The following is a 60,948-nucleotide window of genomic DNA, read 5'->3' as shown; positions in this document are numbered from 1 at the left end:
TCAGTTGTGTTGTGACAAGGTAGGGGTAGTATACAGAAGATAGCCCTATTTGGTGAAAGACCAAGTCCATACTATGGCAAGACCAACTCAAATAAGCAAAGAGAAACGACAGCACATTATTACTTTAAGGCATGAAGGTCAGTCAATGCAGTTTTTTCAAGTGCCGTCGTAAAAACAATCAAGGGCTATGATGAGGACCGCCACAGGAAAGGAAGACCCAGAGTTACCTCTGCTGCAGAGGATACTTTCTTTAGAGTTACCAGCCTAAGAAATTGCAGTCTAAATAAATGCTTCACAGAGTTCAAGTAACAGAAACATCTAAACATCAACTGTTCAGAGGAGACTGTGTAAATCAGGCCTTCATGGTCGAATTGCTGCAAATAATCTACTACTAAAGAACTCCAATAAGAAGAAGAGACTTGCTTGGGCCAAGAAACACGAGCAATGGACATTAGACCAGTGGAAATCTGTCCATATTTGAGATTTTTGGTTACAACCACCGTGTCTTCGTGAGACGCAGAGTAAGTGAACGGATGATCTCCGCATGTGTGGTTCCCACCGTGAAACATGGAGGAGGTGTGGGGGTGCTTTGCTGGTGACACTCAACGATTGATTTAGAATTCAAGGCACACTTAACCAGCATGGCAACCACAGCATTCTGCAGCGATACAACATCCCATCTGGTTTGCACTTAGTGGGACTATCATTTGTTTTTCAAATGGACAATGACCCAACACACCTCCAGGCTGTGTAAGGGCTATTTGGCCAAGAAGGAGAGTGATGGATTGCTGCATCAGATGACCTGTCCTCCACAATCACCAGACCTCAACAACAATTGAGATCATTTGGAATGAGTTGGACCACAGAGTGAAGGAACAGCAGCCAACAAGTGCCCAGCATATGTGGGAACTCCTTCAAGACGGTTGGAAAAGCATTCCAGGTGTAGAGGCATTCTACAATGTAGAATTTAAAAACAAAATAAAGAAAAACCCTTGAATGAGTAGGTGTGTCCAAACTTTTGACTGGTACTGTACATATACTATATATATCTTTCAAATATGGTCAATTTGCCTTAACTCACTGCACATAACTTTTAAACAGAACATGGCACAAACACAAGGCTACGTCAAATCTTTCTCTATAAACACAGTAAAACATGAGCAAAATGTCCCACTTCATAATTCTCTGGTCCTCTTAGATTTTAAGTGTAGACTAGGAGTGAGCAACATCCGTTGATTGGGATGAAAATTTTTGCACTTATAATTAACCATAACATGTTCTATGGAATCAAAAATATTGAATCAAAAATAAGTAATTCTAGTAAGTCATACAGTCATATGCAAAAGCTGACAGTTCCAGTTCCTCAGGGACTGTAATACACTCTGTAGTACAGAGTCTTATTTCGCCATAGTGAGTAGGAGTTATTAAACTTCAGAAGGTAAGTGCCTTCGCCTGGATACTCGTGACTGCCACCTTGCACTGCCATGTGACTGTCCAGACGATACACAGGTAAGATTTCCCCTATGTTGGAGTTGACCAATGATTTAGAACCCTTCTCAACATCCCCTGGGTTGATAAGTCCTGCATGAGACAACACATATGGCCTTCAAGACAATTACAACCTCAACTAATTTAAAGATAAGTTATTATTAAAGATATTCAAATCTTTCCAAATAAAATTGAGATTATTTCATATTAAATTAGTTAGGAACTAAAATTTCAAACCAAAAGAGGAGGTGCCTACTGACCTTTTAGCTGATTTTCCTCCTCTTCGTCGTCGCTGGATTCACTAATGTGGACCGTGATGGCCTGGCTGGTGACAGGGTTCCAGTCAAAGGAGATTCCAAAGGCTATGTCATAGCTATCTGTGGCAAACTCCCAGCACACTTTCTTTCCCTCAGGAACGGTGGGCACATGCACTGTCAAAATGTTTCCTTGTTTCACGGTCACCACACGGTCCTTCTCCAGTCGCAGCTTGGACTTGAGCTCCTTCATCGCCATGGAGGTCCACATGGCGGGAGGCTTCAGCGGTGGCATTTGGGCTAGAGCACAACCATAGACTATATGTGAGGACCGCATGGGAACCAAACATGAGCAGTGTTCAAAAATGTGTGATATAATTACTCAATTTGAGATCCTTTGTCAAAAATAGATATTTTTCAGCATGCTCATTATTTTATTAATATGTTGCAATACAGACATCAGACTCCAGAACATGGATGAAAGCTATGAGTTATCTTTAGTGGCAGCGGGTGTTAAACCCTAGACTAAATTGTCTCACCTTTTCCCTCTCCAGGGTTCTGGCTATTCCCACTGCTGTTGCTCTCCTCAACATCTCCCCCAATGGCCTGCTGCCCGGCAGGAGACTGTTGATTAACCTGAAAACACACAAGTGCTTGCAGTATTTTCATTTCATTGCCATGTACTTTTTTATGTGGCATGATGTTTACCTCAGCTGGCTGGTTGGTTCCATCCATATCAGGGTGACTTATGGGGTGGTTGGAGTTAGAGAGGCCTCTGCTCTGGAGCCTGTACACAGACAGTATGACCATTCTAACTTCTAAACACAATTCAGCATACAATACAATTGTGCTATGTAAGGCATACATAAAACAGACAATGTATTACAACTATACAAAATTGTTATGCCGCATTTAAATTGTATTTAGTTATAGCATATTGCAGGAATTAAATACAGTAGTTATACAACAAAAGATAAAAGTAGGTCTAGCAAGAACAAGTGAGTAACCTGTCTAGCGGATTGGTCTCCGACGTTATCGGTTTCCTCTTTCCCTTGGATAACACTGTCAATCTGGATTGACGCTCCGAAGTAGACTCTAATTTATCTATCTCTAAAATGAATGCATAAACACCGTTCAATCTCGCTCTAAATAGCGTACTGTATTAAGTCCCTCCCCTTCATACACACACACACACACACACACACACACACACACACACACACACCAGCACGAATTCCGCGTTCAAAACAACTTGGAACTCGGAAATCTCCGACTACAGAGTATTCAAGACGACTGGAAATCTGGAGAAAAAAAACGAGCTGGGGAAGATAGTTTTGAACGGTCATCTAACTCGAAATTCCATCTCGGACCTCTTTCTTGAGCTTCGACCTGAATATCAATGTCGTCATTATTTTACCTCGTATTTTTCACAGTTTCAAGTTGTCTTTAACACACCATAACGCGCAGTTTACCATCATGTTAGAAGACACAAAGTTGTTCTAGGGGGGCTGTGTGTATTGTTGTTGAATTGATAGATATTGCTGCATTGTTGGAGCTAGAAACATAAGCATTTCGCTGCACCGTGCTTCTACGTCTGCATTGCTTACTGTTTGGTGATTAGGCTGGGTTTCTGTACAGCACTTCGTGACACCTGCTGATATAAATAGGGCTTGATAAATACATTTGATTGATTTTGCGTACGCAACCAATAAACTCATTTGATTTAGTCAGCGAACTTCAAAGTCCGATTGGTGCGCGCGCGGTTACAAATTAACATTCCTAGATAGCTTCCTGGTCACATAATTGCAACAGATTTGAAACCAATTTCATTGCAACAGCTAGATGCGCGCGGTTACAAATTAACATTCCTTAGATAGCTTCCTGGTCACATAATTGCAACAGATTTTAAACTAATTTCATTGCAACAGCTAGATGATAAAATGTAACAGCTCAATATATATTGAGTTGTTACAGACGCTACTAGCAAGCTGATGTCCCCGCTGAGCAATCACTGCACCCACTGGCCATTCTGAGCTGGACGTACGCTTGCTAACGTTAGCTATAGTTAGCTAGCCAGTTGAACTAGTCGTAAGATCCTCTGCCATTCTTGGAATCGATGCATCTCGACATAATCTTGTAACTCGTCAACAAATTATAAATAAAATAAACTACCAGAGATAATGATAATAGGCACTCGCACATCTGAGCTATATTTCTTTGCAGGTGCATGGTAATAGGTGAATAAGATTAGAAATAAGAAGAAACCCGCACACTGCTCTTTAAACGCCTTATGTATCGACCCCAAGGCTTTTGTGAGTTAAAAAAAAAAATTAGCACCCTTACGTAGACACCCACATCCGTTCAATGCATCGAATGGTGTTGGAGTCGAGGGAAAATAAGTAAGCGTTACCAAATATAACAATGTTCATTTCATAACTATTCTAATAAAGTGTGTATATAAAACGTATTAAACACGTCTGTAAAACCACAATGAGGACATCGACCCATCAAGCAAGTTTTCATAAATCATTGGGAACGTCAGAGTAATCTGAAATGAGGGCATTCATTTAGGTTCACATTTACAACATAACAATACATAGGCATTTCATCATTAAGACCTCACCCAGTCATCTAACAGACTCCCATTCAGAGCGATACACATAAGCAACCAGGGTCAACGCCCTGCTCAAGGGCACGTAGATCAAAACCGGGGACTGTAACCTGCGATCCATCAGCCACCGGGCCCAAGCTCCCACTCACAGTTCACCAAGAGCAAAAAAAATATAGGAAAAATAATAAGGAAAACAGAAGACAACAAAGATATCACTCTTGGCTTGCCTTATAATGGAGATGCCAAATTCCAACTATTAGCAGGTGATTAGGTGAGAAACAACGTAAATCAGTAGACGTATGTCACAAATTTCAAACAACAAAAATCAACAAAAAATCATAACAGCAAGGCCAACTGAATATGTTTGAGTGTATGTATGGCACTATTTACCTGTGTGCATGTGCATTTGATTGTGTTTGTATATGTACATGTACAAACACCTGCAAGGCATCAGCCTCAGGCAAACCGGTATTAGATGTAAAAACACTGCCCCTCAGTGTGATTCAAACATACTTTTTGTTATGTTTTATTTTTTATACTTTTATCTTTGACTGTCATTCTATCCCCCACCCTGCAACTCCACTCCCACATCCCAACCCCTTATCTTGTCAAGGGAGAAATGCTCATTAACAGAAACGTAAACAAATTTGTTCACAAAATTTGAGAAATAAGATTTTTGTGCATATTGAACATTTCTGGGATCTTCACATGTGTTTATATTTTTGTTCAGTATAAATCCAATCTTTTTTCAAATTGGACATATACATATTTCCCCTTACAAAAGTATCTGTACGTTGTGTCGCAATAAACGTTTGGTCCATTCTACTCAGGAGCACTTCTATTTTCCAAATCCACAGAGTTTACACCCTAAGGAATGTTGCTGCTCAATTTGCACCCCTTAAAGAGTTTTTAATATTGGACATAGACATATTGCACCATACAAAATTATGTGTATGTCCAATATTAAAAACTCTAAGGGGTGCAAATTGAGCAGCAACATTCCTTAGGGTGTAAACTCTGTGGATTTGGAAACTAGAAGTGCTCCTGAGGAGAATGGACCCCTTTTTACTGTGACACAACATACACCTATTGTACCATACAAAATTATGTGTATGTTGTGTCACAGTAAAAAGGGGTCCATTCTCCTCAGGAGCACTTCTAGTTTCCAAATCCAGAGGTTACACTCAGGGGGGAAGTGGCTGCCCTTTTGACGGCCCTTCTATAGAGCAGCCCATCAACTTAAATCCAATCATTTTTGTAATTTTGGACATCCATATTACGCCATACAAAATGATCTACTCACTAGAGTCCATAGCATTCAAAACAGATGAGTTTGAACAAAAAAGTTTGCGTGGGGCCCCTCGACACTATATGGTACAAATATAGCACTGTAAGGGAAAAAACTATTGATTGTGTCCATAAAACTACGGTCCAGTAATGTCACTTTAACTTTCCGCTGACTGACTAATTCAGGAATATACCATAACTATTTTAGCTTACTCTTTGTGCTTCCATTGTGAAATAAAACACCATTCCAAACCAGACTTACACTTTCGGTTTGCATTATAATGGAGATGCCAAATTCCTACTATTAGCAGGTGATTAGGTGAGAAACAATGTAAATCAGTAGACGTATGTCACACATTTCAAATGTGTCTATTTAATAAGCTGTGATAGTATTGGGCATGACAATGTACTATTGTAAGGTTACGTTGTATCAATATCTGCACAAGTACGGTATGTGAGTAGTACAACAAATTTACCAACTGGCTCAGCACTTGTCTCCTATTTTTTATGCTCCACTGATGAACATTATTATAAAGGAGATAACGTTTGGCCATAAAATCTTTGGTTTCCTTCTCAAAAGGCAATATATTTCAGTGGACATTAGTTTATTTCCCTTTTAAGAATATTTCATGCTTTAAATACAAATTGTGAAGATCAACTGTACACCTATGTACAATAAACAATATTCTCTATTATCACATGCATTACAATTCCCATTACAGTTAAACATTTTTGAAATGAACTACTGTCCAAAACAACTCAGGGGCGTAGAGCAAATGTAAAGGCTGCATTATCACATGAGCTATCTCCAAAATAAGCACATAGGCCAAAAAAGACTAGTCCAATATTTCAGACATGGGCACGATATTTAAGACCAGACAGCACAAGCCAACTTAGGCAAATGTATAGTGAAATAAAGTTTCACACTGACATTTGAAAAATGTAAAATTGAGAAGCAGTCAACTTCGCACATTAAAGAACTTGCTACACAGGCAATTATACCATACGACTGCAGCCTGCAATTCTCTTCTAAATGTGTTTAGAAGACAACAGCCATAAAATCAGGAATAAGTCTAACACCCCCATTGTACTGGTAACAAGTGACCTTCACATCACTTGTAATTAAAAGTGCAGATGATCTATACATTTTACCGCAACACATTCCACAATGCTGAGAGTCTTTTAGGATGCTCTCTGCAAGAAATGTTACATAGAATGCTATAAAGCTCACACATACATATCCACATATGCTAACCCTTATAAAATGTTAGGGGACATACACTTCAATAGCTTACAACATCTCTGGTCGAGATATAGTGTTATTTGACACCAAGTAGGATAAGATCATGTTGAATATGACAAACTACAGACTGGCTGTTATCACAATTGTTAAAAAAAATATTCAATGAAATGCTGAGCTTCCAGACACCACTCCTCATCTCTGTCCCTTTTAAGGACATGGTATATTACCTTTCCTCACTGTTACCGTTATGGAAAGATTCTCAATATTCAAAACGATCCAGTCCTATCCTCAAAGCTAAAGGTAATCAATTATGATCCACAGTAGGGAGGGACATATGACAGTGACCTCTATGACTCTACATTAACTGTTCCTATGAGTCCCTCTATCTAACATATGGTATTACAACAGTATATTACCATGAAGGCACTGCAGGGGAAAATGTGCTAGGAAGTTAACACAAGCTGATTCACACTAGTTCAAACTGCAACAAGTCTACGAGATGAATTGTGTTTTATTTACACCAGAGCTGACCTTTCAGCACCACTACATTTTGGCTATATACTCCATCCTGTATATAGCCATGTTATTTTCTACTCCCTATACAGTGCCTTTGGAAAGTATTCAGACCCCTGGACCTTTTCCACATTTTGTTACATTACAGCCTTATTCTAAAATGCATTAAATATTTTTTTTCCTTCAGCAATCTACACACAATACCCCATAATGACAAAGTGAAAACAGGTTGCTAGAGATTTGAGCAAATTTAGAAAAATGTGAAACAAACTTATTTACATAAGTATTCTGACCCTTTGCTATGAGACTCAAAGTTGAGCTCAGTTGCATCCTGTTTCCTTAATGGTAGAGTGGCCAGATGGAAGTCACTCTTCAGTAAAAGGCACATGACAACCCGCTTGGAGTTTGCCAAAAGGCACCTAAAGGACTCTCAGACCGTAAGAAACAAGATTCTCTGGTCTGATGAAACCAAGATCGAATGCCAAGCGGCACATCTGGAAGAAACCTGGCACCATCCCTATGGTGAAGCATGGGGGTGGCAGCATCATGCTGTGGGGATGTTTTTCAGTGGCAGGGACTGGGAGACTAGGCAGGATCGAAGGAAAGATGAATGGAGCAAAGTACAGAGAGATCCTTACAAAAACCTGCTCCACAGCACTCAGGACCTCAGACACAGCCAAGACAACGTAGGAGCGGCTTCTGGACAAATCTTTAAATGTCCTTGAGTGGCCCAGCCAGAGCCCAGACTTGAACCTGATCGAACTTCTCTGGAGACCTGAAAATAGCTGTGCAGCGATGCGCCCCATCCAACCTGACAGAGCTTGAGAGGATCTGCAGAGAAGAACGGGAGGAACTCCCCAAATACAGGTGTGGCAAGCTTGAGGCGTCATACTAAAGACTCAATACTGTAATCACTGCCAAAGGTGCTTCAACAAAGTACTGAGTAAAGGGTCTGAATACTTATGTAAATGTAATATTTCCGTTTTTTATATTTAATAAATTAGCAGAAATGTCTAAAAACCTGTTTCTGCTTTGTCATTATGGGTTATTGTGTGTAGATTGAGAAGGGGGAAAAAAACAATTTAATCCATTTTAGAATAAGGCTGTAACATAAAAAATGTAGGAAAAGTTGAGGATTCTGAATACTTTCTGAAGGCACTGCATGTTATTTTTACTCGTTATTTACTGTGTATTTATTCCTCACATCACTATTTCTATTTTATTTTTTATCTGATCTTTAACTCGGCATTGTTGGAAAAGTACCCGTAAGTAAGCATTTCACTGTTAGTTTACTACGCCGGTTGTCTACGAAGCATGTGACAAATAAAATGTGATTACATTTTTTGCATCAAAAAGTAAATCTACAGAGCCAGTTCCTTCCAGCTTGTAAGACTCAAAAGGCCTTGCAACAGCTGAGACGGAGTGTGTTCTCTGAAACAAAATACACCGCCCTCTGATTCCGCACAATCATCTCTTCAGTCATTGGACAGCAGTCGACAATCACTCCTCCCCTTGCCGCCATTTCTGGGATTCCTCCTGGCGTGCGTCTGGGTGGATCTGGTTCCTCATGCCCCCCAGTACGTTGGAGGTGGCCTCAGTGGCCATGATGAGAGGCTTGACCACAGCTGGGGGGAGCTGTCTAAGGACCCCACCCACTGCCCCAGTCATCCCACGCTGCTCATGCTCCCGTGTGGCCGTGTCATAGATGGTCAGAGCAGTGTCCGTGATTCCCTGTTGGGACACACACATTGAACATGATTTATAACAGTCCTGATAAGTAACTTCATTCTGTACTCAATCTTGTAGTGTGTTACGCTTTAAGCAGCACTACAAGCAGATGAGATGTAAATTGCTAGCGTCTTGCAATTTACCTCTTTCACAACACTGTATGCGTTGGCTACTCCTTCTCTTAGGTCAACTGGCTGATGAGCAAATCGGTAATGAGAGAACCGTTTTATTCTCTTCATTTCCCTCTCATCGGATCCTGGAGATACCATGTCATAGGCAGTCTCTGCTGCTGCCTGAAGAGCACAAATCGTTTTGCATTCCATTATGGAGCCTGACAAACTGCTAACACAGAAGTTGAGATGCAGGACAGTTACAACCTACATTAGAATATTTCTATCTGGACCAGGGTGTGTTTATACCTGGATAGTCCGCACCATGCGGTTGGTAAGCTCCAGAGCAGCCATAGCTGTGGACGTGCCAAAGGAAGCAGTACCCCGCTGCAATCCCCGTACAACCCGACCATCCTTCCGGTACTGCTCTATCGGGAGCCACACCAGATCCCTAAATCCCTGGACTGAACAGGCGGAACATTTTATTTGGTCAATACAAAAAAAATACAATTAAAAAAATATAAAATCAAGATTTGACTTTAATTTAGTTTATTAATACATAAAAAGTACTCTAACATACATACTGAACAAAAATATAAACGCACATGTAAAAGATTTTACACTTCAAGTATTAAAGTTCATATAAGGAAAATCAGTCAATTGAAATAAATTCTTTAGGAACTAATCTATGGATTTCACATGATTGGGAATGCAGATAGGCATCCCTTGGTCACAGATACCTATAAAAAGTAGGGGAGTGGAACCAGTTAGTATCTTGCATCATGCAGCGTGACATCTCCTTCGCATAGAGTTGATCAGGCTGTTGATTGTGGTCTCTGGAATTGTGTATAGATCCTTGAGACATGGGACAGTGCATTATCCTGCTGAAACATGAGGTGATGGTGGTGGATGAATGGCATGACAATGGGCCTCAGGATCTAGTCACAGGATCTCTGTGCATTCAAATTGCCATTGACAAAATGCAACTGTGTTTGTTGTCCATAGTAAATACCTGCCCATACTATAACACCACCACCCCAATGAGGTACTCTGTTCACACATTGTCTGCGGTTGTGAGGCCAGTTGGACGCACTGTCAAATTTTCTAAAACGACGTTAGAGGCGGTTTATGGTAGAGAAATGAACATTCAATTCTCTGGCAACAGCTCTGGTGGACATTCCTGTATTCAGCATGCCAATTGCATGCTCCCTCAACTTTGAGACATCTGTGGCATTGAGTTGTGCAACAAAACTGCACATGTAAGAGTGACCTTTTATTGTCCCCCGCACAAGGTGCACTTGTGTAATGATCATGCTGTTTAATCAGCTTCTCCTTCTATGCCACACCTATCAGGTGGATGGATTATCTTGGCAAAGGAGAAATGCTCACTGACAGGGATATAAAACAAATTTGTACACAACATTTGAAAGAAACAAGTTTTTTGTGCATACGGAAAGTTCCTGGGATCTTTTATTTCAGCTCATGAAACATGGGATAGACACTTTACATGTTGCGTTTATATTTTTGTTGTGTGTAAGCATAACAATAGTCTTTTTTATGTTGATCCAAAAGCTTACAGACTAATTTCCTGTTTGGCGCAATTGGCCAAAAGCATGACCTTAGTCACAGTATCTTGTGTGTTGCTGAGAGGCTGAGACAGAATCTTCTTACAAAGATCCAGTTAATCATTTAACGAAGCCCTTGCAAATTAAACCACATGCAACATGCTGTCTGATTAATAGGTGAAAGCATTAGAGCCTCAAAACCAGTTTATCAACATACACATGTCCTACTTACCCAACTGTACCAGCGAGTGGATAGGTCCCACTCCACCCAACAGTCCTGGCAGCTGGTTCTTCTTGATGTCGTTCAGCCACTCATTTATTGCATAGGAAAAGAGCTTATCCACTCCCAACAGTCTGGAAGAAAACCAATAATGTCCTCACAGTTACTGCATACTGTATTATTCATACTATACATAGATAGCTTGTGTGTCATCATTTAACATAAAGAATGACCCAATTAAGTGTTGGTAGGTCCAATGATAACAAATCATACTAATATGAGGGGACTGTACTGATTAAACCTACCCTTGTCTGTAGCATAACCGCCTTAGTTTCAACTCGGAGCAATTCAGCTGTGTCAACCCAATCACAATACCAGCAAACGTTCCCTGTAACAGAGGAACAGCGTAGGCAACATGAGCAAAATGTGCTACTGTGAGGGTAAGAAATGCTATACTTATAAGGAATGCGCTTATCCATCAGAGCTTGTGAACCAAAATATTGCACAATATGTAAACTGGACAACGCCAGTTGTCTGTAGCATAACCGCCTGTCAACACTGGAATCACTGAACACAAAACTGAATGTGTATGCAGTGTTTTTAAGAGATTGTTAAAACAACATACCTGCTCCATTGAAACATGTTTCCCATGGTAATCCAGACGAATGGGAACTTCAGAAGTAAACCGAAACTCTCTGAGGGAAATCAAACAAATTAAAACAAATATTTCATAATTTGCTAACAACATCAATAAACACAATGTGGACACCTGCTCGTCTCATTCCAAAATCATGGGCATTAATATGGAATTGGTCTCCCCTTTGCTGCTATAAAAGCCTCCACTCTTCTGGGAAGGCTTTCCACTAGATGTTGGAACATTGCTGCGGGGACTTGCTTCTATTCATTTCTTTTTGGACCTTGCCATGCTGAAACAGGAAAGGGCTTTCCCCAAACAGTTGCCACAAAGTTGGAAGCACGGAATCATCTAGAATGTCATTGTATGCTGTAGCATTAAGATTTCCCACGAGTCCAATGGCGGCGAGCTTTACACCACCCCAGCCGACGCTTGGCATTGCACATGGTGATCTTAGGCTTGTGTGTGGCTGCTGCTCATCCATGGAAACCCATTTCATGAAGCTCCCGACGAACAGTTCTTGTGCTGACGTTGCTTCCAGAGGCAGTTTGGAACTCAGTAGTGAGTGTTGCAACCGAATACAGACGATTTATACGCGCTACAGCACTCTGCGGTCCCGTTCAGGGAGCATGTGTGGCCTACCACTTCGCCGCTGAGCCGGTGTTGCTCCTTGATCTTTCCACTTCACAATAACAGAACTTACAGTTGACTGGGGCAACTCTAGCAGGGCAGAAATTTGATGAACTAACTTGTTGGAAAGGTGGCATCCTATGACAGTGCCACATTGAAAGTCACAGTTCTTCAGTAAGGCCAGACTACTGCCAATGTTTGTCTATGGCAATTACATGGCTGGGTGCTCGATTTTATACACCCATCAGCAACGGATGTGGCTGAAATAGCTGAATCCACTAATTTGAAGGGCTGTCCACATACTTTTGTATATACAGTCGTATGAAAAAGTTTGGGTACCCCTGACAATTTCCATGATTTCCATTTATAAATAATTGGGCGTTTGGATCAGCAATTTCATTTTGATCTATCAAATAACTGATGGACACAGTAATATTTCAGTAGTGAAATTAGGTTTATTGGATTAACAGAAAATGTGCAATATGCATCAAAACAAAATTAGACAGGTGCATAAATTTGGGAACCCCAATAGAAAAATCACATCAATATTTAGTAAAGCCTCCTTTTGCTAAAATAACAGCCTCTAGACGCTTCCCATAGCCTCGAGTGTCTGGATTCTGGGTGAAGGTATTTTGGAACATTCCACCTTACAAAAACATCTCCAATTCAGTTAGGTTTGATGGTTTGCCCGAGCATGAACAGCCCACTTCAAATCATCCCACAGATTCTCAATGATATTCAGGTCTGGGGACTGGGATGGCCATTCCAGAACATTGTACTTGATCCTCTGCATAAATGCCCGGGTAGATTTTTAGCAGTGTTTTGGGTCGTTGTCTTGTTGTAATATCCAGCCCCGGCGTAACTTCAACTTTGTGACTGATTCTCCAACATTATTCCCAAGAATCTGCTGATATTGAGTGGAATCCATGCGACCCTCAACTTTAACAAGATTCCCAGTACCGGCACTGGCCACACAGCCCCACAGCATGATGGAACCCCCACCAAATTTTACTGTAGGTAGCAAGTGTTTTTCTTGGAACGCTGTGTTCTTTTGCCGCCATGCATAACGTCCCTTGTTATGATCAACTAACTTAATCTTTGTTTCATCAGTCCACAGCAACTTTTTCCAAAATGAAGCTGGCTTGTCCAAATGTGTGTTTGCATACCTCAAGCGACTCCGTTTGTGGCGTGTGTGCAGAAAAGGCTTCTTCCGCATCACTCTCCCATACAGCTTCTCCTTGTGCAAAGTGCGCTGAATTGTTGAACGATGCACAGTGACACCATCTGCAGCAAGATGATGTTGTAGGTCTTTGGAGGTGGTCTGTGGGCTGTTTTTGACCGTTCTCACCATCCTTCGCCTTTGTCTCTGATATTTTACTTGGCCTGCCACTTCTGGCCTTAACAAGAACTGTGCCTGTGGTCTTCCATTTCCTCACTATGTTCCTCACAGTGGACACTGACAGCTTAAATCTCTGCGATAGCTTTTTGTAGCCTTCCTCTAACCCATAATGTTGAACAATCTTTGTTTTCAGGTCATTTGAGAGTTGTTTTGAGGCCCCCATGTTGCCACTCTTCAGATGAGAGTCAAAGAGAACAACAACTTGCAATTGGCCTTAAATACCTTTTCTCATGATTGGATGCACTTGTCTATGAAGTTCAAGGCTTAATGAGCTCACCAAACCAATTGTGTGTTCCAATTAATCAGTGCTAAGTAGTTACAGGTATTCAAATCAACAGAATGACAAGGGTGCCCACATTTCTTCATAGCCTATTTTTCACATCTGATTTAATTTCATACAACTTAATATTGCTACACTAAAAATCTTTGTCTGGACAATACCCCAGTACTCAGCTTTTATTAGAAAATAAATGGCATGCCACTGTGATAATTTTCTGTGACGACAGAGTAAATTATTATGCAGCCTCAGAGGGGTGCCCAAACTTTTTCATACGACTGTATAACAAGATTCCCAGTACCGACACTGGCCACACAGCCCCACAGCATGATGGAACCTCCACCTCTACACATAGTAAGGACATCTACCTGAAGAAGATGGGCTGGTCAGTGAAGGATGATGCAGTGGCAACCTCAGATTCCCCAGAGTCGCTGTTACTGGGCAGGGTGAGGCCGTTGAGACTGAGGCTGGAGCGGCTCTGTGCAGGCACAGAGATGATGGGGGCAGGGTCCTGGCTCCCACCTCCATTCTTAGTGAAGCTGCACGAGACCTCTGGGGCAGACGGCTTCTTCATTGAAACACACAGTGCTGCAGACCAACAAATGCATCATTGAGGGTCAACATTTTGCTCAGTGACAAATCATGAAATTAAAGCCATGATGAAAATGCTATTCAATAGGCTACATATTTCATACAATAGTAGCCTCTAGCCAAGGATATTTTACCTTCTTGATCAGGTGGAGAGAACATCTCAACTTCAGCAGCAAGGCTAGCAAAGAAGTCTTTCATGAAAAACAATGCATCCTACATGAAAATAAAAAGCCTGTGTCATTTCAAAGGGATCAATATTAAAACTGAAACGTGTTAAATGAGAGCATGTGAAAGCCTACCAATTTCCATGTTTTGAAATCTTTTGCAAACCTCAGAAGGATGTATGATTAACTAGATAAAACCAGCATGTTTTTCTCTGACTCACCTGATCGATGTTGAGGCGAAGGGGCATGAGTGAGACTCTCAGACAGCACTCCTGGGGTGCTTGACCCGTCTCTGGACACATGTGCAGAGCCCGAACTGTCAGCTGCAAGAAAACAAAAACACATTCAGCCTCATCCACTACCATGTCTTTGATGTGACCACAGTCACATGGACATTACTCGAGATGCCCAGTGTCCCTCACCATGTTGGAGTGGGCCGTGCGGGGCATCTCCTTGCTGGAGTAGAGGTACAGGAACTTGTTCATCTGGGAGGTGGCCAGTCTGTCTCTGATCTCCAGGTCCTGGACGATGAGCACCTGCCGGGACACAGGCTGGTCCGCTGCCGACCCAGAGGCCACCGGGACCTGGGGGTATACCTCATGTTGGAACCGCACCTGAGAAAAGAGCAAGAGGTCCTAAACTTTAGCTTCAGACTCATAGGCAACATGTTGTATAGTTACAGGAGAGGGGGGTTGTGTCGTATTCTCTTACCTTGCTGAGCTGGATCTCCATCAGGACGTCAGGGTTCCTGCCCCGCCCTCCCCCGGCCCGTCCTCCACCCCTGCCCTGTCTGACTGGGGTCTGGGAGGGGGAGCTGTGTGGGGTACACCTTCAACATAACCCAAACATTAACAGAGGAAACTTGATCATCTGTTGCACCTTTTGACCATTACATCCATTTCTTTCTCTAGCCATCCTGACATTTCACACAATCTCAGTTCACATCTCCCAGTATGGTTGTTGTAATAAAGAACAGTTGAACAGTCCAAAGCACACACACTCACCCCCAACTTCTAGCTGGAGAGGAGGTGAATGTGGAGCTCCCAAAGTCCTTCCCCCCGTACAGGTGCCAGATGACAGAGATCTCCCTGATGAGGTAGCGCAGCTCTGGGACAGGGAAGTTCAGGGCTCCCCTGCTGGAGTCGCTGCTGTCCAGGGGCAGGCCAAAGTGGTCGTCTTTGATCTCAATGGAGTCTGGGATTAACTTGTTCACCACGGGCTCCTCGTCCCGATCCTGAAACAAACACACCCATCACACCAATGCAATGGAGTGACACTAAAAATGTACAAGTTATTCAACATGTTGAGTAAGTAAGTGTATGAGATGCATGCTCTTACGTCTGCTCTGGAGCCCGGGGTCTCTAGAATACAGAAGTCGTCAGTCTCTGGGACCAGGATAGGGGCAGGGGTGATGAGGGGTGAGTGGAGCGTAGGGTAAGTGGGACTCAGCTCCTGTGGCAGATTTCCGCTCTCGTCCGGGAAAAGGAAGAGGTCAGAGCGAGGCTGGTCGAGGTCATGATTCTGCTCCTCATGAATTCCTGTGGGGGAGAGTAAGGACAACGTAAAATCACTCAGACAACTACTATGCATGTAGTAAATGTCAAGTCGTTTTAGTTGTATGTAGTCTCACCGTTGTGTTGCAAGGCCAGGCTGTGCTGGTTGTCTGTCTCTTCCATGGCCTCACTCATCAGGTCCTGCAGCATCTGCTGCTCAGCGTCGGGGAGAGGAGGGGCCTGGGATGGGGGCCGGCTTGAAGCCTCCGACTGACCAAACAAACAAGGACATGAACACCATTTTAAGTCAGCAGACAGTAGTCCATTGCCTCACGACAATATTTACACCAGTATAATTTCTACACAGTCCAGACTGGTCTACTCTCTCTAGGCAATGGTTTGACATGCTGTAATGGCTATGTTGAGTCATAAATAAGATAAATAGATACAACAAATTATCCACTGCCCGATCACTGCTCTTCACTCTCAAGACAACAGTTTGATATAGCGTAATGGCTATGATAAATCATACATGCATCTGAGGGGTATAAATGCTGACCTTGGCTCTATGCTTGGAACAGGTGCTTTTGGCCTCTGGCCCAGGAGGGGGCACTAGGTCTCCATAGCTGGCCACATACTGGATGAGGTTCATCAGAGCAGCACAGGAGTCTGAACACGTTCTGATGTGGATGACGTCACTGGAGCAGCGCAGCTCAAATCTGGGCTCAGTCTGTCAAAAGACACAGTGAGAAGACTGGATCAACGGTGCCATCTTGCTGTTGGAAAGACTTTTCTCATAGATCAACGGTGCCATCTTGCTGTTGGAAAGACTTTTCTCATAGATCAACAGAGGTTGTCAGCTCTTACCAATTCTCCGTCCACTCCAGGCTTGACAGCAGTGATCCTCAGCTCTAATGTTCCCATGTCTACCACCTGCACATAGTCTGGGAGATAAAGCACATGAGTTACTGGTCCAATCAAATCTGTTTAAATAGAGAATATGTTAAAGCATCTTTGAATAACATTTTACCAGAGTTTGTCTCACCTCGCATCAGATTTACAGAGACGGCATTGCTCTTGTCAGAGAGGAACAACGCTGCTTCATCCAAAATGATCCTAGAACCAACACAAAATACATACTGAAACACATCAACGTCCAACTTCTGATTTCCTGTCATTGACACGTCCAGTGCTGCAACTGTACCTGAGAGTGGAGGATGAGTGGTCTAAGGAGACACTGCTGGAGATGCTGAATGTCTCCACAACCAACAGAGACCTGAGTGGCAGGTACAGGGGTCTGCAGAGAGGATATACACCATGTTAAAATACAATCATACAGATCAGGTATTCCCAAAATGGGGTACGCGCAATGCCGTCAGGGGTACGCCAAATAAAAATGTGATTCCCATTTTTATTTATTTTTTATTATTATTATTTATTCACATTTTCAAACAGTATACATTTATATTTTCCAACGGGGCTATAAAGTTGGGTGAGTTTTTTTTCTCCTCACCTGACTAGCTTCGTTTCACTGCCAAAAATATGTCAAATACAGTTATCCTAGTCAAACAATTAACATCCAATCACATTAACCGTTACTCTCTCGCAGGAAACCTTCACTCTTGCGCAAACATTTAGAAACGAAACATGACAATTCGAAAAATAAGCCACTGGAGCTTTTTTGAGCGAGAATAAAGACTACTTTCAAGTAGTAAGATGTATAAAAGCAACAGATACCACTAATAAGAAGGGGCTAGAAGCATTTTATATGGTGAGCTACAGAGTGGCTAGGACAGGCAAGCCCCATACTATTGTGGAGGACTTCATTCTTCCTGCTGGGACAATGCTGGGGGAAAAGGCCCAAAAAACTATAGACAATGCCTTCATAAAACAACACTGTTTCACGACGCATCAGTGAAATGGCAGGAGATGTTTTGAAACAATTATTACTTTGCATCCAAGCTAGTGAATTCTATGCGTTACAGCTGGATGAGTCAGACGTGGCGTGCCTGGCACAGCTCCTGGTATATGCGTTACATTTATGGGGGTCAATTAAGGAAGACATCCTCTTCTGCAAACCACTGCAAACCAGTACAGATACAGACACATCTTGACCACCAAAGTCCATTTGATGTCACAAATCTGTCCAGTACTTTAAAAAATATGAGAGGATATTTTTAAAGTACTGGACAGATTTGTGACATCAAATGAACTTTGGTGGTCAATATGTGTTGGTATCTGTACTGATGGCGTAAAAGCCATGACAGGGAGACATAGTGGAGTGGTAACGTGCGTGCAAGAAGTTGCTCCCGACGCCACTTGGGTACACTGCAGCATCCACCGTGAGGCTCTTGCTGCCAAGGGAATGCCTGACAGCTTGAAATATGTTTTGGATACTACAGTGAAAATGGTTAAAGCAAGGCCCCTGAACTCTCGTGTATTTTCTGCATCATGCAATGATATGGGCAGCTACCATGTAACGCTTTTACAAAAGTGCACTGGTTATCAAGGGGCAAAGTATTGACCCATTTTTTAAAATTGAGAGACGAGCTTAATGTTTTCTTTACTGACCATCATTTTCACTTGTCTGACTGCTTGCAAGATGACGAGTTTCTCACACGACTGGTCTATCTGGATGATCTGAATCTAGGATTACACTTTCCATCAGTGTATGATTTTTTGTGTGCAAATGAACTCAAGTTTACGGACAATGTCAAATGTGATATAGCGAAGCACCTAAGTGAGCTGGGTGCATCATTACGCAGGTACTTTCCCGAAACGGATGACACAAACAACTGGATTTGTTATCCCTTTCATGCCCTACCTCCAGTCTACTTATATCTGAACAAGAGAGCCTCATCGAAAATGCAACAAGCGGTTCTGTAAAAATTGTATTTAATCAGAAGCCACTGCCAGATTTCTGGATTGGGCTGCGCTCAGAGTATCCTGCCTTGGCAAATCAAGCTGTTAAGACACTGATGCCCTTTGCAATTTTTACCTATGTGGGAGTGGAGTCTCTGCCCTCACTAGCATGAAAACTAAATACAGGTACAGACTGTGTGGAAAATGATTTAAGACACAGATCTCTCCAATACAACCCAACATTGCAGTCATGTGCATCCTTTTAAGCACACCCTTCTCATTAACCTGTGGTGAGTTATTCACAATTTTTGATGAACAAATAAGGTTTTATATGTAAGATGGTTAAATAAAGAGCAAAATTATTGATTATTATTATATTATTATTTGTGCCCTGGTCCTGTAAGAGCTCTTTATCACTTCCCACGAGCCGGGTCGTGACAAGAACTCATACTCATTCTTATGTTTAATAAATGTACCATATCGTGTGTGTGTGCAGGCATACAATGATGGCAAAAAATAACATTTGAGAGTGCGCTGACCCTGGTGCTAGAGCGGTACACAACTGGAGGTTCAATGTTCAAAGGGGTACGGGACTATAAAACGTTTGAGATCCAGATACACAGCCAGGTTAGGTTACAAACGTGACTTATGTACACTGTAGTGTAGTCTACTATTTCCCCAACTCCAGTCCTCCAGTACCCCAAACAGAACACATTTCTATTGTAGACCTGGACAAGCACACCTGATTCAACTTACCAACTAATCATCAAGCCCTAAATGAGTTGAATGAGGTATTTTAAGCTGGGGAAACAACAAAAACGTGTGCTTCTGGGGGTACTCGAGGACTGGAGTTGGTAAACACTGGTCTAGTCAACAGCACCTGTAGTCCAATGAGCAGCTCCACAGGTGCAGATGAAGGGTGGTGACTGAGGCAGGTGGGATGTAACCCAACACAGGCTCATCAGACACATTCAGGAAGTCCACAATCTGTTACACACAACAAAGAAACACTGATCAGACAAGAGTATGGTTAATTTTATCAAAGGGATGCTTAATTTTGTGGCCTCAGATCATACACAAACACCTTGGATGGACATGTGTTGTGTTTACCTGGTCATACCAGCCCAGTTTGGGGGGAACCACTCGGTGCTGGAGTGTGGTCCCTCTCACTCCCACTGCAACCAGGAACTCCTGCAGAGGAAACACATACTAACAGTGAGCATATATCTCCCCATCTGTCAAAAATGACATGGCTTTTCTTTCTCAAGCAACAGACTAGTGTTTGAAACACTGGCACAAGTTAATGCACACCAATAGTAGAAATGTAAATGGGGTGTACCTACCTTGACATTGCGCTCCATGTTCTGGGAGGAGATCTTGACGGCGACAGACAGCATGCTGTGGTCCTCCAGGCCGATGCCCTCCGAAGGGGACGCCCTATCAGTCTCAGAGGGGTAGATGGCCGGCTCCAGCCAATGAGGACGCGTCCTGCAGGGCAGCTTGATGTCGGACACTGTGGTGTCTCCTTCCACCAGACCTAGGTAGAGATATAAACCCATACAATGTAACAGACACAGTGGCATCCCCATGAACAATGGCATATTGACTCATTTGCAGAGGGGATCTATGAAGCTCCACCTCAAATGTGTGCCCAGGCTTAACATCTCCCGTCTTACCTTGGTGATAGAGACAGATGTTGCTGGTGTGGAAGCAGATGTAGTGCCTGTCTTTGTAGCCTTCGTACTGTGTCACACTGAACAGGACCCCATTCTTCACCTCCAACCAGAACTCTCCATGTCGGTTATTCAATATAGTCTTATCCTCCTGCTGGAAAATAAAAATACAAATTGGGGGACCAGTCAGTCAAACAGTCTCAGAGAATACCCAGCTATTTAAATGCAATGTAACTGAGAAATGACAGATCATTGTGAATCTAACTCGGGGTTACCTTAGCGCTGGTCTGCAGAGCCACCAGGCCGTGGTTGACGGTGAGGATTACAGAGAACAGGCTCTGGGAGGTCTTGCTCTGGGCTTTGGGCTTCTTCTTCCTGCGAGATCTGAAGCACTGCTCAGAGGCAGGGGAGTAGTGGTGCATGGTCTCCTCCTCCGATCCACTGTCCTCCTCTACAGGCACAGGACACCACAGCCATACGGGTGGGGAAAGTTGCAGTTCATTTGATATGAAGGAATAACATTTTAACCATTACATTTCAGTACATTTTTACCTGGTACATTAGTACATCTCAATAATAGATGAGATGCAGCTGCGTATGAAAAGCATGAATGAGGTTGAGATGCAGCAGATGTTGGTTGAACTATGTAGGGAGAGTCTCACCCTCAGGGCCAGTGGAGCGGAACGGGCTGAAGCTGTCCTTGGTGTAGTGTGCAGCATTGATCAGCTGGCTGGCTACAGACAGCCCTACTCCATACGGCATGTTCTCCACTGTCTCCACAGGCGAGGGAGCGTTGGGCTCCCATAACAGCAGGTCATTGTTTATCCTGCAAGAGAGGGGGAGTTGATTATAGACATAGTAAAATGATCATAATAATATTATAGTAATAATAATAATAAAAACATTTTATTAGTTTCCCCAGTTTTTTGTTCACAGTACCTGTTATGCAGTTTCTCATAAAAGGCTTTGTTGGGTAATGATAATTGCACATTTGGCAAGCACAACTCTAGGATAAAGCGGGAATTGCTCATGGTTTTCTCCTGGAACTCTGTCATTTCAGCCACATCCCCAGGAATGACCATCTAAAGGAGAGGGGAAGAAATGTCTATCATTCAAGTTGCCTTAATTACCAGTCCTAACTAAATGTTGATCAATCAGTCCTAATTATGTTCAAATGAGTGTTTCAATAATAAATGTGCTCCTACCTCCTCATTCTCATACATGACCCGGCGTGAGGAGAAGGGGGAGGGTTCAGGCTTCCCAAAATCACAGACATCCTTCAGTGAGTGGGCACCTCCCCCCTCCTCCTCCTCTTCCTCCTCAGGGGAGTGGCCTTCAGCCCCCTCGTCCTCCTCCGCAGTCACACGCTCCAGGATGGAGTGGACAGCGGTGGGGTTGACTTTCAGCACCACTCTGGAGGGGCAGGGGAGGGTTAGTAAGGAGAGTTTCTCAACATCTAAGGGACAAGGTGTAGGTATGACATGAAGCAGTACAGTACTACATGGACAGGTGTACAGTACCTGGGCCAGTCAAACTTCCCACTGTCAGAGGTGGTCATGTCTCCATCCATGGTGTGGGAGACCCTGAGGAACCTGGCTGCAGGCTGGTCCTCCTGTTCCTGAAACTTCCCTGTGCGAATGGATGAAAAATTAATACAGAAATTATATATATCAAAAGTGGTTCTGGTTTTGAGCCCGTCCGTTAGCAGCTGGGTGACATACATACCGACTAGCTCTCTGAAGGTGAGCTCCATCTTGGTCTGCTCTGGGGAGCTGCCGCCTGTGAACTCTGTCTTCACCTCCAGGTCCTCCAGTTCCAGGTACAGAACCTCCTTCTGCAGGGACTTCTTAAACCAGGGGCCTCTCTCCTGGTCCGAACGCAAGTCTGGGATGGGGAAGCGCACCACCAGGCTCAACACAGGAGCATTGACTCTTATCGACACGTGAGTGTTGGCTGGAGTACGGCTGTCATCAAGGAAGACCTCTGTAAAGGCCTTGTGCTATGGGGTGATTGGAAAAATGTTGAGGTGATTTACTTTTTCATAGTTATTGCAATAATAGGCAGCTTCCTTAAACACATGGTAAAATCGCTGCTATGACTGTGTAAAGATGGTATTAAGATGGTCCTCACCAAGCTGATGTGTTTATTATAGGATGTGTACATGTGAGAGGCCATCATCTCTGTGGTGACCAGTTTCTGTGGCTGTAGCAGAGAGTTGAGGCGGTCCACGATGCTGATGTCCAGTTCAGAGCGGACCGCCCCCAGCTCAACCTGGAAGTCAGCCTTCCTGGGCATGGTGCTCAGACGCACCTGTCCACCCTGGAAGAAAGCAGGTAAGGGGGTACTGTATCAGGCACTGTACAGGATTTGCTACATACTGTACATTGTGGGCCGAATACTAACTTGAGATGCACACAAATCTCAGTTTGACGTTAATGCATGACTGATGCAGAATTAAGTTCGAGTTACTTGAGAGTATGGCAAGTTGGGTTGTGGAACTGGGAATCTAATTACGGTGCATTCACTGCAGCTTTTAATCTCCTAAGATTGCTCTTACCTGCGGCCCTCTGCGTTCAGACAATTTGTAGAGCAGGTGGAGGCAGGTGGCAGATGGTGCCTCAGTGGTGACAGGGGTATCAAATGTCAGGAGCTGAGATGGGACAGACCGAGAGAACATCAACATCTCTACAAGCACATGTCATCTATGCCTAGATCCAAAAATAGAATTAAACATCTGTTATGTTGTTATGATATCTGTTATGCGCATGTGTTGTAATCTGATTACTGGGACACTGTGGATGTTGTTGGTGGGGAGGGCCTTTACCTCTGTGTACTGGACCCCTCTTAGGGACACACCCCTTTGGGCCTCAGAGGGGAAGAGACACTCCAGCAGCTCCATCTGGCCCAGGGACACGTCTGTGCTGAAGCTGTGCAGGCTGGAGCCCTGACAATGCTCATATGTCACCTTCATCCCCTGAGCCACAAACCTGGAGAGATAGAGGACACATATGACATGGGATTGAGTCAGTCAGGTTACTAAGGTGGCAGGGGAGTGCAAAATATTTCAATAAATTCACCTGAGGTGGTCATAGGGGCAGGCATCGTCAAATGCTGTGCGTAACTGGATGAACCCTGCTGGGGGGAGCTGGTCGGAGCAGACAACCCTGAAGAAGTCAGCAGCCATGGGGGCCAGGGGGCTGGGGGCAGCATCTGGTGGGGGCAAGGGGTCGATGTGGAGAACACACACAGCCAGGCTCCCCAGTGTCAGCCTGAAGACCAGCTCCGGCCTGGACTCATCACCATGGGCTTTGGTTGGGTGGGCTGAGACATAGTACAAAATGAGTGAATTACTGATTTGTAAACACTCTGCTCAGTTTATTCTAAATGGTAGTGACAGTGTATCCTGGTTCTTACAGGTCTGTCTCAGCAGCTTGTGTTGGAGTGGTGAGTCCCGCATCAGGAAAGGGCTTTCTTGGGTTTGCTTCTCCCTCTGTCTAGGCACATCAAGGTAATCGTCCCAGAGGTTCTTAGAGGACAAAGGAACAAAGAATTACACCATGTTACAATAACCATGTCATTAGATCAGGCTAAGATGCTTTTACTAAGTCTAGTGAGACGTACCGTGGCATGGCCAGAGGGAGACTCTCCTGGGGAGGGGGAGTAGTTACTGTTGAGTGACAGGTCCAGGTCCACAGTGGGCGGTTCCCCCAGTGGGGGGAGGGATGACAGGCTGTGAGACATATCCATGTCAGCCATGGAGAAGAAGACATCCTCTGCTCCAACAAGAAAGAAACTTGATCAAACAATTGGTCATGATATTTAGATATAAGCCTATAATAACTACCAAAAAGCTCAATACGAGTCATCAGGTTATTAAACAGTGGTTGGAGGTAACAATTCATCTGAACCTCGGCTGGACACAGTTCTGGTGGTCTGGCTCTCGAAAAGGTCAGGGTCTTCCCCGGCCATCATTGAGTCCTTCTTCAGGCAGCGGTTTAACTCCATGTGGAGCCGATACTCATCCTCCTGCTGCATGGGACGGTTCCTCTTGTCCTTCCCCCACTCCGGCCCACCTTCGGACACAAAAGCAGAGGCTTATAGTGTTTCACTCAACAACCTCTGAGGCAGCTCCTTTTAAGATATCATCATTAAATTGCAATCATTAAACCCACCTGAGCCTGAAAAAACTCCAAACATGTCCAGGAGTAGGTGAACTTGCCGTGGAGATAGCAGCACGATCATTGTACTGATCTGTCCATCAACATCCAACTGAAAAACAAAAAACCCTTTCAAAGACCAAGACATTCTGTGCATTTCAGTGTGTCCAAGTTTCACAGCTGCTGTGCCATTTCAATAGTGTGAGAATGCTGACCCAACCTTTGCTCCAGGCATGGTTTGGTTCTGTTTCAGGACAAGCGACAGATCGATTCTGCCACTAAGGTGACCAATCTGCATGGGTTCAAAGGGTGTTGCAGAGGAAACAGGCTCAGTGAACTGGGGGTGTGGCTCACAGATTATTCTGGGGTTCCAGCTGGGGGATAACTTGGCCTCTGTCTCCTAAGGGTGTGCAGAAAAGGGAAGAGCGAGTGAGTATCAGTTATCTGTGCTTAATACTACACATGTGATTATTTGGATGTAGACTCACTGCTGGGATGGGTGAGGATTTGAAGCCAGCTCTGGCCGCCTCTGAAAACTCGTCCCAGAAGACGGTGACTCCCTCCAGTTGCAGGTTTTTATGTGCAAACGTGGTGGGCTGGTGCACATTCACACTGGAGCTCTCCTCGCCCGTCTCATCACAATAAACAATCCTGAACAACACAAAACAGATTTAAGAGCTCACGTAAAGAGTGGAAAGCTCTGTAAACTGCTCAATAAAATCAGGAATACCTAAGTAATAGTTATTGGACACTACTCAAATGTGCAAGTAGTTGTTATAACCTAACTTACTTGTTGATTCGCATCTCAAGACCGATTCCTGTTTTGGAGTTTTCTGGAACATGTTCTATTCTGAGAACCGTGTCCAAAAAAGTCACCTTGACTCTTCTCAGAACTACAGAAATTAAAGTAGAAATCATAATCAACCCTATTGATCCTTGGGAAAAAGGCCCAATCAAGTGTTAACTTATTGTACAGTAACTTTGTACTGTACCTGTTTCTATGGTCTCTGCAAACTTCTCCAATCCCTCTAGTGGCTGAAAGCTTTCCCCCAAGTCATCCGTTAGTCTCTGGCTCAGACACTCCTTGGCAAGCTGCATGCTGCTCGTCATGAAGCTGGACCAGTACATGGGTTCCAAACCTGATGCTAGGGGCACACAGGAAGAAACAGTCATGGTCAACATGATTTATTCAATTTGTAGTCGATGTGGAATCATTAGCTAGTTAGCTGTGTGCACACTCGTAGCAGGTAGCCACAGTACAATGATGCTGAAGAAACAAACAAATGGAGGTGTCTTCTTACCCATGCGTGGTCTGGGTCTGAACACCATCTCCAGTCCCTTGACCTCGAGGGCACAGTTCTCCTGCAGCAGGGACACCCATGGTACGGTCAGGGAGATGGTCTGGATGAAGCCCTCTATTACCTCGAAGGGGGCATCCACTGACTCCAAAATCTCATTCAAAGACTGAAGGGGAAGAAATAGCACTCAGGCAAAGGTACACACAAAGCATTTATGTCAATACAAATCCAATTATGCCATTGCTATTATTTGTTTACACAACAACGGTTGAACTTACCCACTTGTCCAATGGCACTTGTGCCAGGGATCCAGTGCCTTGATAGAGGTCTAAGCTAAGCTGATCTAAACTCAGTTTCTCTTGTAGGAAATTGCCCAAATACCGATGCAAAAGGTATCTGCATGCCCGCTTCTTTATAGACTCAGAAAATGGCCAAGGCATGTTGGTCTGATAATTGTGGTGGCTGCCAAATGGCTCCAAATATGGAGAAAAAGGATGTTGGAGAACTATATATTTATCATAAGCATGGGTAGCATGGGTAGTATCGGTCTTGTCATCCTGGCAATTTAAAATCAGGAAAATGTCAGCTTAAACATCCTATACATACAGGGAGAATTCTATGGTTTCTATGGAGAGATGTGGCGATAATTCCAACTTCAATTCGCTGTACCTATCAATGAAAAGGAACATAAGATTGAAACTCAACTTCACATTTGAACACCACACTAGATAACAAGTTAAGAGTTCAGTACCAGTACCATAGCAATATTGTTGTCATTCCTAGGAAGAAAAGTAGACAGCATTACTGTTGGTAGCTACATGTGGGTGACACCACCCTGACTTCCAAGCGTCGGGTTAATATCTATAAAGAATGGGTGGCAATATCTAGCTAGCATCACATCATTGTTTGCGCAAACCGGGTGTCTAACGTTACTCGCTTGATAATCCTGTCCATACCGTCAACTGAAAGGATCCGGCGAAATATGATAGGTTTTAATGGTTTGACAATACTGCTAGGTTATTTTAGTTTGATTACAAATATGTAGCTAGTATGACAAGCTTACCAGGGTATGTCGATAGCTATAAAATTAAATCCCCACATAATCGACTTGTTTCTCGTCTGGGGTTGTTAGCTAGCTAATGTTAGCACGACCAAGCTAGCATGAACCTCTTGGACTAGAACTAGTTTGTCTGCCACGCTCTTTTGAATATAGCTCAACTGACATGGCACTGATATGTTACGTGTCCTATAATGAGTTCTATATAGCAATTTGATGGTATAATAGCTTACGCTTCTCACCGTCTGCATGAATTGTTTACAAACACTTTCATGACACTGCACCATTGAGGGAGTTCGATAACGTAAACCAGTCTATGGCCTGACATGTGACCGGGCAAAACCGGTGAGTGAGGGACGCCCTCTCAAATCCAACAGTAATCTGCGCGCTCATCCTTGTTGTCAACAAGGCAGCATGATGCATCGTTAAGAAACATTTATTTTCCATCAAATATGTTCTAATTTTCAAACGAGATAAATCATTTTGATCAAAATCAATCACTTTTGTAGTTAAAAACACATAATCAAACTATTACTACACGTGATTAACCTACGTCACTTTTGTTTTGAGCAGTCTTCGCCATCGGCCAGAATGGGGCACCTGGCTCACGACCGGTTTCCAAAACAGATGCAATCAAGGCTAACCCGCTTCACCCGGGGTATGTCCGGGCATTAATATAACTCCCTCTTGACGCTTTCCACGCTCCGCTGTACGTAAGAAGACAGGGGGACGTACACAACCGCAAACCACCCCTTCTGCGAAAATCTACTAAAAGTGTTTACTGCTCATATGCTCCCAGTAAAGCTTTTTCCTCCACAAGCCATTCCACTTGAACTGTTTCTTATGACTTCTGATCAGAATATTGCCATGTTCAAAATCAAGGTGTAGAAATAATTGCAAATAATTAATTATCAAAAATAATTAATAACAGTGGTGTTGAGGGGGGTGCTGAGGAGTATTTATGTCTGTTATAAAGTTATTTTGTGGAGAATAACTCATTCTGTCAGGGCAATGCCTCGATCACACCGACAGTATCATGGCGTGTTGGTACACCAGAAGTCCATTTATTTCCAATGAAACGCTGCGTTTGCCTTGCAGCATCGCGTTAGAGAGGCAGTTGCCGTACGTTCTGTGTGGTGCATACATTGGATTTATCGAGTGTATGCGTCAAACTGTATGTACAGTAGTTGAATGTTGAACTTTTGTTACACACACAGAGATGATGCTGCATACCACTTTGCACAATAACACTGTATGTGTGATCGAGGCGTAAACTACTTCTTTGAGGTTTATTGGCAGACTACATTGGCACAATCTAATGTAGAGGTAGTAAAAAAGGTTAAACCTTTATTACGAAATATTAACTATATTTGTAAGTATATTGTCCAGTAGAGGTCAGTGTTTGAAAGTAGTTTGGAATTGAAGAAAGCACCAGAACAACAGTGAAATCAGTGGAATCTCGCGTTTTGCAACACATGGGTGCAAACGCAGCGTTCTGTTGGAAATGAATGTACTTCAGGTTTACTACACTGTCGGTGTGATCGAGGCGTTAGCTGCTTAGTGATTTCAACTCATGCCTCAGCTCCGATATCAAACGTAAAATCACTAGTGAACAGTAGTAACTATGGTATGAGATGCTAGTCATACTCTGGTCTCAGTAGTTATCACATGACTCATGAATGAATTCCAAACCATCACAACACACCAGGCTTTAAATCAAATTAAATGTTATTTGTCACATGAGCCGACAACAGTGAAATGTTTACTTACAAGCCCTTAAACAACAATGCATTTTTAAGAAAAACAAGTGTGGGGGGGGGGGGGGGGGGGGGTAGTCCGGGTAGCCATTTGATTAGCTGTTCAGGAGTCTTATGGCTTGGGGGTAGAAGCTGTTAAGAAGCCTTTTGGACCTAGACGTGGCGCTCCGGTACCATTTGCTGTGTGGTTGCAGAGAGAACAGTCTATGACTTGGGTGGCTGGAGTCTTTGGCAATTTTTAGGGCCTTCCTCTGACACTGCCTGGTATAGAGGTCCTGGATGGCAGGAAGCTTGGCCCCAGTGATGTACTGGGCCGTACGCACTAGAGGTCGACCGATTATTATTTTAACGCCGATACCGATTATTGGAGGCCCAAAAAAGCCGATGCCGATTAATCAGCCGATTAAAAAATATAACTGCCTGTTCAGGGGCAGAACGACAGATTTGTACCATGTCAGCTCGGGGGTTTGAACTTGCAACCTTTCTAGTCCAACGCTCTGACCACTAGGCTACCCTGCCGCCCCATACAAATTGACAGGCAACAACTTGGCTTTGAGAAATTCTTTAAGAATTTTAAACCAGATTAAGCATGTTTGTAAGGTGCCTGATACTTCTGTATACACCCCGATATGCTTTAATCATTATTTTGTTCCATCTCGGTCTGATAAAGTGTTTCTTGAATGGAGGGAGAAGGGACTGGCCACAATGGAAGACTTCTATATAGATAAGCAATTAGTATCATTCATCCAATTAGAATAAGTTCTCCCATTCACATTTTTTTTCTGTTACTTAAAAGTCAGACACTATATCAAAGGGGAAATTCAAAATGCTGACACCCTCCCTGAACAACATTCGTTTTATGATTTGTTACAGCGCCCTCCCAATTCAAAACACCTCATCTCACAGGTTGTCTCCTTTTTTCTCCAACTACACAGAAGCCTCTACTAGCCATCTCAAGGAGACCTGGGGTAAAGAGTTAAATATTGAGATCTCAGATGATCTATGGGAAGAAGCCCTGTCAAGAATCCCCTCCTGTTCCATCAATGCCAGATATCAATTGATACAATACAAAGTCGTGCATAGACTTCATTACTCCAAAACCAAATGACATAGAATTTACCCCCAGGTCTCCCCACTGTGACAGGTGTAAAGCCTCAGAGGGTTCCTTAAATCATCTTTTTTGGCTCTGCCCCATACCATACTCAATAATTATTGGAGGAACATCTTTGATTGGTACTCAAAGGCATATGAGAGGGCCATTGACCCTGAAGCAGAGCTCGCTCTCTTTGGCTGCTCAGAGTCAGTTTTAAGCTCATCCTATGAGGAACAACAGGCTCTGATGTTTGGAATGGTGGCTGCTAAAAAATATGATCCTCACAGAATGGAAGTAACCCACACCGTTGCTTTAGTAGGTGGCTAGTAGAAATGATTAACACCATTAACTTGGAAAATATTTGTTTTTTTTTAGGACCAACTCCTCAAAGTTTGGGGTCCGTAAACGAGAACTTGTTCTCAACTTGCCTACCTGGTTAAATAAAGGTGAAATAAATAAAAATGTCCAATCAATTGAATTTACCACTGGTGGATACAATCAAGTTGTAGAAACATCTCAAGGATGATCAATGCAAACAGGTCTCATAGCAAAGGGTCTGAATACTTATTTACATAAGGTATTTCTGTTTTAAAAAATGTATAAATTTGTAAACATTTCTAAAAACCTGTTTTCGCTTTGTCATTATTGGGCATTGTGTGTAGATTGATGATCAACATTTTTTATTTAATCAATGTTAGAATACGGCTGTAACGTTACAAAATGTGGAAAAAGTCAAGTGGTCTGAATACTTTCCGAAAACACTTCAGAAAGTATTCATACATACATACAAGTATTCATTTTGTTGCGTTACAGCCTTATTCTAAAATTGATTAAATAAAAAAAATCCTCAATCTGTATTACAGCCTGAATTCAAAATTGCTTAAATAAATAAAAAAACACCTATCTACACCCAATACCCCATAATGACAAAGTACAGAAATACAGAAATATCTCTGGGATGCTGGCCTTCTGGGCAGAGTTCCTCTGTCCAGTCTCTGATATTTTGCCCATCTTAATCTTTTATTTTTATTGGCCAGTCTGAGACATGGCTTTTTCTTTGCAACTCTGCCTATAAAGCCAGCATCCCAGAGTCGCATCTTCAATGTTGACGTTGAGACTGGTGTTTTGCAGGTACTATTTAATGAAGCTGCCAGTTGAGGACTTGTAAGGCATCTGTTTCATAAACGAGACACTCTAATGTACTTGTCCTCCTGCTCAGTTGTGCACCAGGGCCTCCCGCTCCTCTTTCTATTCTGGTTAGAGCCAGTTTGCACTGTTCTGTGAAGGGAGTAGTACACAGCGTTGTACGAGATATTCAGTTTCTTTGCAATTTCTTGCATGGAATAGCCTTCATTTCTCAGAACAAGAATAGACTGACGAGTTTCAGAAGAAAGTTCTTTGCTTCTGGCCATTTTGAGCCTGTAATCGAACCCACAAATGCTGATGCTTCAGATACTCAACTAGTCTAAAGAAGGCCAGTTGTATTGCTTCTTTAATCAGTACAACAGTTTTCAGCTGTGTTAACATAATTGCAAAAGGGTTTTCTAATGATCAATTAACCTTTTAAAATTATAAACTTGGATTAGCTAAAACAATGTGCCATTGGAACACATGAGTGATGGTTGCTGACAATGGGCCTCTGTATGCCTATGTAGATATTCCATTTAAAAAAATCTAAAATCATCCAGCTACAACAGTCATTTACAACATTAACCATGTCTACACTGTATTTCTGATGAATTTTATGTGATTTTAAAGGACAGAAAATGTGACCCCAAACTTTTCAACGTATATATACAGTACCATTTAAACGTGTGGACACGCCTACTCATTCTAGGGTTTTCTTTATTTTTACTATTTTCTACTGTTAGAATGTTTTGCAATTGCCTGCCATAGCCACAAACAAAATGTAAACATTGGCTGGTTGGGGTCGCGAGAATTTTCAGATATCCAAATGCGGTCGTGGACGAAAAAAGGTTTGGCAACCCTTAGTCTACAGTAACAAAACCATCAATCCAACGTTCACTTGTTAACTACCTTTCTATCTTCGTTTGAATATACACCGATATAACAAGTGAAATATATATATTAGGCGAACAAAACAACTTTTTAAAACACACCGCTTGGGTTCTTCAGGCACAGTTAGAATAAGCCAGATATTTCACCGGATGTATTAATGATAAGCATTCCAGCCAGCATCTGGTTGGCGTTTCCACTCACTACCAAATATGGTCACGAGAGGAAGCCTAGTTGCCGGAGGTGGGAGAAGATTGAGCGATATGGATTTTGGCCGAAATTCTGCACATTTTCTCATCGATTAAACATTTGATCACCATACAGTTATTTTTGTTGCCAAAACTGGAATCGGTGTTTTGTAGCCTACCCTTTGTCAACGTTTCTAAAAGGTGCGTTGTTTGGGAGTGCGAGGGCGAATTGCGTTACTCCACACGCGCACTTCGCAGAGTCGGTATTCCCTAACAGAAATATGCAAATAAATGCTAGAACGCGACAATAGGATCTCACTAGCTCGTTCTTGGCTCTGTCCACCTCCTTGCTTGTTCATGCTCACGATTATTATTTTTCTCCCATTAGAAACGACAGGCTCTGCTCAATCTTTGGTTACTTATAAAACATCTTTGCTTCAGGTGCAGGCCGACAGACACTCATTGTCACAGAAAAATGTCGCGAATCTACAAGGTCCGCTGACTGGCGTTGAATGTAACGAATCATATATTTTATATATTGCACGGTAGGCGTTTCTTGTGACGTCGTGGCCAATCGTTTTCCGTCACTTGATCTGACGCCGCAGTTTCTCCATGTTGGGGGTGGGCTTTCTAGCTACAGTGTTATGGAAGATGTCATTCCTAGGTCGAGGAGCTATGTTGAGTGCGACAAAGACAAGAGCATGGACCCTTGCTAGGTATACAATAAGCAATTATATGGGTATTATAATATACGGGAATTGTTTAAGAAGGCATATAAACAACATAATTCTGTCCATTCCGCTCTCTTAACATTACAGCATTGGTTATCATTTTGTGTCAGTCAAGCTTTCGTCATCTAGCTACATCTAGTTTGATTGCTGTTAATAAAACATTGTCCTACAATCTAATCAGACAAATACTTTGGACTTAGTCAACGTTGTGTGTCTTGATCTAGCTACACATGGGTCTAGCCAGCTCTCATGATCCACTGAGCCTTTATACATGACCCCAAGGCTGGACCCATCCCTATAGGCTTTGGGACACAGGTTGGACTCCCAGAGTTGTGCATCGTTCTGGTGGGTGGCGATGGAAAAAAACAACCTTACCACAATATTAACCAACAGACTCCCGATGTTGTGTTCCAAAGCTAATGCCTCGATCACACAAACAGTGTGATTGCATTTTGGTACCCCGGAAATACATTAATTTCCAATGGAACGCTGCGTTTGCCTCGCAAGAGCAGTTGCAGCGTGTTCTCTGGTGCCTATGTTGGACATATTCTTGTTTATAATGACAGCCTACCAGGGAACAGTGGGTTAACTGCCTTGTTCAGGGGCAGAACGACAGATTTGTACCTTGTCAGCTCGGGCATTTGTTCCAGCAACCTTCCAGTTACTGGCCCAACGCTCTAACCACTAGGCTACCTGCCACCCCTTCCCTGCAGCGAACGCCTCGATTACACCGATAGCGGCTTTGTGAAAAATGGTACGCAGCATCATCTGGATATGTGTGCAACAAAAGTTAAACATTCACCTTCTGCTACCATTTCTGTCAAACATACAGTTTGACGCATCAGCGTTCCATTGGAAATGAATGTACTTCTGGTGTACCAAAATGCTATAACACTATCGGTGTGATCGAGGCATAAGTAGTAGTAACTAGTAGACTGCACTGCTGTCAGTGTAACGTTAGGCCTTATATGTCAGTAGTATAGAGTTAGATAGAGTTAGAGTCAGTTAGTAAAAATGTTGCCCTGTTAGATCTGCCCAGGTCAACTGTAAGTGCTGTTATTCTGAAGTGGAAACGTCTAGAGCAACAACAACAACGGAGCCGCGAAGTGGTAGGCCACATAAGCTCACAGAATGGGAACCCCGAGTGTTGTCCTCTGTTGCAACACTCACTACCGAGTTACAAACTGCCCTGGAAGCAAGGTCAGCACAAGAACTGTTCGTCGGGAGCTTCATGAAATGAGCAACCATGGAAGCATCGGCTGGAGTGGTGTAAAGCTCACCGCAATTGGACTACGTCCCCTGCCCGAATGGATAGTGCCAACTGTAAAGTTGGGTGGAAGAGGAATAATGGTCTCGGGCTGTTTTTCATGATTTGGGATAGGACTCTTAGTTCCAGTGAAGGGAAATATTAACACTACAACATACAGTGACATTCTAGATGATTATGTGCTTCCAACTTTATGGAAACACTTTGGGGAAGGGCCTTCCTGTTCCAGCATGACAATGCCCCCGTGCACAAAGCGAGATCCATACAGAAATGGTTTGTCGAGATCGGTGTGGAAGAACTTGACTGGCCTGCAGAGCCCTGACCGCAACCCTGCCAAACACCTTTGGGATGAATTGGAACCCCGACTGCGAGCCAACATCAGTGCCCGACCTCACTAATGCTCTTGTGACTGAATGGACGCAAGTCCCTGCAGCAATGTACCAACATCTAGTGGAAAGCCTTCCCAGAAGAGTGGAGGCTGTTATAGCAGCAAAGCGGGACCAACTCCATATTAATGCCAATGATTTTAGAATGAGATGTTTGACGAGCAGGTGTCCACATACCTTTGGTCATGTAGTGTATATTCAAAGTGAGTGATGTGTATGTCTTGAGCATCTTTGGTACTCTGATTTGACTGAATAATTGTATTTATTTTAGGGCCTCTGCTCCTCTTGTCACCAATGTGGGCCAACCAATATTACTGAGATGTTCCCAAAGGTCACAACCCCTCTACACAGATTTCTCTCGATTAAGCAGCACATCAGCCGAAGAGGAACCAGCAGAGTCCAGTCCAGTTGAAGAGAAAGTATACCTCAGTGCATCATGTGTTAAGGTTAGGGCAATTATTCACTCAACTTGCTTACATGTCATGTACAGTATACCATGTAGCTTCTCATTTGAAATAATTCCCATATGTGTGGGCTGTAAAAGCTCTGTTTTTCTCAAGCACTCACTTTTACTTTCATCAACACTGATCAAGTGATACAAGGACACTCCACAATGTCAACGACTGACATAATTAATTACCCTTTTCTCTGTGTGTTGTTCAGAGGTTAGGAGAGATCATGGATAAGGGAGAGTACCTGAAAATACAGGTGGAAGGGGGAGGCTGCTCTGGGTTCCAGTACAAGTTTATCGTTGACAGTACTAGGAATGAGGATGACAGGTAATTGTCATTGATTGATTGTACCTCTGTAATCATTCAAGAAGACCTCATTATGAATGAACTATTTAATGTGTTGAATGGCATGCAGCAGGAACACAATTATTTGTGCTAACACAATCATCTCAAATCAAATTTTATTGGTCACATACACATGGTTAGCAATGTTATTGCGAGTGTAGCGAAATGCTTGTGCTTCTAGTTCCAACAGTGCAGCAATATCTAACATGTAATCTAACAATTCCACAACAACTACCTAATTCACACAAATCTAAGTAAAGGAATGGAATAAGAATATATACATATATGGATGGGCAATGACAGAGTGGCATAGGCAAGATGCAATAGATGGTATAAAATACAGTATATACATATGAGTGATGCAAGGTATGTAAACATTATTCAAGTAGAATTATTAAAGTGGCTAGTGATCCATTTATTAAAGTGGCCAATGATTTCAAGTCTGTATGTAGGCAGCAGCCTCTCTGTGTTAGTGATGGCTGTTTAACAGTCTGATGGCCTGATCAGTCTCTCGGTCCCAGCTTTGATGCACCTGTACTGACCTTGACTTCTGGATGTTAGTGTGGTGAACGGGCAGGGGCTTGGGTGGTTGTTGTCCTTGATTTTTTTGCCATTCCTGTGACATTGGGTGCTGTAGGTGTCCTGGAAAGCAGATAGTTTGCCCCCGGTGATGCGTTGTGCGGACTGCACTAACCTCTGGAGAGCCTTGCGGTTGTGGGCGGTGCAGTTGCCGTACCAGGCGGTGATACAGCCTGACAGGATGCTCTCAATTGTGCATCTGTAAAAGTTTGTGAGGGTTTTAGGTGACAAGCCAAATTTCTTCAGCGTCCTGAGGTTGAAGAGGCGCTGTTGCGCTTTCTTCACCACACAGTCTGTGGGTTTGTATAGCTGATCATTACACTGTGTTACATGCTATCTCTCTGTCCTCAATCCCTTCGAATTCTCATTTTTTTATTCCATTCTAAACTCTTTCTACTGCACCCCATTTTTTTCTCAGGGTGTTTGAGCAGGGAGGGGTAAGGATCATTGTGGACCAAGATAGCCTGGAGTTTGTGAAAGGCTCGACACTGGACTATACTCGTGAGCTGATCCGCTCCTCCTTCCAGATGCTGAAGAACCCCCAGGCAGACCACGGCTGCTCCTGCGGAACCTCCTTCTCAGTCAAGTTATGAGTCTCGGCCTGAGGCTTTCAGCTCTCAAACCCTCATCCCCTACATCCTTCACTAAGTCATAAAATTATATATTCAGAGAACGTGTTCTCATGATTGCATAAGTTATTACACAATTTACAGACGATACTTGTAGCAACTCAGCAACTAAAAACATTGACAGACTGGTGTATCTTTAGGTAAAGTATGCTTGGTTACAAATTAAACTAAGTGGATGAGAATCTGAGATTTTCTTGGATACAAATAGATGGATTAGTGTTACATTTCATTACAATATGAAACACTGTCTTATTGATTCATTATACATTTATACTAAATGAAGACTATGCTTTGGAGTGGTTTGTATGTGCTAGAGTGTATCCCGTACCTAGATGTGCTTGTATATATAAAAATGGGTCATATCTCTAACAATAAAATGTGTTAAAAGGATGTTACATGGCTTTTTTATTTGGGATCAAATTGATGTTGGTGTATGTAAACTGGTCATAGAGTATACCACAGTATGAGTCATAATACCCATAAAACCTAGCAGTCAAACAGGGAAATGATTCCAATTGTTTTTCCACCATTCATTATTCCCATAGGGGATTTTAGAAACACTTAAAATAAAGGCTGTGTTTCATGTAGGTTTACCCTCTCATGATGTTTTGATAACTAAATCCCACTAGGACAAGGTGATTTATCAATATATTTGCCTGGATTAACCCGCAAAAATGAAATACAAATTAGCTGCTAATATGGCTATCATAAAGAACTACAAATGCCATGATAATCTGGACGAGACTGCCGAATCGAGGCAAAGGTAAGAATCTCTGGATTAACTATCTGTTAGTTAAATGTAAAAATGAATAAATTGGCAAAATATCTTTAAATTAACAATTATGTGAACTATCTTGTGCTAGTTTTAAATTGACATAATACCTGTTAGCAAAAGTGTCAGCTAGAGATGACGTGTAGGATCTTGCAGCGATTTGTAGTTTTGCATGATGCAAATGTTATTCACACCAGATACTGACAGATTTTCTGATCCAGACCCTACCTTTTAAAGGTATCTGTGACCAACAGATTCATATCTGTATTCCCTGTCATGTGAAATCCATAGATTAGGGCCTAATGAATTCATTTGAATTGACTGATTTCCTTATGAACTATATGAACTCAGTTAAATCTTTGAAATTGTTTCATGTTATGTTTATGTTTTTGTTTAGTGTAATTACCCACTGAAATGGGAGCTTTCTGATTATGTCATGAAGATGATTGGGTAGCTAGGAAGTGTGGTCAGTCAATCACAGATAGGTCTATCAATCAGCACTAGGTAACTACAGTACAGGAGTTCAAGTTCTCCATCACTGCGAAGGATTTCCATCATATGGATTTGTTTATAAAGGTTTCCAATGTTTTTATATTAAAAAATATTAAAAAGGAGGAATTGGTCAAACTCACAGTTTAAATGTACAAAATGATAATTTTTCCCTAAAATCATGATGGTCAGGGGAAGTTAGATTGTTTGAGGGGCCAAGTTATCTGAGATTGACAGTTTTAGTCATGGGATTTTGTTGTTGTGGCTTTAACGCCTGCAACTACCATTAGGGCATTACCATTTTAAATACTCTTCTCTGTTTCGGAACATCAACGTCATTTTGTGAATGATAAGGGAATTATTTTTTCTGAACAGGCTATCATCTCAACAGTTTATTATTAGCTCAGCAAACCATCAAATTTACATAGCTTAGATCACTGCTGTATGCAAATAGTTCCTGGATTGATATACCTTTTTGGTTGAGTTAGTACCCTCTGCCTGATAAAGAACTTATGTTGTTGTCTATACATTTTCTTTATTAAAATGTGATTTAAGAAACATTTCACAAAAAATATACAAAATAATATTTACAAACTATATTTACATTGATGTAATGTAAATCAAATATGCAGTAAACATGTCATCTATTTAACAACGTAATTAAAACAAGAGGGAAAACATTCTTCACATTTCATATTTTCAATTTACTCTGTTAGGTGTATCATATCTGGTTACAAGAAACATACACCTATATCCTTGTAAAAAATAGCCACTCACTTTTAAACGTACAGTGCCTACAGGAAGTATTCATACCCCTTGACTTATTCCAGATTTTGTTGTGTTCCAGCCTGAATTAAAAATGTATTACATTATTATTTCTCACCCATATACACATGTTGACAAAGTGAAAACATGTTTTTAAATGTATTGAAAATGAAATACAGAAATATCTAATTGACATAAGTATTCACACCCCTGAGTCAATACTTTGTAGAAGCACCTTTGGTGGCGATGATATTTTTGAGTCGTCTTTGGTACGCCTGTAGCAGCTTTGCACATCTAGATTTGTGGATTTTCTCCCATTCTTCTTTGCAGATTTTCTCAAGCTCATAAATTAGATGGGGAGCGGCATTGAACAGCAATCTTCAAGTCTTTCCACAGATTTTCAATGTGATTCAAGTGTGGGTTTTGACGATGCCACTCAAGGACTTTCACATTCTTGTTCTGAAGCCATTCCAGCATTGCTTTGGCTGTATGCTTGAGGTCATTGTCCTGTTGGTACATACATATTTGCCTCAGTCTAAGGTTGTTTGCACTCTGAAGCAGGTTCTCATCAAGGATTTGCCTGCATTTGGCTCCATTCATTGTTCCCTCTATCCTTTCCAGTCTCCCAGTCGCTGCTGCTGAAAAGCATTCCCATAGCATGATGCTGCCACCACTGTTCTTCACGGTAGGGATGGTGCTAGAAGGGTGTTGAGCTGTGCCTGGTTTTCTCCAGACATAGTGCTTTGCATTCAGGCCTAAGAGTTACATTTTCGTATCATCAGACCACATAACATTTTGCCTTATGCTCTCAGAGTCTTTCACGTGCCTCTTTGCAAACTCCAGGCGCTCGGTCATGTGCCTTTTTTTTCTTCCATCTGGCCACTCCCATAAAGCCCATTTGTGAAGTGCATTTGTGAAGTGCTGTAGAGACTGCTGTCCTTTTGATGGGTTCTCCCATTTCAGCCAAGGAGCTCTGTAGTTCTGTCAGATTGATCATTGGGTTCTTGGTCAAATCAAATCAAAGTTTATTTGTCACGTGCGCTGAATACAACAGGTGTAGTACACCTTACAGTGAAATCCTTATTTGTAAGTACAAGCCCTAACCAACAGTAGAATTTTTAAACAAAAAAATAGGTTTAGGTTAACAATAGATAAGTAAAGAAATACAAAATAAAAAAACAGTCAAATGACAGTGAAAATAACAGTAGTGAGGCTATATACAGGTGGTACCGGTACAGAGTTAATTGAGGTAATATGCACATGTGGATATAGTTAAAGTGACTATGCATAGATGATCAACAGAGAGTAGCAGCAGAGTAAAAGAAGGGGTTGTTGGTTGGGGGGGTGGCGGGACACAATGCAAATAGTCCGTATAGCCAATTAGTCGGGCTAATTGAGGTAATTAATATGTACGTGAATGTATAGTTAAAGTGACTATGCATAGATGATAAACAAAGAGTAGCACCAGCGTAAAAGAGGGGTTTGGGGGGGGGGGGGTAGCCATTCGATTACCTGTTCAGCAGTCTTATGGCGTGGGGGTAAAAGCTTTTGAGAAGCCTTTTGGTCCTAGAGTTGGCACTCCGGTACCGCTTGCCATGTGGTAGCAGAGAGAACAGTCTATGGCTGGGGTCTTTGAAAATTTTTAGGGCCTTCCTCTGAAACCGCCAGGTATAGAGGTCCTGGATGGCAGACAGCTTAGTCCCAGTGATGTACTGGGCTGTACGCACTACCCTCTGTAGTGCCTTGCGGTCGGAGGCCGAGCAGTTGCCGTACCAGGCAGTGATGCAACCAGTCAGGATGCTCTGAATGTTTTGAGGATCTGAGGATCTGATAACAAATATTTTCAGTCTCCTGAGGGGGAATAGGTTTTGTTGAGCCCTCTTCGCAACTGTCTTGATGTGTTTGGACCATTCTAGATTGTTGGTGATGTGGACACCAAGGAACTTGAAGCTCTCAACCAACTCCACTACAGCCCCGTCGATGAGAATGGGTTTGTGCTCGGTCCTCCTTTTCCTGTCGTCCACAATCATCTTTGTCTTGATTACATTGAGGGATAGGTTGTTATTCTGGTACCACCCGGCCAGGTCTCTAACCTCCTCCCTATAGGCTGTCTTGTCATTGTTGGTAATCAGGCCTACCACTGTTGTGTCGTCTGGAGTGTGGAGTCGTGCCTGGTCATGCAGTCGTGCGTGGACAGGGAGTACAGGAGGGGACTGAACATGCACCTCTGAGGGGCTCCAGTGTTGAGGATCAGCGTGGCAGATGTGTTGCTACCTACCCTCACCACCTGGGGGCGGCCCGTCAGGATGTCCAGGATCCAGTTGCAGAGGGAGGTGTTTAGTCCCAGGATCCTTAGCTTAGTGATGAGCTTTGAGGGCACTATGGTGTTGAACGCTGAGCTGTAGTCAATGAATAACATTCTCACGTAGGTGTTCCTTTTGTCCAGGTGAGAAAGGGCAGTGGAGTGCAATAGAGATTGCATCATCTGTTTATCTGTTTGAGCGGTATGCAAATTGAAGTGGGTCTAGGGTTTCTGGGATAATGATGTTAATGTGAGCCATTACCAGCCTTTCAAAGCACTTCATGGCTACAGATGTGAGTGCTATGGGTTGGTAGTCATTTGGGCAGGTTACCTTAGTGCTCTTGGGCACAGGGACTATGGTGGTCTGCTTGAAGCATGTTGGTATTACAGACTCAATCAGGAACATGTTGAAAATGTCAGTGAAGACACCTGCCAGTTGGTAAGCACATGCCCGGAGCACACGTCCTGGTAATCCATCTGGCCCAGCGGCCTTGTGAATGTTGACCTGTTTAAAGGTCTTACATCGGCTATGGATAGCGTGATCACACAGTCCTCCCGGAACTGCTGATGCTCTCGTGCATGTCTCAGTGTTGCTAGCATTGAAGCGAGCATAGAAGTGATTTAGCTCGTCTGGTAGGCTCGTGTCACTGGGCAGCTCGTGGCTGTGCTTCCCTTTGTAGTCTGTAATAGTTTGCAGGCCCTGCCACATCCGATGAGCATAGGAGCCGGTGTAGTAGGATTCAATCTTAGTCCTGCTTTGGCACTTTGCCTGTTGTCTGTTTGATGGTTTGTCAGAGGGCATAGCAGGATTTCTTATAAGCTTCCGGGTTAGAGTCCCACAACTTGAAAGCAGCAGCTCTAACCTTTGGCTCAGTGCGAATGTTGCCTGTAATCCATGGCTTCTGGTTAGGGTATGTACGCACAGTCACTGTAGGGATGACATCCTCGATGCAATTATTGAAAAAAGCCGGTGACTGATGTGGTGTGCTCCTCAATGCCATCGGAAGAATCCGAGAACATATTCCAGTCTGTGCTAGCAGAACAGCCCTGAAGTTTAGCATCTGCTTCATCTGACCACTTTTTTATAGACTGGTGCTTCCTGCTTTAATTTTTGCTTGTAAGCAGGAATCAGGAGGATAGAATTGTTGTCAGATTTACCAAATGGAGGGCGAGGGAGAGCTTTGTATGCGTTGTAAATGTAAAATGAGTAAAGGTGGTCTAGAGTTTTTTTTTCTCCTCTGGTTGCACATGTGACATGCTGGTAGAAATGAGGTAAAACTGATTTAAGTCACCCCCCTGACCAAGGTCCTTCTTTCCCGGTTGCTCAGTTTGGTCAGACAGCAAGCTCTAGGCATAGTCTGGGTAGTTCCATCTTTTTTTTAAATTTCCCAATGATGGACACCACTCTGTTCTTGGAAACGTTCAACACCCTAGAAATGGTTTTATATCCTTCCCCAGATATATGCCTCATCACAATTCTATCTCGGCGCTCTACGGGCAGTTCCTTGGACTTCATGGTAGATTCTGCTGTGACATTCTCTGTCAACTATGGGACCTTATATAGACATGTGTTTCTTTACAAATCAGGTCCAAACAATGGAATTGGCCACAGGTGGAATCCAATCAAGTTGTAGTGACAGATCAAAGGAATGGTCAAAGGAAATTGGATGCACCTGAGCTCAATTTGGAGTGTAATAGCAAACGCGTGTGAATACTTGTGTAAATTAGATATTTCTGTATTACATTTTCAATACAGTGCAAAACAAACATGTTTTCACCGTCATTATGGGCTATTGTGTGTAGATGGGTGAGAAAAAAACATATTTCATCCATTTTGAATTCAGATTAATGAAACAAAATGTGGAATAAGTCAAGGGGTAGGAATACTTTCTGAAGGCACTGTATATCAATATGGATGCTCTTAATACTGTATCATAGCAGCACACTGAAAAATGATGAAAGGAAATATGCAACAGTTCATTGAAACACCAATTTTTTGCCTCTTTCCTTCTCTGAGGAATTAGGTTGGACAGGGAATCCGGTATTGTCTTTCGATAAGCCATACACTCCCATTGCACACATACACAAAGCCTCAAACAAGTATACACACACATGACATGTTATGAAGGGTTACAGCACAACCTAAAAGATCGCTACAACATGGTCACACACTGCTGGGGTTTTGAGGTTCAACCAGTGGACAACACGGTCACATACACAAATCATTAGGGTAACACAGTGACCAGGTCGGGTGTACAGTGCATAGTATGCTTTGGCATGCTGACATCCAGATCGTAACTGTGGATGTTACATTCAGGAGGAAGGCCACAGGAGTTTAAATCATTGGTAAAAAAAAGAAAAAAATAGAATTAGTCCAAAAGAAACCTCTGAAATGATTTAAAACAAACATCAAACCACTCCAAACCTCATCAGTCACTCCAGTAGATTAAGGCTAAGATAGTTTATTACACATCTTTAAAAATGGCATTTTCATCAGTCACATTTACTCGTACTAACTGGCAAAACTGCAATTTAGAACGTTGACACAGACACACTCCACAATGACCATCAAAATCATGTGCAGGTGATATGAAAGCAAGTTTTACAACTGTGATGTGATGTCTTGGAGGGATATTTTGCAACGGTCGTGACTCAATGTCCTCTACCTCAGGGCTTCTGAAAACGAGGCTCACGCAGACGATTGCACCTAGTGTTGAGGCAGTGAGTCATGATTACTAGCTGCCAGGTGCGTTGTCCGTTTTGACATGCTTGCCCCACAGCGAAGCGGGTTCTTCTCTCTGAATAGCCATGCTGGGAAAAGCCCATGCAGCCCCCTGGACTGGATGATGTGTCGCTCCAGTTATGCATCTCAGTGTGGGGCATGGACGCACCTCCAGACAAACAGGCTGCAGAGGACACCGGAAAGGACGACGCAAAACACACTTATTACTGTAACAGTTACACAGCAGTCTAACCTACAGTATTTCATACACCATTACAATGTTTATTTAATTGTTAATTGCTGCAATGAACCAAAACCACTCCTAATGACAATGTTGTAAATTGAGACTTTCAGAGGAATATTATACGAATAGAGATGGGAGTTCTACCTTCTATCGTCCCCGCCAGCACTAATGACGAAGCGATCCCCACTTGTGAAGCGAATATTAGTCAAGTGGGCTGAGTGGCCCAGAAAGCGTTTATGTTTGGCCTGCAGGGAACAAGAAGTATTTTAACAAAATGGCTATCGCAAAATACCAGTAGCTGAGCTAAATTTAGACTGAATTTAGAATAGATGCATACTGTAGGTTAGGTGGCACTGTTATTATGTCATCCTGGTCAACCACAGGCACAATAACATCACACAGACACATGAATGGTACACATTGAAACCACAAACATAAGCCCGAACACATTAGTAGAAGTTCACCAGAAAAATAAATAACTCCATTCAAATCGATGTCGAAAGCTACTATTTTATTTAAGTCAAAGTGAATAATGTAGACTAATGTCCAACATGATACAATTAATGAGTAGTCATTCAACAAGTATTAGCAGTTGTAAAAAATGTGCAGTATTACATTTCTGTAAGTGACGTAAATAAAGAAATATATTCTATTCTATAACGGTAAATGTATACATTTCTGCCATCTTGGATTCATAAAGGTACAATTCAACCAGAATTCAATATTTACACAGATACACAAATCAGCATCATAGAATACAGATTATACTTACAAACTTTTCTGGACATGGAAAGTCAAACAGCTTTACCATTCCAAAGTCATCGCCTGTGACAATGTTCAGGCCAGAGTGGGACACACAGGCACAGGTGACGTCTGCTTTGTCAGTGTTACGGGACCAGATCCCCACAACCTCGTCCCCCAGGACACTGACCAGACAGTGAAACATCACACGTTAGACAGGAAGTAACTCCAATGATCATGTGGTGCTTTGACGGGCCTTTTCTAAATTTAGAATTTGCTCAACTACTGTGTCCTCTTTCCTCAGTCCTCTCTCGCCTCCTTATGGAAAAAGGTAATCGAGGAAAGGCGGCGAGGAGAAGGAACATGGATGAAAATGCGCTTGTATTAAATGAGACTCTACTCACACATCAACAGGCAAATTATGTTTACAGGGAAGGAATCCCAAAATAAATACAAAGTGAGGATAAGTAGCATATCGTTTTTAAATGTTGCATGTTTTTCTCCTTCGAGAAAACAACAACTGCTTTAAACGGGGTGTGACAGATATCAAAACTCTTCCACGAAGAACTCAGGTAGGATACACATGACTGTCCTCGATGAAAGGTGGCTAACGAGGAGGTGAGGACACTCTTCCGTTCGCCTACTAACTAATTGGCACTCTCTTTGACCACTTGACCAATTATCGGTTTCCAGGTCACAGAGGAGAGAACAGACTTTTTCCCAAATGAGAAAAGGCCAGGGTGTAACCCCTGTGTCCTCAGTATGGATTACTTCATATGGACACGTCAGTAGTGTGATTACTATGGCCCTAACATAACACACACTCACCTTGTCCATGTGGCCCAGGTTATCCTGTCTATGACTGCCTGCTCTGTGGCCTGCTTCCCAGATGGTACCTCATACACCAGCCGCTTGTAAGCACCAGTAGATATCTGTTTGGGTAATAGCAAATAATAATGCAGTCTGAATATTGTGAGAGTTTCATATTGGAGAGTTAGTACACATTTGCACAATCCTAGATACACAGATCTTGTGCCTCTACCTGAACATAGCAGCTGTCTGCAGAGAAGTCCATCTGCATGACAAAGCTGGGGATGTCCCTGCAGCAGTTAATACGGTTGAGTTGTGGTCCAAGCGTCAGGTCGTAGAAGTCAACCGCACTCTCACTGGAGCCCACTGCCAAGTAGCGTGAATCTGGACTGAACCTGAGGAAGAAACATGTTCAGTAGAAAATGTGTCCTCTGACATTTGTTCCAACACAGAGAAGAATACTCAGTACACTTGGGACAGGTTTCCCCATAATAAGCACTGTGATTTTTTTTATAGGGATCCGATTTTTTTTATAGGGACCCCCCCCCCCCCACCTGATATCTTGGATGGGGGAGCGGCGGTCCCTTTTCTTGCCCCAGATCTTGAGTGAGGTGACCAGCAGGATAATGAACTCTCCGTTCTTCATGCCGATGGCCACCATGTCCCCCTCAGGGCTGTAGGCCACCGTACGTGCTGGGTGGCCCAGGTTCACCTTGTTCAGCATCTTCTGTTACCCCCAAAAAGATTCAACACAGAGAAAGTCAACACACAAGGTTCTTATAGTGCCTCACTCACAACACATGAGTAGTACAATACATCTGTGAGAAAGATTCCATCAAAAAGCTAACAGGACACACAGAGGCTCCTGACCTTCTCTGGGATGTCCCACAGCCTCACAGTGCCATCCTCTGCAGCGGACAGGAACACATCCCGAGTGGGATGGGTGCCCACACCCCAGATCGGTCCATCCATGTGGCCGTTAACCAGGATGTTGCACGCCGCGTTCTTCTCCCCCACCTCAATGATCTCAGCATTCCTCGTTCCTACAAGGATTTTACCCTTCAACAGAAACAAGGTAGATGTGGATGAAAAATCCAGATGTGGACTTGATCCTTAACCAAAGCATGACCCATTACCATATTCTTCATTCCCAGTGGATGGTGGAGAGCCTAACCTTTCCTCTGCATACGGAGCGCACACAGTCTATGATCTGTCCGGTCTCCAGGCGGAAGGCTCTGCAACGCTTCAGCTCCTGGTCCCACAGCTTCAGAGCACCTCCTTCCTTTGACCTATAGGGGGCACCAAAACACAACACCGTTGTGACTACTGTAAACCATTCAGGTTTCTTACAAAAACACATTTAGGAATGAGAGTAAGAAACCGTATTAAATAGCAGACTTAGATGAATGAATCCAAGTCAGTTTATTGAGTTCAGAGGGCTAACAATAGTGGTAGCTGGTACAGTGAGGAGAGGAGCAGTACTCACGGCCTTTCCTTGCCTCCCGTAACGATGAGGCCATCTCTTAGTGTGGTGTACATGGTGAATACAGGCCCTGTGTGGGCCTTAGCCACTACTCTCACTAGAATGTGCTCCTTCCACACACACACATCCCCACTAATAGTACCTGTAAATGTCAAGTTATTCTGAAACAAAAACCAAAAACTGCACTTATCTAGTGATCTGAAAGTGCAGAGGATCATTGCACAGACAATCAAGCGGTACAAGAACCAATTACATGGCATGTTATCAGTTGTTATCCGTATCGTCGTTGTTAACCATAGCCAAGTATATTCAATAGGCTTTTATATGCATGTAATTATTTCTACATTTATCATATCATACTACACACCATTGTCATGCCTTTGAAATGAAAGGTAGGTTATATTCAAATGTTTTCAACGTGAATTCAAGTCATTAGGAAATAAATGAAATAAGTATAGTATGTCTTAACAATAAGCCAAATGTCAAAAATATTAACGCTGATCATACATATTCCATAGGGGAAATTGCATATGCGGTAACTGTATTGTCCGATCAGGTATCATATGGCAATAGAGAGTGGGGAATGGACTTACAGCCCCAAAAGCCACAGAGAGCATGGTCTGCATGCGGGCGTCCTCTATGTTACTCATCATGCCCTTCTTACTGAGCAGAGCCCGGCCCGCCAGCGTCCAGAACCTCACATGCTTGACACCCACAGACACAAACTGGGTGTCCGAGTCTGGACGGAACTCCGCCACAAAGATCCGCTGAATGTGGCCTGACCGACTGGCCACGTTGGCACCTTGAGAAGAATGATTTATTAGAACAAGCTCTGTAGGTGATACATTGACCTGTATTAATTCCAGCTGGGCACTAACAGGTGCACCGTGATGAGGTGAATAGCCTCTACTGAGTTAGTGTCAGGTGTTTACCTTCTTGCCACTTCCAGATGGTGATGGTGTGTTCTGGGTCCAGACCCACAGAGAGCAGCAGCTTCCCAGTGGCACTGAAGCTGACCGAGCAGACCCCCCGCGAGTGGAAACAGCGCAGGACAGACAGCGTCTGCTTGTTCATGGCATCCCACACGTGAATGGAGGGCGACGTGGCTGAAGGAGGGAACAAGACAATTGTAGATTCAAGCTTCATGTATGCTGACTGAGAAGAGGACAGAAACGTTTGGCCCAAACTAAATCCACAAATTAAATGATTATGTGATTGTGACTTTTTGATTAAAAATAGTTGATCATGGATATTAAATATCAATGGTACATTCATATAACAATGTGCCTTGAATAAAGTAGCCTACTAATGTAAGTGGGGGTCAAACAAGAGCTGCAAAGACTTCAAAGCAAGCATGTTTGTGTGAGGTGCACATTTGACCTTCCCATCTAACCTACTAGGTGGCAGTGTATCAATATAATACATTGTGGATGTAGCAGAACAGGGTTCCCCAACTGGCGGCCCGCGGACCGAAATTGATCCACGGGTGGTTTGATTTGGCCCCCCCAAGTTTTCTGAGCAATCATTTTGAAAAAAAAATTGATGTCGGACATAGAAGTCTGTAAAAACACCAGTTATTAGAATAGTTTTAATCTGTTCCCAAGTATTCCCACACTTCATAGAGAGACACGTGATCGTATACAAATGTAAGCAAGGTTTGAAATGATCATGTTTTTGTCAAATATTATATCTGTTTGGGATTCGTGAGGTCAAATTGCAGTCTACAAATGATTTGTAATTATGTTCCAGCTCCCTGACCGTCCGCTCAATAAAATCAAATTGCCCGTGGCTGAATCTAGTTGATGATACCTGTAGTAGAAGGTATCTGGGTAGCTGTCGATCAATTAAACCATGCTCTGTATGAAGAAGATTAGGATATTCTCAATCTACCATGAGAAAAGCATCTTCATATTTTCCCTTTAGTTTATTGAAACCCTCTCCTTCAGAACAACATTCTCTGCTGTCTGGAATAAACCAAAACTATTGAACCAAAACTAGTTCTTACCTGACATATCACCGGTATCACCTGTAAGGAAAAATAAATATTTCAAAAATACTAAGATCAATGGCACCACTACAACTCTATGACACTATTTTACACAGGCCAAGTGTTAATAAGATTTTTGTCAGCATACTGTATTGTAGTTGTCTTCCTCATTAAGAGCCAATAGACACATGGGAAATGTACAAGGGGCTCCTACATGCAGCTTTTGATTCTCTCTTTCCAGACAAATAACAGTTGTTTACAGACTTTGACTTTGTTTGATAGGTTTCTGTGGATTGCGAGGCACAGAGCATGCGTGACAATGATTATTTTTATTCAACCGTGTGAATATTGCGATTATACAGGTTAGCTGCTTCAGAACACAGATAAGAGAGGGTAGGGGAGCACAGTAGTCCCCCAGCAGAACACACAGTTACAACACATAGGGAGAAAAACATGAGGTCAACCTCTCACAAACATACCTACTTGGCCAGTTGCTACCACGTTGGGGAATTTGGGGTGTTGATTGATAGTCAGGCACAGAATGTCATCACTATGTTCTATATAGAAGCTTTGGCAGGCTGCAAGGAAGCACACACACACACACACAAATATATATATATGAATTGACAGTTCTCGTAAGAACATGAAAGAACATATTTAGGATCTGAAAGAACAGCATTAAGACTCATTCAACAGAACTGTAAAACTCTGTTCAGATGAACACAACTCTGCCCATCCCTTCTTTACTCTAACCCCCCCCCCCCACCTGTGGTTAGGTTGAGGACGATGCCAACAGAAGCTGTGTGGTAGATGATATCTGCCCCCTCATTCAGGTAGTGGACGTTGTTGCGGCAGTCATTGCCACGGTAACCAAAAACCAGATCCAGCACCAGGTCCTGTGGGAGAGTCGTGAAAGGGCCAGGGTCAGAGGTAATCCCCATAGCTACAGAGGGCGAGACAACTTTCTTTTTTGTCAGTGCCAGGAATGGCAGAACAGCAGGAGCATGTACTTCCTCAAAATGAAATTAGGATTAAATCAGGGTCCCTGAAGAGGAGGTCTGGAGTGGACAAAGAAGAACACTTGATTCTAAAGGATTGCATTACCAAAACAATGACCAACCCATTTGCTGAATTACAAACGCATTTGATGAAATAGGTGGGTTGCAACAGCCAACATCCATAAAACATGATTTGGACGTGTGTATTTGTCCTGAGGTAACACAAGTCTCACCTCGATGGGCCTCTTCTTCTTGCCCACGTTGTTGGTCTGCAGCTTCTCAGGCTGTGGCAGCGCCCTGCTAACAGGAGGCCTGACACAGAATAAGAGGAGCTGCTGGGTATGATCCCATCGACCAATCTTTCTCAAGTCAAAGATCCAAAATACAAGTCAAGACATTCATGAAACACGTATTTCCAGAAGACCTTTCTTGAGCTGTATGTGCTCAACAAGTGAAATTTGCGTCTGAAATATTTAATCAGAACTAAATATGGACCAGAGGAGATGTGTCTTACCTTGACCCTCTTCCATGGCAGCGATAACAAAGGGAAAGGGAACATTAGAACAGGGGTTCTGACAGCACAGCGTTTACAGCTGCCCCACCGACACAGCAGCGTAACACAACACTGACACTGCAGCCACTGAGGACATAAAATACACCATATTCAGCACCACGGAGTATCCATAACAACCAGCACCTTCAGGATCTCTATGACAACCACTAACCAGCACCCACAGATGCTGCACGGGTTGTCCAACCATAGACTGAAGCAGACATGATTTTTTATTATAGCCGGAAACCAAAAACATTTCCAAAACCCAAATAAAGACCTTATGTACGGCTTATTTGGACAATAGGTTATGTGAAATACATATATTAACATCCTTTATCAATCGATACTTGAGATAGCTGAAACTGAGATACTGTATCTCAGGGTTTACAGTATATTGTGCCTAGCAAGAGGTACTTTTCCCTAAAGTAATAGTTATGTCTTGTGTAAAGTCTCTTACCTGACTACCCCCTGCCTTCAAGTAGAATGAAAGAGGAGAGCAGGACAGACAGAGACAGATGGACAGACATTGAAGAGAGAAGAAGAGAGAGGTGAGGTTATCCTCAAATGGGCAGTATGAATTCACGTAAAGGCAAAAAATAAACGTGATTGAGTAAATTTGAATTGACACAAATTGAGTTGGTGGACCGTTTGGTCTCACTTTACTACATTCACTATGAGTCCCCAATTGGCTGTGCTTTCACTACATCTCGTTTCACTTTAAACTGATTGGCTCAAAGTATTTTGACTGTTCAAGATTTGTCCATCATGTGTCCAATAAAGAAAGCTCAAAAGAAAAAGAAAAGAAAAAGATTTGATCCCTTTGGGTGTCTCTCCACAGTCCTGTGGTTCGTTACCTCTCGTCCACAGACGGCTCCTTCAGCTGCAGGTGGGGTTTGACCCCAGTCATGGGACGCATGTTGGTGGATAAGGCCTTGATGGTGTAGTTGATCTCATTCTCCCTCGTCACATCACTGTCATAACCTGGCCAATGACAGAAAATATCACACAGCCTTTTTACCATCTACGGGAGGCTACATAGAATGACGTATTAGAGGGAGGCTAAATATATCCGTAGATAGTGACTCTGTGATGACTTCAGACTGAAGCCCCCGGTTTAGCTTGGGGTGTATTTCTCACCCCCATCATCCTCGCTCTCGATGTCCGATTCTTCACTGTCACAATGTCTGGCCTCCCGGTGCCCCTCTGCCTCGTGGGTCCAGATCATGAGGCACGTGTCACCCCCGCCGACCGTCACCAGGAGACCGTCATCATGCGTCCAACGCACGTTAGTCACATGGGTACTATGGGCCACGTAGCGCTTGAACTTTGCATACTTTCCCTGTGGGCAAAAGAAGCATTAACTTAAAATAAAATTGTTTTAACATTAGCATAGAATTAACATTACATTAGTGTAAATGTTACAATTTTATAATTAAAATGAAATAGTAATTTAGCTCTTATCCAGTGCGACCTACAGTTAGTGCATTCATCTTAAAACAGCCAGGTGGAACAACCACATACAAGCATCTCAGTCACAGTAAGTCATTTTTTTCTTCAATAAAGTAACTATCCACAAAGTCAGTGCTAGTAGGAAAAAGTAAAGTGCGAGTCTGTGCAAGGGTGTTTATATTTCTGCTTTTTTAGAGGGGTAGGGTGGGGGGGGGGGGCTTGGTGCTGTGTGGTTATTTAGATATTTAAGAGGGTTTACATTCCAGTAAGGGCAAGAGGACATTAAAATATCATATTTATTATATTATAATAAAATATTATTAACAGTGTCTTACCTTGACAGGATACCTGAATAGCTTGACGTATCCCAGATCATCCCCCCGTTGCTAGCACCTTTCTGTCGTTGCTAAGGCAGGCAGCAGTCACCTCGGTAACCTCACTGACCACAGGCCAGATCCCCTCACAGGACGTCCCGAGCACACAGGTCCATGTGCTCCAGTCTATCTTCTCCACCTGAAGGAGAGGAGTGAGGAGAAGTGCGAGAAAGGAGGAGAGGAGGACACCAGTGGTTCCTATGAGATTTGACACAGCACCAGCCTGACAGACTCATCTCTAACCCCTATCTTCTTAGTGCCCCCCGCTCTCTGTGTCTCACAAGGTGTCACACAGTGACAGTGAATGTCACACAGTATAAGGCCCTAAAAACACTATCCCATTGAAATTGCCAGAATGAGAACGATGCTGGTGAAAAGTGGGCCGTGTTAATGCTTGAATGCCCTTCACACGCAGTCCTGTGACATGCCAGGGGGGGAAGTAGGCCAGCCCCGCTATACCCACCACAACGCCATGAGGCATGGCAGCATTGTCTGTGCTTTGCTTACCTCAGTAGCAGGAATGGTCTGCTTCTTCCCCCGTGGAGCTTCGAAAAATAACTGCTCTTTAGCACCAGTGTTTACTTGAAGTAGTTTTCCTGTGAATGAGAGAACACAGTTAAGATTGAATCAGATTACAAATTAAACACGTTTGTAGCATTATCATTCAGTTTTATACTTGGAATAACACAAAACAACTATTTATTTACCCAGGATTTCAACACATTGTGAATGAGCCAACAGTAACAATTGCCTGAAATACAATGGCTTTGGTTCAAGTCCACAGTCAGTGTAGATGTTAAACCAACATGTTTACCTCTCTTGTCCCAGTCCAGATGGGTGGTGTAGATGTTAAAACAACATGTTTACCTCTCTTGTCCCAGTCCAGATGGGTGGTGTAGGTGTTAAACCAACATGTTTACCTCTCTTGTCCCAGTCCAGATGGGTGGTGTAGATGTTAAAACAACATGTTTACCTCTCTTGTCCCAGTCCAGATGGGTGGTGTAGATGTTAAAACAACATGTTTACCTCTCTTGTCCCAGTCCAGATGGGTGGTGTAGATGTTAAAACAACATGTTTACCTCTCTTGTCCCAGTCCAGATGGGTGGTGTAGATGTTAAAACAACATGTTTACCTCTCTTGTCCCAGTCCAGATGGGAGGTGTAGATGTTAAAACAACATGTTTACCTCCCTTGTCCCAGTCCAGATGGGTGGTGTAGATGTTAAAACAACATGTTTACCTCTCTTGTCCCAGTCCAGATGGGTGGTGTAGATGTTAAAACAACATGTTTACCTCTCTTGTCCCAGTCCAGATGGGTGGTGTAGATGTTAAAACAACATGTTTACCTCTCTTGTCCCAGTCCAGATGGGTGGTGTAGATGTTAAAACAACATGTTTACCTCTCTTGTCCCAGTCCAGATGGGTGGTGTAGATGTTAAAACAACATGTTTACCTCTCTTGTCCCAGTCCAGATGGGTGGTGTAGATGTTAAAACAACATGTTTACCTCTCTTGTCCCAGTCCAGATGGGTTGTAGATGTTAAAACAACATGTTTACCTCTTGTCCCAGTCCAGATGGGTGGTGTAGATGTTAAAACAACATGTTTACCTCTCTTGTCCCAGTCCAGATGGGTGGTGTAGATGTTAAAACAACATGTTTACCTCTCTTGTCCCAGTCCAGATGGGTGGTGTAGATGTTAAAACAACATGTTTACCTCCCTTGTCCCAGTCCAGATGGGTGGTGTAGATGTTAAAACAACATGTTTACCTCTCTTGTCCCAGTCCAGATGGGTGGTGTAGATGTTAAAACAACATGTTTACCTCCCTTGTCCCAGTCCAGATGGGTGGTGTAGATGTTAAAACAACATGTTTACCTCTCTTGTCCCAGTCCAGATGGGTGGTGTAGATGTTAAAACAACATGTTTACCTCTCTTGTCCCAGTCCAGATGGGTGGTGTAGATGTTAAAACAACATGTTTACCTCTCTTGTCCCAGTCCAGATGGGTGGTGTAGATGTTAAAACAACATGTTTACCTCTCTTGTCCCAGTCCAGATGGGTGGTGTAGATGTTAAAACAACATGTTTACCTCTCTTGTCCCAGTCCAGATGGGTGGTGTAGATGTTAAAACAACATGTTTACCTCTTTGTCCCAGTCCAGATGGGTGGTGTAGATGTTAAAACAACATGTTTACCTCTCTTGTCCCAGTCCAGATGGGTGGTGTAGATGTTAAAACAACATGTTTACCTCTCTTGTCCCAGTCCAGATGGGTGGTGTAGGTGTTAAACCAACATGTTTACCTCTCTTGTCCCAGTCCAGATGGGTGGTGTAGGTGTTAAACCAACATGTTTACCTCTCTTGTCCCAGTCCAGATGGGTGGTGTAGGTGTTAAACCAACATGTTTACCTCTCTTGTCCCAGTCCAGATGGGTGGTGTAGGTGTTAAACCAACATGTTTACCTCTCTTGTCCCAGTCCAGATGGGTGATCTAGGTGTTAAACAAACATGTTTACCTCTCTTGTCCCAGTCCAGATGGGTGATGTAGATTAGGGACCCCTTGCACACCCCCACCCTCTTGCTGCTCATCACATTATAGATGTCCACAAAGCTGTCGCCCGACGCCACCGCCAGGTACTTCCCTGCACCTGAATAAACACAGCAGCCATGTTTCAAAAGGGTTTCCTCATGTGTTTCACAAGACTGACAGACCTTCTGATCAGCAGCCAAGACAACACAAATAAAATAAACTCTGACTCCATATCTACAGTATGAGGTCACAATTCTTTATAACAAAAACAACTATCTTCGAAACCCTTTTAAGTTACTATCAGTGATGTGTTGGGAAACTGGATCGAGAGTTTAGTTTCTAGCTCTCACTTTATCCTCCCCCACTACTCTCTTCCCACTCAGACAGACTTTGTCTCTCCCTGCCTGGCCTTGTTACATACAGTAGTGTATTTGGGTCAAGCCTGCAGCAATACCTCTTCTCCTCACAGCAGGGGAAATATGAATACCTGGCCACATCTCTGCTTATTTTGGATTTATTTTTAAGAAAGTTCACTTTTACACTCTGTCTTTCTTTCCTCAGGGAAGAATATCTGGATGGGGTTTGTAGGGAGGGAGGGATGAAGAGAGGGAGAGGTGGAGGGAGGCGAGCATCTGACCTGGTGAGAAGCGTATGTCTGAGATTATGTCCTTGCGGTGGTGGAAGGACACGAGGTCCTCCAGAGTGTCTGCGTTGACGATGAGGAAGCTGCCGTCGTTCAGGCCCACCGCCAGGGCCTTGCCCTCAGGGGAGAAGCAGCAGCAGCGCCCCCCTATGGAGGACGTCAGTTAGTACCAATGCACCTAATAACTGTAAGAATGCACCACAGAAAGAAAGGAAGGAGGTGAATGAATGTAGCATAGACTTCTCTATTTTGAGGGTTGAGTGACTCACCTTTCTTGAGCTTGCGTACAGCCAGCATACAGTGGCTGGGGGACAGGTCCCATATACGCAGGGTTTTGTCATCGCTGACAGTGGCACAGAGAGGGAGATGAGGATGAGTGGCCAGGCCCCACACCTCACCCTCCATGTGACCCTGTGGACCCATCAAATAGACAATATCATTGAATTCAGTGCAGCTCAGTTCAACCTAATCAAGGTCAGAGAGAAAGGAGTAAGGAACCACATTTTATAGGGTGAACCATCTTCTGACCCCTACATAAAATATTTTATATACTTAGTTAAATAAACGTCTAGCACAGCCTTGTATTTGGCAAGCACACATCCACAGATTTATTGTTAGAATTATTAAGTGCATCATGAAAATCAATGGAGGAGCCATAGCTTCTGTTGCTTGGCTTCACCCATAAGAAATTGCTCATTTTTTGCTCTAGAGCATTTAACAAAATAAATCAATAGCATTAGTTCTGGGTTTCCTATGGGTCAAAGGAGGCCTGGGGAATTTGAATTTACAAAATTAAAAGTCTGCAGTGCAAATGTATCAGTCTTGTAAAAAGTTGCCTAACTTTTTCTGCAACATTAATCCAGGGAAAGGGAAAGGGAAGTGGGGATAACTAGTCAGTTGTACAACTGAATGCCTTCAACTGTAGTGTACAGTAGTTTTGCAATGGTTTCCAAAGTGATGGGACAGTTCCCCTCACTGCCAATCTGTTTGCAGGATTTAAACCCCAAAATAATGTGCCCCCCCAGCTGACCCCTTCATTACTGACATCTCACTGACTCCCAAACGGCAAAAACCTGGCTGACACATCCCTGCTGGCCGGAGTTACAGCTGGAGCATGGCACGTGTGCTGGTCATTGTGGCATTTGTGACAGACAGTTGACTTTTTAAATTACACTGTATGCAACTCTGTGTATCCGCTCACCTGGACCAGCAAGGTGATGGGTCCACTCTTATCCACCTCCAGAATCTCGCCATTCTTTGTCCCCACCAGTATATAACCATGACCAAGAGATATGGCACGTATGGAAGGGTTGTCCTCCAACAGCAAACCTATAGAGTGAATTATAGGACAACGTCAAAGACCTTCACTTTAACCAGCGTCAGAGGAAGCCATCTTCATTAAAGCTAAACGGATTGAGTGTTTAAATGGATTTCCACTGAATGATTCCATTGGCGTTGGAGCTATGAGCCCAGTATGTAATGTGATTGGCTCCACGGCGGCGGTATGAGAGAACGGTGGTCTTTTTACCTTTGGAGCCTGGAGCGAGGACTGCTCTCTTGATGGCGTACGTCTTGAGGCATCTCTCAAAGGTGTTGTCCCACAGAGCCACTATGCCGTCCTTCCCTCCGGTCACAAATCCCTACAGAGTGGAACGTCACGAGAGAACAGGCGATAGATTAGAATCTCTCTTCTTTAATCACTCGCATAGCATCTTCGTATAAAGCTGACAACTGAAATAATACAATCCTAGTACTCTCTTCATTGACAATACTACACCATCAGAATTGTAATGGCACAAACAAAGGGAGAAACAGAGATAGCGAGAGAGGAAGGAAGAGAGAGATAGAAACAGAGAGAGCCGTCTCTATTTGACATTTCAAATGGCCAGTGTGTTAACCCCTTCCCTTCCAGTACCTTCTCCAGGGCGTGCATACTGAAGACTGGGCCATCATGGGCTTTGACTGTCTTCACCAGGAACATGTCCCTCCAGATACAGATGTCTCCTGTGCACGTCCCTGAGAACACCATCTCCTCTGTCCAGCCATACACAGCACACATCATCGTCTCGGTCTTCCCCATGTTGCCCTTACGCCCGATCAGACCACCACCTGAAAGAGAGGTTGTGTCAGTAACTCACATGACAACACATCACACCGTTCCTCGAGACACTGCTGAGTCAACTCTCGTCTGACTTTGGGGTCTCTTACCTGTTTTATGCCAGAACTTCATATGCTTTATTCCTGCTGTGATGAGCTTGTCAGGACAGTATGGATTCACTTTGATGACGAAAATCTTATCCTTGCTTCCCCTGGAAAATGATTGCATTAATTCCATTCACACAAAAATACTGTGGATCTGAAATGGAAGAGGAATACACTTAGAAGGCAGTTAGTAAACAGTGCATCTGCATAGTGTGGCTGCCACCCTCCCTAAGGGCTCTTAATCACTTCACATATGAACAATAAGGATCAGTAGCCTTTCCTGTCTGATCCAATGGAGCGTAGTGCACTCTGGGATGGCTCCCTAATCACTGGCCTTTCCTGTCTGATCCAATGGAGCGTAGTGCACTCTGGGATGGCTCCCTAATCACTGGCCTTTCCTGTCTGATCCAATGGAGCGTGGAGCGTAGTGCACTCTGGGATGGCTCCCACTGGCCTTTCCTGTCTGAATCACTGTCCTGGCCTTCCTGTCTGATCCAATGGAGCGTAGTGCACTCTGGGATGGCTCCCTAATCACGGGCCTTTCCTGTCTGATCCAATGGAGCGTAGTGCACTCTGGGATGGCTCCCGAATCACTGGCCTTTCCTGTCTGATCCAATGGAGCATAGTGCACTCTGGGATGGCTCCCTAATCACTGGCCTTTCCTGTCTGATCCAATGGAGCGTAGTGCACTCTGGGATGGCTCCCTAATCACTGGCCTTTCCTGTCTGATCCAATGGAGCGTAGTGCACTCTGGGATGGCTCCCTAATCACTGGCCTTTCCTGTCTGATCCAATGGAGCGTAGTGCACTCTGGGATGGCTCCCTAATCACTGGCCTTTCCTGTCTGATCCAATGGAGCGTAGTGCACTCTGGGATGGCTCCTAATCACTGGCCTTTGAGCTGCTGCATCACTACATGGCCCTCACTGAGGCCAGAGCAGTACTGACACCTACTTCATCTCTCGATCCCTTCCAATGGAGCGTAGTGCACTCTGGGATGGCTCAATCTGAGGCCAGAACAGAACTGACACCTACTTCATCTCTCGATCCCTTTCAAGCTCACTGAGGCCAGAACAGAACTGACACCTACTTCATCTCTCGATCCCTTTCAAGCTCACTGAGGCCAGAGCAGAACTGACACCTACTTCATCTCTCGATCCCTTTCAAGCCTTCTCACTCACTTCCTTCCATCCCTCTCTCTTCCTCCCCCTCTACTCTATCTCTTCCCCTCACCATGCTCCTCTCCCAGCTGAGGACTAGGCAGTGCAGTGCACAAGGCAGGCTCTGTCAGGCCCCATTTCCCTCTGTCCGCCTCACTGCACTGCCCACCAGGGCCTGCAAAGGAGATTAGTGCAGCTCCAAGCTGTCTCTGAGCTGCCACGGGAGCACAGTACACAACAGCTACGGCACGCAGGCTCTAACCAGCCTGATGGAATTCCAATAGACTGTATTATAGCTATGAATATCAAGTGCAAAGCCATAGAGGAAGAAGACCAGCAAAGACTGGGAGAAATGGGGGTGCCCATATAGATGCTAGATGACGATTTTGAAGTCCTGGATATTGGATATTTGCTCGTTTGAATTGCCATTTCGATTTTACATAATTGTCTATTTCTAAACGGGCACTTTTAATTTGAGATTAGCGCCCACGGTGAATGCAGTCTGAACCCAGGTAAGATGGATCCGGGTTAAGATGGATCCGGGTTAAGATGGATCCGGGTTGAGATGGATCCGGGTTGAGATGGATCCGGGTTGAGATGGATCCGGGTTGAGATGGATCCGGGTTAAGATGGATCCGGGTTTTAAGATGGATCCGGGTTAAGATGGATCCGGGTTTTATGATGGATCCGGGTTTTATGATGGATCCGGGTTTTAAGATGGATCCGGGTTTAAGATGGATCCGGGTGAAGATGGATCCGGGTGAAGATGGATCCGGGTGAAGATGGATTCGGTTTAAGATGGATCCGGGTTAAGATGGATCCGGGTTAAGATGGATCCGGGTTAAGATGGATCCGGGTTAAGATGGATCCGGGTTAAGATGGATCCGGGTTAAGATGGATCCGGGTTAAGATGGATTCGGGTTAAGATGGATCCGGGTTAAGATGAATCCGGGTTAAGATGGATCCGGGTTAAGATGGATCCGGTTTAAGATGGATCCGGGTTAAGATGGATCCGGGTTAAGATGGATCCGGGTTAAGATGGATCCGGGTTAAGATGGATTCGGTTAAGATGGATCCGGGTTAAGATGGAATCCGGGTTAAGATGGATCCGGGTTAAGATGGATCCGGGTTAAGATGGATCCGGGTTAAGATGGATCCGGGTTAAGATGGATCCGGGTTAAGATGGATCCGGGTTAAGATGGATCCGGGTTAAGATGGATCCGGGTTAAGATGGATCCGGGTTAAGATGGATCCAGGTTAAGATGGATCCAGGTTAAGATGGATGGGCAGGAGATCTGCTCCAGACATACACTTTAATCATTCAGCTGTGAGTTGGCAGGGCCAAGTGTTCTCTATTCAGAAAGTCTGCAGGGTGGTTCCCCTCCCTCCTCTCTTTATCAATCAACCAGTGAACACTCCTATATAAATGTCCACATTTAAAGTGGAGGTGCTCAAGTTGTCTAGAGAATTAAAGGGAAGGTTTAGATCGAGAGCATTGATGTACTTGTTGTTGTTCTCTCAGCTCTGGAGCCTGTACTGTACAATGGCCAGGGGATGGTTGAGATGCTCGACATTGCATGGCTGGACACGTATCTGTGAATCAGTGGGGCTGGATGACTAATTTATCCTGCAGGGACTACTGACCGGGTTATAGCCTGTGGACAAAGATCTCACATTTGCATGAATACAACCAAACTGAATCTGCACCAAAACTAGTATTATGAGAACAGCATGTATAACACGAGCTAACTCACAGAGAAAACAGAAAACATTCTCTGTTCTTGTTTTTCATCAGTAAGAGCGCAGTGTTCCTAAAGCATGTCAACCCACTAGGACTTATCTTGACCTTTGACCTCTCCAGTCTCTGCCTATCAAGGAGACGGCTGTTGAGATCTGAATGGCTCATCTGAGATGCCATAACAGCCACTGTACTGTACCAACCTGATGGCTGAGAGCTTCTCCCCCTTCCTCCAGTCCCAAAGGACAATGGTGTGGTTGTCATCCAGCCCCACCGAGGCCAACCGCTTGCCATCCGCTGAG

General features: G+C 43.5%; 4 protein-coding genes across 7 annotated transcripts in view; 1 reads left to right on the top strand and 3 right to left on the bottom strand.

Annotated features, from left to right (window-relative positions):
* Positions 1-923: 923 nt before the first annotated feature.
* Positions 924-4,053, bottom strand: LOC124045269 (protein TMED8-like). The gene is made up of 6 exons (XM_046364558.1): positions 3,350-4,053; positions 2,750-2,852; positions 2,451-2,529; positions 2,282-2,378; positions 1,749-2,042; positions 924-1,581 (listed from the first exon to the last, which is right to left on the bottom strand). The coding sequence occupies exons 3-6, from the start codon at positions 2,475-2,477 to the stop codon at positions 1,364-1,366; spliced, it is 636 nt and encodes a 211-aa protein (XP_046220514.1). The 5' UTR covers positions 2,478-2,529; positions 2,750-2,852; positions 3,350-4,053; the 3' UTR covers positions 924-1,363.
* A 4,097-nt stretch (positions 4,054-8,150) lies between these two features.
* On the bottom strand, positions 8,151-27,943 carry LOC124046472 (autophagy-related protein 2 homolog B-like). 4 transcript variants are annotated; one of them, XM_046366870.1, is made up of 43 exons: positions 27,808-27,943; positions 26,476-26,866; positions 26,201-26,363; positions 25,892-26,044; positions 25,690-25,792; positions 25,388-25,550; positions 25,120-25,299; positions 24,915-25,011; positions 24,651-24,815; positions 24,364-24,515; positions 24,157-24,268; positions 23,820-24,063; positions 23,567-23,729; positions 23,300-23,392; positions 22,873-23,061; positions 22,468-22,741; positions 22,263-22,371; positions 21,948-22,155; positions 21,682-21,824; positions 21,405-21,568; positions 21,018-21,193; positions 20,746-20,896; positions 20,413-20,606; positions 20,180-20,260; positions 19,950-20,056; positions 17,412-17,504; positions 17,253-17,323; positions 17,075-17,151; positions 16,767-16,937; positions 16,345-16,477; positions 16,053-16,252; positions 15,719-15,948; positions 15,426-15,543; positions 15,137-15,328; positions 14,936-15,037; positions 14,685-14,763; positions 14,328-14,547; positions 11,645-11,714; positions 11,325-11,407; positions 11,032-11,153; positions 9,544-9,698; positions 9,268-9,417; positions 8,151-9,127 (listed from the first exon to the last, which is right to left on the bottom strand). In XM_046366870.1, exons 2-43 carry the CDS (start codon positions 26,635-26,637, stop codon positions 8,897-8,899), a joined length of 6,243 nt encoding a protein of 2,080 aa, XP_046222826.1. In that variant the 5' UTR covers positions 26,638-26,866; positions 27,808-27,943; the 3' UTR covers positions 8,151-8,896. The 4 variants fall into 4 exon arrangements, with proteins under 4 accessions (XP_046222826.1, XP_046222824.1, XP_046222823.1 ...); XM_046366868.1 differs by lacking the exon at positions 27,808-27,943 and adding an exon at positions 27,488-27,610; XM_046366867.1 differs by lacking the exon at positions 27,808-27,943 and adding an exon at positions 27,497-27,589.
* Positions 27,944-32,915: 4,972 nt separating this feature from the next.
* Positions 32,916-37,082, top strand: LOC124045268 (iron-sulfur cluster assembly 2 homolog, mitochondrial-like). Its single transcript, XM_046364557.1, has 4 exons — positions 32,916-33,024; positions 34,964-35,138; positions 35,356-35,471; positions 36,487-37,082. The coding sequence occupies exons 1-4, from the start codon at positions 32,921-32,923 to the stop codon at positions 36,659-36,661; spliced, it is 570 nt and encodes a 189-aa protein (XP_046220513.1). The 5' UTR covers positions 32,916-32,920; the 3' UTR covers positions 36,662-37,082.
* Positions 37,083-43,757: 6,675 nt separating this feature from the next.
* The window catches only part of LOC124046471 (echinoderm microtubule-associated protein-like 5), a 59,579-nt gene continuing 42,388 nt past the window's right edge, over positions 43,758-60,948 (bottom strand). The window contains 30 exon segments of the mRNA XM_046366866.1: positions 43,758-43,931; positions 44,136-44,236; positions 44,764-44,917; positions 45,561-45,664; positions 45,775-45,937; positions 46,097-46,269; positions 46,413-46,601; positions 46,717-46,831; positions 47,029-47,186; positions 47,619-47,827; positions 47,958-48,131; positions 49,031-49,051; positions 49,492-49,590; positions 49,779-49,908; positions 50,244-50,322; positions 50,525-50,533; positions 51,021-51,035; positions 51,418-51,544; positions 51,701-51,902; positions 52,348-52,392; positions 52,394-52,525; positions 52,894-52,982; positions 54,892-55,023; positions 55,543-55,695; positions 55,818-55,959; positions 56,750-56,877; positions 57,077-57,188; positions 57,464-57,657; positions 57,757-57,857; positions 60,850-60,943. Of these exon segments, the coding sequence (XP_046222822.1) occupies positions 43,895-43,931; positions 44,136-44,236; positions 44,764-44,917; positions 45,561-45,664; positions 45,775-45,937; positions 46,097-46,269; positions 46,413-46,601; positions 46,717-46,831; positions 47,029-47,186; positions 47,619-47,827; positions 47,958-48,131; positions 49,031-49,051; positions 49,492-49,590; positions 49,779-49,908; positions 50,244-50,322; positions 50,525-50,533; positions 51,021-51,035; positions 51,418-51,544; positions 51,701-51,902; positions 52,348-52,392; positions 52,394-52,525; positions 52,894-52,982; positions 54,892-55,023; positions 55,543-55,695; positions 55,818-55,959; positions 56,750-56,877; positions 57,077-57,188; positions 57,464-57,657; positions 57,757-57,857; positions 60,850-60,943 (3,581 nt within the window). The 3' untranslated portion in view covers positions 43,758-43,894.

Source organism: Oncorhynchus gorbuscha, linkage group LG10, assembly GCF_021184085.1.
Source record: "Oncorhynchus gorbuscha isolate QuinsamMale2020 ecotype Even-year linkage group LG10, OgorEven_v1.0, whole genome shotgun sequence".
Taxonomy (NCBI): domain Eukaryota; kingdom Metazoa; phylum Chordata; class Actinopteri; order Salmoniformes; family Salmonidae; genus Oncorhynchus; species Oncorhynchus gorbuscha.
This window is presented reverse-complemented; position numbering and strand designations above follow the sequence as displayed.

Excerpts from the sequence above, each read along its gene's own strand:
- LOC124045269 (XM_046364558.1), bottom strand. The coding sequence starts at position 2,477 with ATGGATGGAACCAACCAGCCAGCTGAG. Across the intron at positions 2,379-2,450 it reads GAACCAACCAGCCAGCTGAG|GTTAATCAACAGTCTCCTGC; the intron begins GTAAACATCATG and ends GTGTGTTTTCAG. Across the intron at positions 1,582-1,748 it reads GGAGGAAAATCAGCTAAAAG|GACTTATCAACCCAGGGGAT; the intron begins GTCAGTAGGCAC and ends TGTCTCATGCAG.
- LOC124046472 (XM_046366870.1), bottom strand. The coding sequence starts at position 26,637 with ATGCCTTGGCCATTTTCTGAGTCTATAAAGAAGCGGGCATGCAGATAC. Across the intron at positions 14,764-14,935 it reads TTCGCCTCAACATCGATCAG|GATGCATTGTTTTTCATGAA; the intron begins GTGAGTCAGAGA and ends ATTTTCATGTAG. Across the intron at positions 14,548-14,684 it reads CTCTCCACCTGATCAAGAAG|CACTGTGTGTTTCAATGAAG; the intron begins GTAAAATATCCT and ends GTTGGTCTGCAG.
- LOC124045268 (XM_046364557.1), top strand. The coding sequence starts at position 32,921 with ATGTTGGGGGTGGGCTTTCTAGCTACAGTGTTATGGAAGATGTCATTC. Across the intron at positions 33,025-34,963 it reads AGAGCATGGACCCTTGCTAG|GGCCTCTGCTCCTCTTGTCA; the intron begins GTATACAATAAG and ends TATTTATTTTAG. Across the intron at positions 35,472-36,486 it reads ACTAGGAATGAGGATGACAG|GGTGTTTGAGCAGGGAGGGG; the intron begins GTAATTGTCATT and ends TTTTTTTCTCAG.